General features: G+C 52.2%; 3 protein-coding genes across 4 annotated transcripts; 1 reads left to right on the plus strand and 2 right to left on the minus strand.

Moving 5' to 3' along the window:
- The first annotated feature begins 13,814 nt into the window (after window positions 1-13,814).
- On the plus strand, window positions 13,815-24,159 carry LOC119095926 (growth factor receptor-bound protein 2). Its single transcript, XM_037218778.1, has 5 exons — window positions 13,815-14,168; window positions 17,422-17,519; window positions 18,118-18,237; window positions 22,572-22,737; window positions 23,025-24,159. Exons 1-5 carry the CDS (start codon window positions 14,091-14,093, stop codon window positions 23,196-23,198), a joined length of 636 nt encoding a protein of 211 aa, XP_037074673.1. The 5' UTR covers window positions 13,815-14,090; the 3' UTR covers window positions 23,199-24,159.
- Window positions 24,160-26,169: 2,010 nt separating this feature from the next.
- On the minus strand, window positions 26,170-46,346 carry LOC119095906 (beta,beta-carotene 15,15'-dioxygenase). 2 transcript variants are annotated; one of them, XM_037218761.1, is made up of 11 exons: window positions 46,277-46,346; window positions 41,724-41,812; window positions 40,946-41,097; window positions 39,476-39,588; window positions 38,724-38,880; window positions 37,790-37,940; window positions 35,632-35,840; window positions 34,642-34,794; window positions 34,165-34,257; window positions 27,833-28,048; window positions 26,170-27,535 (listed from the first exon to the last, which is right to left on the minus strand). In XM_037218761.1, the coding sequence occupies exons 2-11, from the start codon at window positions 41,803-41,805 to the stop codon at window positions 27,248-27,250; spliced, it is 1,614 nt and encodes a 537-aa protein (XP_037074656.1). In that variant the 5' UTR covers window positions 41,806-41,812; window positions 46,277-46,346; the 3' UTR covers window positions 26,170-27,247. The 2 variants fall into 2 exon arrangements, with proteins under 2 accessions (XP_037074656.1, XP_037074657.1); XM_037218762.1 differs by lacking the exons at window positions 40,946-41,097; window positions 46,277-46,346 and having other exon boundaries at window positions 41,724-41,810.
- A 6,468-nt stretch (window positions 46,347-52,814) lies between these two features.
- On the minus strand, window positions 52,815-68,334 carry LOC119095516 (annexin A13). Its single transcript, XM_037218363.1, has 9 exons — window positions 68,197-68,334; window positions 59,346-59,407; window positions 58,275-58,389; window positions 57,328-57,532; window positions 56,890-57,042; window positions 56,397-56,505; window positions 55,227-55,291; window positions 54,565-54,746; window positions 52,815-53,327 (listed from the first exon to the last, which is right to left on the minus strand). The coding sequence occupies exons 1-9, from the start codon at window positions 68,200-68,202 to the stop codon at window positions 53,274-53,276; spliced, it is 951 nt and encodes a 316-aa protein (XP_037074258.1). The 5' UTR covers window positions 68,203-68,334; the 3' UTR covers window positions 52,815-53,273.
- Window positions 68,335-70,832: the final 2,498 nt, after the last annotated feature.

Consider the following 70,832-nt stretch of genomic DNA (forward strand, 5'->3'; position numbering starts at 1 on the left):
AAGGATTTTAAGAATGATTCAGATTAATATTTCAAGAACCCGCCTACAAAACGACATTGTTAAGCTGTGGTTCAGAAATAATGAGAACGGAATACATATGCGGAGTAGGTCATAAGCGTGATTTACTTCTTAAATCGAGGGCCGGGCTCCCCCCTGTGATGTGAGGTTTCGTTCTGTACCTTATACGTTAGGTGAAAAAACAGCATAAAAATTCGACGACTCCCAAATATAGTACTGTGACGGTCCCGGGTCAAAGATGTACCAAAATGGCGTCCCTTATCCAATCTGGTGAGGTCACTGCTAGTGACGTCAGCTGCTAATGACGTCACTCAGTGTCAACATGACGTCATCGGAACTGATGTCACTCACGTCGACCGAGGCGAGGTAGCCGGGTAGCAGGTCCTGGAGCCGGAGGTGGCGGCGCAGGCTCAACGGCAACGTGTAGAAGCGGAGCGCGAGCAGCGGCAGGATATCGCGGCGGAGCACCGGTGCCGGCACGAAACTCAGGTGATGCTGCACAGGCTGGATCTGGCAACACGGCCGTGCCAAGGCGTAAGGCGGAAGCAGAAATAGTGGTCTGGCAAGAGCGGAAGCATGTGCACATAACACGTCTTATAAAAGCTTATCTGAAAATGTCGATTGCCCAGCTCAGCGGGTTGTTTCCCTGCCTCTCTGCCCACGTCGACAATGAGATATTCGTTGCTTTATATCCGTCTCAGCAATGGAAAATTCTTTAACGTGATCTACACCTTAGCGCCGAAAGACCCACATAGACATACGTTTCGATGCTTAGATTCACATTTTGACCGTGATATGCCCACCTGAACACGGAGACGCCCACCTTGACACCGATGTACCCACCTTGACACCGATGTACCCCCCTTGACACCGATGCACCCACCTTGACACCGATGCACTCACCTTGACACCGATGCACTCACCTTGACACCGATGTACCCACCTTGACACCGATGCACCCACCTTGACACCGATGCACCCACCTTGACACCGATGCACTCACCTTGACACCGATGCACTCACCTTGACACCACCTTGCACCCACCACCTTGACACCGACGCACCCTCACCTTGACACCGATGTACCCCCTTGACACTGATGCACCCACCTTGACACCGATGCACACACCTTGACACCGATGCACCCTCTTGACACCGATGCACCCTCCTTGACACCGATGCACCCTCCTTGACACCGATGCACCCACCTTGACACCGATGCGCCCACCTTGACACCGATGTACCCACCTTGACACCGATTCACCCACCTTGACACCGATGTACCCTCCTTGACACCAAAGTACTCACCTTGACACCGATGCACCCACCTTGACACCGATGTACTCACCTTGACACCGATGTACCCACCTTGACACCGATGCACCCTCCTTGACACCGATGTATCACCTTGACACCGATGTACCCACCTTGACACCGATGCACCCACCCTTGACGGCCGATGCACCCACCTTGACACCAATGCACCCTCCTTGACACTGATGTACCCACCGTGACGCTGCTTGACGACCGTGGGTATGCTCGGGATGTCCAGCCGGGTGACGCGCCGGCACGAACTGACGTACGGGGATCGCTGGTCCCGCAGGTAGTCCACCGTCCGCCAATCACGGTGGCGGGCTGAACCAGGCGGGTAAGACCCAGCTGGGTTAGCGCCGGCTGCACCGTCGGCGGCGGGGGCGGTGGGTCAGGGCGCAGGGTGGTCTGTTGTGGGTCAGAAGTAGGCCTGCTGTATGTGAGTTGTTGGTTGGTGGTTGACCGTTGGCCTGCGAGGGGTCAGAGTATTGTCTGCCCTCGCAGGGCGGCTAGGACACGACCTTTACAAACCCATGGTGGCGCAATGATGCGTTAGTAACAGGATTAAATGGTGGGTTAGTGATGAGTCAGTAATGGTTTAGTGCAGTGCATTTTTCCAACTGTGTTATCAAGCGGGTGGTCAGAGAGGTTCTGCGTTGGGGGGGCGGTACAATCGCGCCGTGGTAGTGTTTCCGAGGCCAGAGGGGGCACTGATATCAAACGTTTACAGATGCTGGCTGCATTGCACACCACTAACTCAGTCCCACACGACTGCCGTGACAAAAGGCCGTAGCCCTGTGTCGCCACAGGAGCTGTAACGGCTTGCAGTCATGTTCACCACATGAGGGAAAAGACTGAATGCCTTGCACGTGACGCGGTGAGCGCTCGTCTTTTATGTCATGACATGCAACATCCATCACTAATGGATCCAGCATCCATCACTTTCGTTTCGCTACTTCGCTGTAGATGCCTTGATCTATGGCCACGTGGCTGAGCGAATGTCTGTACACCGACTGCGATGCGAGCAAAATAGCCCGATGCCGACGCACCATAAAACAACACAAATCCACCACCAAATAGAATCCAGCTTTCTGTGCTTATCAGACATATCGACCACGATGACCCATTCATTTTTTTAACTTTCCCAGTCGCAGTCCACTTACATTGATGGACTGATACGGTGGTGCCAAGGGTGACGCGGTGGAAGCCGACAGGCACGGCGTCAGGCGCAGGGACGTCAGGCCGCGCGTACAGCGTGCTCAGCGGCGCAGGCTGAGCACTGAAACAACAGGCACAACAGTGAAACAACGGGCACAGCGCTGAAACAGCGGACCGGAGCGACAGAACCTGCAGACCAGTACTGAACAGTAAGGAGTTGGGCTGAACTGCAATAGGGCAATGAACGCAAAGTCGAGTGATGCGCTGCAGCGAGAGAGATGGGGAGCAGTGGAGTATTGAGTCGACTAGGCCAGAGGAAAACTGAAAACGACGGCGGCAGGATGTGTAAGGGAGGGGGGGGGGGCGATGACGCAGGCCTTGAGCCCTGCAAGGCCCAGCCTCAGGGTCATGTAAGCCAATGGTAAGCAGAGTGTGGAAAAGAGTGAGCGAAGGGCGAGGCAGGAAGAGGGCAGCGAGAGATAGAGAGAGAGAAGAGAGAGAGAGAGAGAGAGAGAGAGAGAGAGAGAGAGAGACAGAGAGAGAGAGAGAGAGAGAGAGAGAGAGAGAGAGAGAGAGAGAGAGAGAGAGAGAGAGAGAAGAGAGAGAGAGAGAGAGAGAGAGAGAGAGAGGAGAGAGAGAGAGAGAGAGAGGAGAGAGAGAGAGAGAGAGAGAGAGAGAGAGAGAAGAGAGAGAGAGAAGAGAGAGAGAGAGAGAAGAGAGAGAGAGAGAGAGAGAGAGAGAGAGAGAGAGAGAGAGAGAGAGAGAGAGAGAGAGAGAGAGAGAGAGAGAGGAGAGAAGAGAGAGAGAGAGAGAGAGAGAGAGAGAAGAGAGAGAGAGAGAGAGAGGAGAGAGAGAGAGAGAGAGAGAGGAGAGATAGAGAGAGAGAAGAGAGAGAAGATAGGGAAGGAGAAGGATAGAGAGTCGCACGGACAGCCAGACAGGTTAAAGAGAAAAACAAACAAAAAGGCCAGGACTCACAATGTCCGCCGGTGACGTGCAGAAGACGGCTTCCGATGAAGCTCTGCAGAATTGGTGCACACCGACACAGGGGCGACCAGGCCGACAGCCAGACGGGCGTCAATGAGCGCCAGCGGCTCCTGCAATAGGGAACCATGTGTACCGTACATTGGTGGGGCTATTGAAAGGTTCCTTCAGCAACTGGTCGTCTCCACCAACACCTCCAGTAAGGCAATGAGGCGGTGTGCATCACACACAGGAGCGGATCCAGAGGAGGTGGCGAAAAGGGTCATGGAGTCATGATGCCTCCCCCCCCCTCCACCCCCCCCCCCCACCCTGATTCCCCTGATGTTTTGGTTCCCTGGAGGGTCACCACAATCTCATGGTAAAGGGCTACCCTCATTTCGGAACCATGCAACCTTTATTTTCAATAAGCACCAACTTCCAGGTGCACCACAAACTACTCGAAATATGTATTTTTGAAAGGCACTAGATTTCATGGGCACCGTAATGTCCGTGTTGCGTCTTTTGAGGGGATCCCAAGCCTTATCCATTCCACAAATGTCCACCAAAACCTTGCTGTACATTTTCATCGCCCTTTTTAAGAGGCATCCAGTTCTAGAGAGCACTTCAAAGGGGCACAAGCCTTCATTCTCAAGGAGCACCAAAGTCCAGAGACACAACATTGCTGTGGCTTCCTCGCCGATGACATGACATCCTGAATCGGCCCCTCGGGCGAGGGGCACCCAAATCTTTATTTCGGCGCACGATAACCTTGATTTCCCATAATTACCAAACATTGAAATGAATACCAGCGGACCATTGAAAGAGACGAACAACTTATATTTTGAAAGGCGATCAAAATCCAGGAACATCATAGTTTTTGTATCTTTCGCTTTGACATATCTGTGGACCAACCCTTTCAGCGCAGGAGTACCAAAAGCCTTTAACATGCGCTCGGGTGTGGGGGGGGGGGGGCAAATTGAACCCCTGGAAGATTTTTCCAGAAACAGTTTACGAACGGCCGTAGCGTAGCCGCGATAAATTTTGCATAGCTGTAGACAAATAAATAGGATCGTTTGCCCTCAAAATTTTTAATGTACATTGTAAGGTCTCTGACCTATGGCAGGTCAAAGTCAGGCCATGGTGTCAGCGAAGACAATTGCTAGGGAATCGTTCAATCTGATACAATAACAGAGTCTTTGACGAAGCCATATATCTCTGAGATGCTTTCTTAGGCACCACAAATATTGAATGAGCAAATTACGTTGACCTAACGTCAGGCATGGAATGTCAGACCAAGGTCAAAACCAACCTTCATTTATTTCTCTAGGAGCTTTGCTGTAGGGATAGTTGTGGTACTCATTTCGAAGTTATTGACAGCAGGAACCGCATTAGACATCTTCCACTGACTTCTTGGAGGTCAGAACAGGTCATTGAGCTGAAATGACCCGAGTCGAAATTTTGTTTTGGGAGCAAACTGCCTATCGTTATCTTTGTCGCTTATTCAAATGCAAAACTCGGAGCAGCCTTGTACGGTTTTGGTCACCATGGCCTTCCAAAGGTTAAACAAGGTCGCTGACCTCAAATGGCTCGTAGTATTTTTCTTAGAAACAGTTGCCTAGGTTCTGGGGCACTTGAGAGACCAACTGGGAACTTGACCTCGTTTGACATTATTTGACCTGAAGGTCATAGCCTATGAAGCTCAAACTTTGACCCAAGTAAGTTCACGTACAGGCCAAGACACCCTATAAATTTGGTGTTTGTAGCTTTCTTAGTTTCCGAAATCTCAGGGGGACAAATTGTTCCCCCCCCCCTCCACCCGAGCGAAGGGTATCTGGCCGGCCATCCGGGCGCGTGTTAATTGGAGTCATCATAGCCATAATATTATAGCGTTTCTACCAGCAAGTGTCAATTATTACCGCACTATCCTGCCTCTTACTGTAACTCTGGCTGCGTCCCTGGCCGCAATGTCTGCATAACCCCTTGATAAAATCCCGGAAATCGGTTCAGAACAGCCAGACTGGTTAAGGTCAGTGGGGGAAGAGGTCTTTACCCTCCCCCCCCCTCAGTGCCGCGTTTTTATCTTATTTTTAGCACTGCAGATAGCTTTTGTTAGAAGTTTAAAGTATATGTACGTTTTACATTGGGCAATAGCTTCGTTGAAGTCTATTGTCACTAAACAGATATATGTTTAAGGCGATAACAATAACACTTGAATCAGCGCGAAATCGAACAAATACAAATAAGGCGAGGCTGAAGCGTGAGTAGATTAAATTCATCACTTATACACTTATATGCAACTGAATATGCCGATAGAAAAACACGATATGCAGATAGGTCGTATGCAAATGAAATGCAACAATGCAAGTTAAGAGGCAGGACTAGGCTGCTTCTCATCCTACCAGAAGCGCTGCGGAGGACACCTGAAGCCCCAGGCCGCGGACGTAGGACTGCAGGCCGCTGGTGTAGACGCCCGTGTAGAAGACGGGCGGCAGGGCGTCCAGCACCGTCTCAAGGTAGGTCAGACGCTGTGGGATGACTGGAACCTGCAGCAGGTTAAGACTGAGGAACGGGCACTCACCCGTGGTTCTGGTGGTCTTCCATCGGCGTTCGCGACGATCATCGCTGGAGAGGACGACTGTCACATTTGTAAGCGGGGACAGGTGATAATGACGCCTATCCACCGGCCCAGGTCATCGTTATATGAAATGGTGGCACCGTGACATTACCGAATGCACCCCCAGACTGCACTAAGCCGCGGCGCCTACACACCCCCTTCACCACTATCATTGCTCTCTACCAAATACTTTATTTCTCTCTATACCACCCGTACCAGTTTTCGGAAACTTTAAATACCTGCCATAAAATATGCAGTGCTGTTTTGGGGTTATTTCCACAGACAAGAGTAGTTGCATTACAGGCATTTTGGCTCGACTTTTGAAAGCAGCTGCCCATGGTCAGGATATACCCACTTCGGAGACACCAGCAGGCAGTCACGATGCGACAACAACCAGCATGTCCTGCTTCATTACAAGCCACCGCTGCTGTGACTGTGTCTTGGAGCTAAAGCCTTCCTGCTCACGAGAAAATGAATACCATGTCTGGCATACTACGTGTTGCCCATGTGCTTATACTTTTCCACGTGCCATTTCACACAGAGGTCATTAAGAGAAGGAGGGCGGAGATAACTCTTCTATTCCGACTCACCTCGGACCTCCCGACTTATTGTACAGGACTGCAGCGCGGTTACCTCGCCAATATATTTTTTGAGATTTTTGCTTTAGGCCTGAGGATCGCGGGAAAGCTGTCCTGAGCGCCTGCAGCGTCCCAGATAACTTCCACACGCTTCCACCTCCTGCCCCGCGCCGCACACTCCTGCCTACCCCTCCCTCCTCCGTCCTCAGCCACCCACCGCCTGCAGGTGCACTGCGTGCAGCAGCAGTGGCGACGACCGGCGCAGCACGAGCCGGACCACGTCCACGGCCGCCTCGTGCGACACGTGGCCGTAGCGGGCGCGCACGAGGCGCAGCGCGGGGCCTACGTGGCCGGGCAGCAGGAGGCCGGAGAGCGGCGAGGCTGGCGTCAGCACGTCGCTGTAGATGGTGCCACCCAGCAGGTGACCGCCGTGGTTGAAGGAGGCCAGCGCGCCGATCGCCAGCGATACAAGGAGTGCCGACCGCAACATGGCTGCTGGAGAACCAGTCGGATGCGACTGTGGTCAGGCTGTGGATTGGATTCATGGGTTCGGTAACCAGCAGCGACACTTGACAAGAAACGCCGAACAGATCAAATCTGTGCCGGGTATCGATGGCAATGAGCTGGCAGTTTGGTCAATGAAAGCTTTAGGCATGGCTAGTCATGGCATCGCAGCCTGGGTGTCGGTAGTGGAGCAGTTCAGCTGCGCGATTGGGAAACCAGAGGTACGGGGTTCGATTCCCCGCGGTGCCCTCCATTCCTGCCAGGGTGCGAGACAGACGGCACAACATAGCCTGAACAGCTGAATGTGTCATCAAGTTCTAATGACGACGGTGTCATAGCTTTCACATGTTCAGCTCGCGATTCGTTAAAGATTTGATTACCGACTAAATCGACTGCTGGGTATCATGCTTCGTGCTTGAGAACTGGATGCGAGTCGAGTGGATATGTGCTGTTTCCACGGCACTTGTGCTTTGACGCTGTTTTCAAAAACTGTCGAAAGGATCTCTCCTCTCTCTCTCTCTCTCTCTCTCGCTCTCTCTCTCTCTCTCTCTCTCTCTCTCTCCTCTCTCTCTTCTCTCTCTCTCTCCTCTCTTCTCTCCTCTCTCTCTCTCTCTCTCTCTCTCTCTCTCTCTCTCTCTCTCTTCTCTCTCTTCTCTCTCTCTCTCTCTCCTCTATCTCTCTCTCTCTCTCTCTCTCTTCTCTTCTCTCTCTCTCTCTCTCTCTCTCTCTCTCTCTCTCTCTTCTCTCTCTCTCTCTCTCTCTCTTCTCTCTCTCTCTCTCTCTCTCTCTCTCTCTCTCTCTCTCTCTCTCTCTCTCTCTCTCTCTTCTCTCTCTCTCTCTCTCTCTCTCTCTCTCTCTCTCTCTCTCTCTCTCTCTCTCTCTCTCTTTCTCTCTCTCTCTCTCTTCTCTCTCTCTCTCTCTCTCTCTCTATCTCTCTCTCTCTCTCTCTCTCCTCTCTCTCTTCTCTCTCTCTCTCTCCTTCTCTCTCTCTCTCTCTCTTCTCTCTCTTCTCTCTCTTCTCTCTCTCTATTATCTCCCCTGTCCCTCTGTACATGTATTTATCTCACTTTGTACAAAACCAGGGATTTGGGATGCTTTCGTGCGCATGATTGGAGATGCTGAATGTTTCTGCAAATTGGGGTGCAGGTAGATCTAAATAATTTGATCTTTTTTCAGCCGTATGGTGCGTCATTTGCCATCCCAATGACCTCGGTGTGCTGAAACGACTTTAACATGTGGTATTCGGGTCTTCCAAGTGCACATGGTCGGTGTGCTTATGTCTGACGGAAATGCCTTACACCTGACGCATCTCAAGTGGGGAATGTTTGATCTGCTTGGGTTCACGTGTTGGTCAGTTCGACACGTTGTCCTTCACATTTCATAAAACACCACGAGACGTGATGAAACGCACACACCAAGGCACGGTACCATATGGAAGCTCATGAGCGCCTGACCTACGAAATAGTGCCACCTCCAGACCGCGGACACTGCCGGCCTATCCGGCGGAGCGGCCCTAGCTCCAGACAGCGGACGCCGCCGGCCCAAACTACGGAGCAGCCCCAGCTCCCGACCGCAGGCACCGCCGGGCCTCCGTGTCTCGAAACGGGTGACTGGAGCCCCTGTCCGGGGACGGGTGACTGGAGCCCACCTGACTTTCTGTCCTGAGACCGGAGTTCCACCCCCCCCCCCCCCCCACCCCTGAGCTTTTGTCCCGAAACGAATGACTGGAGCCCACCTGAGCTTCTGTCGAGACGGGTGGCCAGGTGCGAGCGCGTGCCAGGTCCGGGCGGCGCAGCTGAGGGCGCCGGTTCGCATCAGTCCGTCTTTATAGCCGCCGACAGACGGCCGACCGGGCTGCCGCGTCGAACGTGACGGGCAGGACCTCTCGGAAGGAGTGCGCCACGTGACGGCCCGTCAACGGCGGAGCGCCAGAAAAGGTCATAGGCATCGGTCACAGCCCCCTCCTCCACGCTCCCCCTCTCCGATACGGGGGGGGAGGGGGAGGGGGAGAAGTCGCGGTGAGAAACGACACGACACGAGGAAATGCTGCAGCTTTATAGACACATTTCACGTCGATTGGACGACGTGACTTTAAAGCATTGTTATTAATTGCATGCTATGGCCAGCAATGGAAGTGACCAAATTGCCGTTGTTCTCGCGTCTCTTGAGCTTTATTCAGAGCTACATGGCTGACAAAATAGGTCAAGCTACTACCGTAAATCGCATAAAATGTGCATGGATTGCTGTAGCAATGGCAGTGCCAACGGCAACAAATCTACTGCAGGAGATGCAAGGCAGAAAACGAACGCCGCCTGACATTGGTCTGGCTGTGATCATACGCTCCAGCACTGGGCAGCAGCAGGAACTCATTCCCATTGATACGCATGAATGTTAATACACAGCATGTTCTAAACATGAGTGTAATTTGACTGCGCTCGGCTTCTTGGATTAACTCTGGTTGGTTTATCTCTCGGCATTACTTCGGATCACAACTATTCTGTTTATAGCTGGTTTAATAAGCATCTCACCGGTCGTTATCTTTCCTTTTAATTCATGCCTTCTACACATCATTTTACACATATTCCGCAAATAAAAGCTCATGCTATATTTCATAAGCATGCATTGCAAGCTTTAAAGAGCAACCACATTTCTTATAACCGTACATTTCGATGCACTTCTATAACAAATATGTGAAGGTATTGGAACATTGAGAAAATATGTGTTGATGAGTGAAAAGGGGGTATGTTTTCGAACTATATCTTCATCATATTGGCTTGTGTCCGTGGACAGTGAAGGCACGTCACGGGTTACAGCTTGACAACCTGTCAAGGTCGGGCCACTCATCACGGCCTGCTGGAGACAGGTCACAGGCCAGGTCTGCTGGAAACGGGTCACGCATGACGACCTCTGCTGGAGACAGGTCACGGACCAGGTCTGCTGGAAACGGGTCACAAATGACGACCTCTGCTGGAGACGGGTCACAGACCTGGTCCGCTGGAAACAGATCACACGTTACCCTCAGTTCGGGTGCCGCGCTCTACACTTTTCTACGGCTCTTGTCTGACTGCATGCCTCGTCGTGGTTAGTCGCTCCACATCTCTCTGCAGCTTTTGTCTGACTGCATGCCTCGTCGCGGTTAGTCACTCCACATATCCCACAACTATTGTCTGACTGCATGCCTCGTCGCGGTAGTCGCTCCCCATCTCCCCATGGCTCTTGTCTGACTGCATGCCTCGTCGCGGTTAGTCACTCCACGGCTCTTGTCTGAAGAGCCACGAGCGGCGATCAAAGAAATGTGTCTGGGCTATTGCCCAAAAAAGCCGCCTAACGCAGAAAGGCCTGCAGATGAGTTCATGAAGAGAGGCAAGCGACTTTCTTGGTGATTTCAGAAATTTGCTGAGGCATATTTTTATGGAAAAGAGAGTTTAGCTATGCCCTGAAGTGCCTTACTGGAGTAGGCGTGTCTTAGTTCCATGTGTCATCTCAAAGATTACAATTACACGAGTCTTGTGACGCTGGAACGGGTCGAACTTTTTTTGTAGCGTTACAGGTATCTCACTTGCGATACGACTCCCCATTGAAGTCAACAGCATTATCTCTCATAGGCTTCAACTTGACGCCAAAAGACCAGGACACTATATTTGGCTGCTGCTAAGAGGTATGGCTACCAGCCAAATAATGGCATAAGTCTCATTCTGCAGCCATGTAAGATGGAACACGGTGATATATTATTACATCTAGGATTCAAGTTTAAGTTTTTGCAATCATCTTTGCTTGAGTTTCCAAACCGTACTGCGCTATCAGGTTGTCGAATGTTTTTTTTTTTGTTATTGTTAGGCAAGTGCTCCTTCAAAGGTTTATTTGGTTCCCATGTACAGAATTTTGCGTCTTTGTTTTGGAGAAGGGCAATTTGTGTTGCAATGTTTTGCATCACTTGAAAAACAGACTTTAGTTCAGGCCTCATAACAGCCTACAGGGACGTACCTGGAGGGGAAGGGAAGCACTGGAGGTACGTGCCCCTTCTGATATGAAGGTAAAGTCGGTCCTCTAAAAGCCAGCTTAGGGCGCCGAAGGCGCGCTTTTATGGGGACCATCGGCAGCGGCACGCATTTTTGGTTGTGGGGGACGGAGACAAGGCTAGTCATGACGGGTTGCGGTCATTGCTGTACTTCGGAGCTTTTCGGTCAAACCTCTCAGACATTTGCCGGTCTTCTGGCCTTAGCTGCGCAAACTTAATTGCACTGTTTACCCCTTGCCCTGTTGTATCCCTAAATAAAAAGGATGAGATCCTATTGCGGCCCAATTTTCGAAAACAAGCGACAGTTGCTGAAATGCCCGGCTTCCGCGTCCCTGGCGCTACGCGTAGTATTGCTGGTCGGGTGACGTCAGGTTCGACTTTTACTTCACGCCGAAGAACGTACCAATTTACCTGAAGTTAAACGGAGTACCGCACTTTTGGGCAGATTAAAAGAAAGAAAAATATTCTAGGAAAACCTAACGACCCGTTAGTCTATTAGAAGCATTGTTTAATGCCACTGCAGCACCTTCATGACGTAAGAACACTGATTCTAATAATATTCGAGTCTAAATCATACTGTCAACACTTTGCAACGGCACTGCACGTCTTCCACGCAGTCGCGGCCACCATCGACAAGACAACCGACTTGCGCACCTCTACTAGTGCGGATAATAAAAAAGTTTGAGACTGGCCCAGAGGGCGGCAAGGGCCTGTTATCGAAAAGCGCACCGGTGGCAGTTTGGACCAGCGCCTCACTATGGACCATATGGTACACCCATTCCCGAAGTTAATGTGCGCCCTAAAAAGACCCTTCTATGTTTAACACCAAGGGAAGGAATCAAAGCCATAATCTTAAGTTTCGTTGATTTGCATGGTAAAATCTTCAGGTTCGCATTATTTTTTTGTCGAAATAGAGGTTCATACACCAGAGTGTTTACTTCAAATCCAAATATGAGCCCTATTCAGAAGGATTTCCAGAAAACTGGTGTTACTGATCAAATCGTAAGCTTCTGATCTAACAATAAATACAAAGCACAAAAAGGATGGAATGCTCCCTTTGAATGCACAATAACCCCGTGCTGTGGGCGGGGGATCAGACGATGCACCTGACCCCGCCCGCCCCCCCCCCCCCCCCAACCGGCTTAGGTCCTGAGGTGGCCACCAGGTCCGACGATTAAAGGCACGAAGAGCTGACTGTAAGCTGAATTAAGGACCTCGGCTAGTAGGGCCCGACCCTGAAGTGCCTGTTTGAAGACCCTTTGCGCCGATTAGGGCCCCAGGGCTAATGAGGGTCTCGATGTCCGTCAGGCACCACCAGAACCCAACAGTTGGCTCCGTATCGGTCTGGGCCTGGGGGCCCATTTCCCAAGCATGACAAGGTCGGGGCCCCTGAGCCAAGGAGCCCCCCCCCCCCCCTCCCGCCCCCCTCCGCCCGTGCCGGTCAGGCCCACCGTTGGCCAAGGGCCACAGTGCCTAACAGGTTCTCCTGTGCTGATAAAGGCCCACGAGTCGTCCAGGGACATTGTTGGAAGGGGCTGGAGAGGGACCCGAAGGGCTTCTGAGGACCGATGCTCAGGCGCCCGATTGGAAGGTTGAACGGAAGGGTCCGAAGGACTGGCTGTAGGTCACAATAAGAAGAATAAGGATCCTGACCCGTGGGGCTGGTACCTCACTTGTCGGAGAGCATCTTGCACCCGAATTGGGGTCCGAGACAAGGCGAGCTTCCATTTCCGGCCAGAGACCAAGAGCACCGGACGATTTTTCACTCCAGAGAAGGGTTTCCTGATGCAGAGAGGGGCTTTCTTTTCCATAACCCAACTCAACTTCCCCCAACTCAAAATCCGTGGCGCCGCCCCTGGCCAATAGAGAAGCCAACCCGTACTTTCATTAACGGTGGCAAGTGTCCTCGTCACACAATTGTGACTGCGGTAGTACTTGACTACCAACTGAATGACGAGTCGTGATCAGCGACAGGGTTATCAACCATTGGTGTGTTAAACCCGTCGGATCAGTGAAATCGCAACGCAATAGACTAAAGGTGCTCCAGATGGACCCTTGGCGGTCCATGATACGCAACAGCTGGACTTGATGCAGGTAATCGATTGTCCGGTCGATTGTCCACGGTGGTGCGCCTCATTTAGGATGCGACGTAACATTTGTTACACTTTTTACGTCGGAAGTGCAAATCAAAGTGGCCGTAATCCAGGGAAAACAAAATTTGGGGTAGGATCGGTCAACGTCATCTACTCAGCACCCCAACCGATTTTGGAAGTGACACCTCTGCTCTGGCTGCGCCCTCTGCCACACCCCCGTCCCCCCCCCCCCCCCCCCCCCCCCGTACATGCACACAGCGTATTCCATGAGACCACCGCCTCGACACCAATCCTCTCCCTTAGGAAGGGCAAGAGATGTTGCTAGAGAGATTTATACTACTTGTACTGATGACGCATTTCTTGATCCTAAGAAAATCAAAGATTAAGTGCTAAGACTGAAATAAAATTTTTGGTGACAAAATGTTCAGGAAAAGTAATTCTGAGATCCTGATATGCAATATACATGATTCATGTTTGTAAATACGACGTTTGTCCCGTTAAGTACTGGCAAAATGATCAACCCATCCAAACATCACTATTGCACTCCGTAACAGTACTTACTTAGTTGCGGGGAGCCCGGCGTAGTGTGTGGCCACGCTGGGCGTGCCTATTATCTCCGAAAGCTCGATATATCTCGTATTCTGTATTGCGATCGCAGACGGAAAGTGCAGAAGAAGTCATTGAACTTGGTTTCGGTTGTCTTTCTATCCAAAACAAGGCGTGGAGACAGGTGTCAGCCTGCGCCGGGTTCGTCGTGACCCTTAGGGCCTGGCCCGATACCCTAAAGCCACTTATTATTGCGGACCTAGTGCAGCCCATTGGCAAGAAGGGCTATGGAAGCGATTGCCAGACATGACTTCGTTGCGACTGCAGAGGACGAGCTTAGTTTCCGGAAGGGACATGTGCTCAAGGTGAGGGAGTTTGTGCATTTGTGATGGATGTTCATGTAGGCTTCCACATGCCAGCCTTTATTGCCATGCCATGGTACAAGCATGTCTTCAAAGATGTCTCTGGTGTACACCGGTTATGAAAACATAATTCTCCCATTAGGAAATGCTCCTGATGCTGCTAGAAGCTGAAAATGCTTATCAAAAATAAGTTTTATTTCTGCTCTGGAACTATTCAGTTTAAACACAGAAAGTAGTTTTGAGTGTAGCACTGGTTCTGGTGGATGGATTTTGCTGTGATCTTGTTGTATTTCAAGGTAGTGGTATGTTAGCTAGTATTTGTGTGTCAATAATGCTATGCATGCAGCCTACTTTCAGAAGGTACTAGTTATTATGTTGTTTTTCATTGTGCCAGACTCAGGACAGGCATACACAACATTGAATGAGATTACTGGGCACATTTGGTTTGAAAACCCAGCAGGAGGTCTTTCAGTCGCTCTAGCACTGTCAAATTACTTGACGTGCCGCGTTGTATTTAGATTTGCTAGTAGTTTGCTGAGACAGCTCTCAAGTCAAGATCTGTGTGAAAATGCAGTAAGCCTAATGATGCAAATAGTGGAATAAGTGAAAAGTACTGTTGATGCAAAAAATGGCAGTAAATGCAAAATGATATGTTGTGTTGCAAAATACAACATACTGTTTACAATCATGGTCAGACATTCAGTCACTTTACTTACTGTTTTCAGTCTTACTGTTTCACGTTTTCATGGAGATTTGGTTTACATTATATAAATAGTTCACTTTTTTGGTGTTTTTTTCTTCTTCTAAATACAGAACATTATCATGATGAAGAGCAGTGTTTCCCAAAATGACACTTTAAGAAAAATTATTAATGCTAACGCAAGCTATTGCAAGGATGAGTAAAATAATTATGCATAGTCACTGGAACCAGAGTGCTTTCAGTAAGGAAGACAATTTTTAATGAGGTTAACACTGCTGCAGTGCAGTACTTTTATGGTAATTACATCCAATGTCCATGACCTTGTGTAGGTAAAACTTAAACTTTTAAAGGTGTCACAAGTGTTACCATGTTCAAACAAATTATGCAATGATAGTTTGGATCATAACTTTCAGGGGGTACCCAATTCATTGTCTGCTTTGTTTATCACAACCCATTACAATTTCAGTAACATGCATGAAAGTGTGCATCTCATCGGGATCTAGATATCAGTATCCATTAGCTAACAATGATACTAGTCAACCTGAACATCATTACACTTGTGTTTGTAATCCAGACTTAAGTAGAGTTGAGCTGCATTGATTGCTGTACGTGCCATGGAGTCAGGCTTCATGGTCATCTGTGTGCCCTTCCCCTGGTAATTATCCCATTTTTTGCATGATTTTAATCTGGAAAAAGCATTTATTCATTTATTCCTTTCTGCATCAGACAATCATTGGCACTTTCAGGTCATAGGAATATGAGGTGTCACTGCCCAAACTGATAGCTGTGAGTTGAGATAAGATAGGTCCGGCATGACATACAGCAGTTGACACACCCCAAAACCCCAAATCACCACCACAAGATAAGATAAGTTGTTCCCTAATATATTATCTTGATGGTTATTTCTGAAAAAGTCAGCCATCAGTATGTAGGTTAACCCAAACTATCTTTCATGCACACACGTGATCATTTTTGTGTTAAAGATAAAACTGCAGGCACGCTAACTGCTTGGTAGGCAGTGGTACATAAATGTGAGGTAAGGTAAGGGAAGATGCACCCCATGCTATTGGACTTCAGCCACTGATGCAGTGATGAAACATGCCGAATATGGCCATGCTTTGATTGTGTTTCTGTGTAGTCTTTGTGATCAGCCATTGCTTGTCAAAATATCAAATCACCTGTTTGCATACATGATTCATGTAGTTTTACTTCTTAAAAATGCTTAGTATCCTTAACCTGACATTCACGGAGGAGCAATCAGGTCTGTCCAATCACTATCAAGTATTTGCAATCTTTCAAAAATGTGATGTGCAAATCAGTGCAAAAGTTTTAGTGCCTGCCTGATTATGCATTTTTGGCCTTGTGCCAAAATAGCAGCCATGATTAGAATAAGTGGAAGTGATGTGATATATGTTTGCCAGTTTTTTACCAAAGCACTTAGCAGTAGACAGGTTGATGACAGAATATGTTTTGTTGTCGGTATAACAGAAACTGCGGGCCAATTAGTTCATCATGTGCGTATATGTCAGTGCTCCAATGTTTTCATTGGAACATTGTCATGTTAAGGAACAAAAATGATGATAGAAAGTATGCTCAATATGTTTTGCCTTAGACTCAAAATTATGAAGACCTGAGGCGATATATTGTAGATATGACCAAACCAATGCCCGCACGGAGTTTAAAGGAACTTTCTTTAACAATGACTGAGTTGTAGCTTGAAATGCTTTGCAGCTCATGCTGCTGGGAGCCAGGGGGGCCCGGACCCGCGGCAGTAGGCGGCGAGGCTCAGGTCTGTCGCGGTGGTGCTGTGACGAAGCGGCGGAACCAGCTTAAGTTTGTCGTGTTGTCCAATGCCACTGTGCTGATGGTTGCCATTTGATTTTTTATTTAGACTTTCTGTGCCTGAGACAAGCAATGGATGTCCGATCTGTTGGTGGCAGGACAATGGTGTGCTGCCCACCCAATGTCGAGTTACAGGCTGCCTTAAGGGAAACATTGACATTGTGAAAATGCCACAAGCCCATGCCTTGGCCCAGCTATGTGATATTTGTCACCAGTTTACAGATAAGCATATTGACGGTGATGTCATTTCCACAGGAATAGCCATTTGTCCTTGAGAAAGCCCAGGTGTATTCCCTCAAAAAGCCCAAGGGCCAAAGTCTTGTAAGTTCGAGTTGAGCTGCTCAGTAAGTAATGCTATTGGATCAAAATTGTCAATAGTGTTTCAAACATGGGTGCTACCAGTATTTTTGAGAAACCATGAGCAAACAAGTCTATTTTTGACAACGAAAGCCATGCATATTAAACCTAGCAGTCCATGCAGTCAGCCGTAGTCACCTATAGTCTGCTATAGTAGTTCTTACTCCAGGTGCGTCATTTCCCAGTGGTTCGTGCGACGAAATGTATTTCAAAGACCCTGATTACTCGCCGTCGTTAGTCGGACAATGCGGCGCGCGTGCCGCATCAGTCGGCGACGGTGATCAGTGTTCCGTGCCGGTACCACGGGAAGCGTCGCCTCGCCAGGGGCCTCGTCCTGACCCGTCGTGCCATCGCCAGATCCTGAACATGGAGGACGACATGAACTGGTACCGCGCCGAGCTGGAGAGCAGGGAGGGCCTCATCCCCAGCAACTACATCGAGATGAAGCCGCATGAGTGAGTATGGGCGGCCCCGAGCGCGGCCGGCTCCTCCGACGGCGGCGGTGCCGTCCGGCTAGCGGGCCGGCCGGCCACGCGCGCGGACCCGGTCATGGACGCAGCTCGGGCTGCCGGACTGTCTAGCCGCCTCTGCCCAGGTCGTTGGGAGAGATTGTAACGCTAACGCTCATCGCACGCGAGCAGGTGATAAAGTGACTGGTGCCTGGTAACTGCCGTGGTCGGTGTGGTATGTTTGCGGCGATGACGCGTCGGGAAGACGCCTCTGGCGGCGTGTGACGGGGACTGTCGTCACCAGACGCTGCTGCACACAGATGGTGTTGCATCAAATGGATGTGGTGACAGCCTCCCGTCGGGGCCGGCCGGACGCGGCGGGTGCATCCCGCCGCTCACACCGGCAGCAGATCTGGCGCGGTTCCTAACGCCCGGCGGCCCTGTCTCTGAGCGTGAGGTGAAGTGTTCGCCTCGCACCGGCGCCGCGAGGATGGCCTCCCAGATATCCGGTGTGGGTAAAAGGGCGACCGTCACCGGTCAGCGGCGCCGGCCCCGGCCTGACTCCTATGGTGTTCGGACCCTGCTCACGCCGCCTACGTTTCAGCTGGTACTACGGCCGGATCACGCGCGCCGACGCCGAGAAGATGCTGATGAACAAGCACGAGGGCGCGTTCGTGGTGCGCGTCAGCGAGAGCTCGCCGGCCGACTTCTCGCTCAGCGTCAAGTAAGTCCCGCTGGGCCGCTCGTGTCTGTGCTGTCTGTCATGCTGGGCGTGAGGTATGTCATGACGCGCCCGGCGAGCGTCGGCAGTCGTGTCGCTCCGTACCGCGCTCGCTCCGCGCACGGCCTGTCAGCAGGCAGGGTGAGAGCGCCGTGGAGCTGACCGACGGACTGCCTCGCTCCGTACCGCGCGCTCGCTCCCGCACGGCCTGTCAGCAGGCATGGGAGAGCGCCGTGGAGCTGACCGACTGGCCTCCTCCGTACCGCGCTCGCTCCGCGCACGGCCTGTCAGCAGGCAGGGTAGAGCGCCGTGGAGCTGACCGACGGACTGCCTCGCTCCCGCGCACGGCCTGTCAGCAGGCAGGGTTAGAGCGCTGTGGACTGACCGACGGACTGTCCTCGCTCAGCGCCACGCAGCCGCTGCGTACCGTGTCCTGCTCTGCGTAGCGTGTTTGCACTGGTCGTGTGTTCTGTACCTTGTTTCTGCGTTTTGCTCACGGTTGGAGGTTCCGCTCAGCGTTCAGAGAATTCTTGTCGCCGTTTGCTGCGGCCTGTGCTGTGTTAAACGCGTCGGTCTGTGTTCCGCGTTCTCCCGCGTATCCTGTGTTCTGTTCTCCGTGTGATATGTTCTGTGCTGTCAGCGGGGGATCGTCCTAAACACTCCCCTCTGTGCTGTGCACTGCATTATGCGCCGAGGAGTGACGGTCCCCGGCTGCTCGTGTGCACACTTTGTCGCAGTGAAGGCCGGGCATGCCGGGACGCCCAGGGCGTGGGCACCGCCCTAATACGGCCCATGCCCACCGTTCAGCGGTCGTGACACGCTGGGGATTGGCCCGCGTGCTGACGGGTTAGCAGCTGCCGTCTGTGAAGGGACAATATCCCATCAGTTGTGCGGTAAACGGTGCTTTGCAGATAGTGCGCGGGTCCCGGAAGCCATTTTCCCGTTATGGGGCACTGAAGACATCCCGATGTTTGCCATTGCAGATGTCGAATAGTGCCCCGCGTTGCCTCATTTCCCGGTGGTGTACCACATTCAGCCGCCGCCACCACCGGCGGCCCTGTCCGTGTGCGGGACACTGTCAGAGGCTGCGCGCCCGTCCATAAGTGACATGCCCCGATGCCTGGTGCAGCGCACACGTTCCGTATTTGGTTTCGGCGTCGGCCGGCAGTGTGTTACATCTGAATGATGACCTACAGTCTCCAGCAGTGCTGCTGCGCTGACAGCGTGTACCGAGCTCCATGCAGCAGATGAACGTGTGGCATTGCGTAGGGAAAAATGGGAAGGTTCAGAGTGTAACTGTGACAAGCGAAGATGCGTTAAGAATTTGGATCACGAAAATCGGGTTACCCCGCATTTATTTGACATTGCATCATCTGGATGGACGCGATGGGAGGTATTCCATAACTGTCCTGGCCGTTGTTTAGTTGATGTTGCATTGCATTAATATATCAGCTCGATGGATACCGTGGGAGGTTTTTCGTAGCTGTCCTGAGGGTTATTTAGTTGAGTGTGCATTGACCGCCCCGACAGAAGACGTTCTCGTTTCTGTCTCAAGGATCATATACTTAATGCAGCTCATTTGGATGAGGGTTTCTGTGGGGCACGTTCCAGTTGAGGTAGCTACAGAAAGTGGAATCGTATAAGTCTCTCTAGATGGCCGCGTGGGTTTAAATGTCCCGATGTTCAATAACTATAGCCCACCTTTCGTGACTGAGGCGTTTGGGGATGCAGGATAAAGGCCCAATAGGGTTTTTGGATTCCCCAAAATTACGGTGTTAGTAATTTGGAAGTTTTGGAGGAAAGACGTGGCCATTGCGAAGGCATCGCCGCCCGGTGGCGGCTATGCACCGACTGGCAATTCTAGCGGCTAACAGAGCGACACCCTTTACGCTGTTGAGATCCGTTCGAAGGGAAGGCGGCGGTCCTCTCCGGGCAGGCGGTGGTCTCCCTGTGGAAGGTAGTGGAAGCCCCTGTAAACTCCACGGAGCACTGCTCTCCGGGCAGGCGGTGGTCTCCCTGCGAAAGGTAGTGGAAGCCCCTGTAAACTCCACGGAGCACTGCATGGCGCCGGCTCCAGCAAAATATAAATATGTGCCGTCCTTTTGATAACATTGGTGGCCGAAAATTGTGCCCAGAATATGATAAAAGGCGTGCAGGTATATCTGATAGAGATCTGGCACCGAAAACTTGCGTTGGCGAATTTCTAGCGACTGCAGTGTTCTGTTCTCGAAAATAGTGGTGTGGTCGGACGAAGTTGGGTTTGCAACGTTCCTCGACGATATTCGGGTGAAGGTAGCTCGGCTGTTGACCTTGCCCTTAGAGAAAGCGACGCCGTTGGCTGCATTCGCGGTAAAGATAGAGGCACTTTTGTAAGTGAACTCGGTGGGAAACCGAGGGGATGTCATGGCCTACGCCCCCCCCCCCCCCCTTCTAGTGGCGTGAAACAAACGTAAGAAAAAAAAACGGCCGGCGGATGGTACCAGGCCAACCCTAAAAGGTATACCTCGTCACCCCATCAGTCCCACAGCCCGTCACCCTCACTGCTACCGGCCCGTCACCCACCAATGCCACCGCCGGTCACCCCGCGACTGCCACCGGCCCGTCACCCCGCGACTGCCACCGGCCCGTCACCCCGCGACTGCCAACGCTCGTCAGCCTACTCCGTGCCACCGACGTCGGCGTCATTGCCACCGGCGCTGTGTCATCCAGCGCAGACTTGTGGTCCTGTCGGTGTCGGGGGGTAGAGCCTGCGCGCCCTTGCTCAGCCCTCCCCACCGGGTCTGCTGCGCGCCGGGCGTGGCATACGGCGCCGGCGGGCCACGGCGGCGGGCGCCGCCGCCGCCAAACCGCACGGTGGCCCCGGTCCAGACGACTATAAACTGTGGCCCGGGCAGAGGAGGGCGGCGCTGTGTGCCAGGCGGCCCGGGCAGAGGAGGGCCCCGGGCGCCATGGCGCGTGGTTCGTTGGGTCAGTGTGAAGTGGCTGGGCAGGCTGGGGTGGAAGACGCGACGGGCTTTGTCCGGCTCAGGTCGTAATTGGACATGGAGACGGGGCGATGTTGATATCGGGGTGACATTGCGTGATCTGACGTCACTACATACATTTAGGTGATGCTCATCATGAGCCGGGGCGTGTTTGGTCATCCCGTTAGGTGGCAGGTTCGATCCGCTCAGTAATTGAGTTCGTGACGTGTGGGTGATGATGACTTCATGACGGCCAGACGGTCAGTATCGACCGATGCAGCCAATCGCGGCGACCAAGTCCCATCGCGTCGCACGCTAGGTCGCGTGAACCATCTGATATTGAATCAGCCGTCTGTTATGCAGTCGCCCTTCCCTGGTTCTATCAGACCTGCAGCCTCATGGATTTCCGTGTTCGCACGAGTCTTGCGTTTCCCGGTCAGGCTTGTGTGTTTATTACATTGTTCAGGCCCGAATCAGAACGCTGCGGTTAGCGATGGCAAGTAGGCCGGCTATTTCGAGCGTCGGTGGCAGCAACTGGACGAGGCATAACCGCCCATTGGTGGAATCTGTTGGCCTTGGAGTGCCGGGACTGCCCCGCCTGGTGCCGTGCCGTGCCCGCCATGGGCGGGGTGCCTCAGCTGTCGCTGTTGCCGGGCTGTACGCACACCGTGCAGCGTCGCCGCTGGGGCGATACGTTGACTCAGGGGAGCGCCTGCGCCCTGACGGGGTCAGCTGTGGGTGGAGGTGAGCGCGCTAGCCGCCGTCGTCCGCTGCCGGCGGATGGTGACTGATTGGCGGGGGGGGGGGGGGAGGAAGGGGACGCAGCTGGTGGCGTGTAACCCGCCGGTCAGACGTCGTCACGGCGCTCCTGGGGTCTGTGAACGCGTTGAGCCGTGCTGGCGCTGTCTTCCCGCTCTCCATTCTTCACACGACCTGTGTAGATCACTGCTCTGCTTGCATGAACTGTGGTCCCCTCACATGAAACGGGCTGCCCTCACATGAACGGTGCTGACCTCACATGAACCGTGCTTCCCTCACGTGAACTGAGCTGCCCTTCACATGAACTATGCTGCCATGTATGCTGCCTCCCGCATCTGACTGGCAGATGGGCACCCGTCACGTATGCTGCTCTCGTTTCCTTCCACGTCGTTTTTTCCAGCCTGTGCCCGTCTTACCCCCGATCCCCGGTTACTTTCGGACCTGTGTTATGGCTCCTCCCGCCCTGAGTAGCTCTCTGCCCCCCCCCCCCCCCCCCGCCCTCGACCAGCGTTTTCTGTTGTCTTCGCTGTCGGGCCCTGGCCGTGACTCGGACGGCGCTGTGTTTGTGTCCCCGCTGCTTGGGCTGACGGGCGCCTGTGTGGGCTGGCCGGCCAGGTGCGGAGACGGCGTGCAACACTTCAAGGTGCTGCGGGACGCGACCGGCAAGTTCTTCCTCTGGGTGGTCAAGTTCAGCTCGCTCAACGAACTGGTGGAGTACCACCGGTCGGCCAGCGTCAGCCGCTCGCAGGACATCAAGCTCAGGGATATGGTGTCGCAGGAGGTGAGCCCGCCAGTCGGCCGAGCCGATAGTGTTGGGTGGAGTGAACTTACGTCAGGCTCGTGAATATGGTGGTCCAGAGGCGAAGCTGGGTTGAGCGACTTGCAAGCGACCACCCAGGGCAGCGCCGGCATTAGAGGGTACAAACGCTCGTCGCAAATACTACTAGAATAATCTAACAGCATGGCAGCTGTGGCTATCGGTGTCGACGCCGAGCGCTGTCGTACCGCGTCTCTGCTGGAGGCGTGGGCGCCTCTGCCCATCTCACCCGCTCCCCTCCGCTCCGGCAGTACCACGTGCAGGCGCTGTACGACTTCACGCCGCAGGAGCAGGGCGAGCTGGAGTTCAAGCGCGGCGACATCATCACCGTCACGGACCGGTCCGACCAGCACTGGTGGTGCGGCGAGATCGGAGACCGGAAGGGCCTCTTCCCCAACACATACGTCACCGCCCACCACTCGTAAAACCGGCGCCCGGGCGGCGCAGGTGGCGCAACTGCGGCGTGAAGGCGGCGCCACCGGCGCGTTGAACGTGGACTCGCGGGCGTTGCCCGGGCCGCGTGGCGGCGCCCGGCCTGTCGCCTGTCGGCGCGCGGTGTCCCCAGAGCCAGATATTTTTAGACGGGGCGTTACGAGGTGCGTGGTCATTTTTTACCGCGCGTGGGTGCCGACGCCGGCGGCCACTAACTTAGACAACGAATTATATTACCGTGTTGTCTGGCTGGCGTCTGGCCTACCGCGAGTGTCTCCGCGCGGCGTGTGGGTGCGTGTGGTCCCGTCTTGTGCGCGTGTGTGCGTGTTTGTGTGCGTCAGGCGGCGCCTCTGGCCTCTAGCCAGTCTGACAGAATAGTTAAGTTGCTGGATTCTAACAGTTTATTGATTGTATTGTTTAATTAGCGTCTACGGATAAGCATTATGTTTGCATGGACCGCGTGACGGCCGGCCGCAGTTGTGAAGCGGCCGCGTCCGATCACCTGCTGCGGCCGCCGGTGTCTGTCGCTGCACTGGGGCCATGGCCCTCTTCTGCGCTCTCGTGTTGTGCCCATGACTGCCTGCCACGCAAACGCTCGCCAAACTCGTGAAATGGTGCTTTCCCGCCTGATTCCTGTTTGCCTGGCCACGCCCGGCGCCCCGTGGCGGCGTCTCCGGCGCACTGCTGGACGACGTCGCGTCTGCCATCTATCGGCCGGTCGGCGCTGTTGTACTGTCTGAGCGCCGCGCGCGCCATCTGTCTGACGGTGGATGAAATAACTGGCGGGGTGGACGCCAGGGGAGGTTTGATTGAGACGACGTTAGATTGGCGCGACCTGCGGAGGGGCTGGCTTGCCGCTGGGTTTTTTTGTACATAACACCGCGATGTCTTGTCGATGCGCAGCCAGCCGAGTTTTCAATAAACGGAGAAAAACACTGATGCCAGCTGAGCACATATCTGAATGTTAGTGGAGTGCAGCGGAACAGGTTCGAATTAGAGGACCGAGTCAGATTTATCCCCATGTTCGGCGTTAGTTGTTTGAGTGCGCTGAGCTGCGTTGGAAAACTTCATGACAGATAAGGGCTACGCTGCGATCAAAACAGCAGGAACTCACGTCTGTCTTTCCCAGGTGCAATGCGGGTTTCGAAAGAACCGGTGTGCTGTTGACCACTTATCGATCATAGACACAACTATACGACATACTTTTAAACAAAGACGTCGCACAATAGCCATCTTCTCTAACATTGAGCGTGACTGAACATGGTACCACTTGCGCCATGGCATTCTGAACAAGCTACACAAGGATGGATTAGGAGGTCCCATGGCAGTCTGTTGAAAACTGTTATGTCGCCGACGTTTCAAGTTCGAGTGGGTAGCATGTCTGACCGCTACGGACAGGAGAACGGTGTTTCCCAAGCGAGCGTTCTTGGCGTAACCCTGTTTGCACTGATAATATCTTCGGCTGTCCGCCACCCACCATCAGTCGGTCACTGTGAATGACTGCCATCTGGTCGACGACGTCGACGCATCGACGACATCCGTAGCGAGACAGCTTCAGTCACGTCTCATTCGGCTAATGAGTGGAGCGTAAGGAATGGCCTCAAATATTCACCGTCAAAGCCAAGTGCGTGCATTTCTGCTCATGACATCAAGGCTGAAGAGACCCGGAGTTGCGGCTTTATGATGCCACTATTCCAGTATGTAATGTGGTTTTTTCTCGGCTCCACATTCGACTGTCCGCTCACATTTAAGCAACACTTGAAGATGATACAGGTCAAGTGTCTCAGGCGCATGAACCTTATGAAAGAGATGTGTCGTATGACCTTTGGAGCCGTTAGGTGTACCCTGTTTTACCTATATAGAGCATTAATTCGATCCGTCATCGACTACGTTGGCCCTGTGTGCGACAATGCGACGACGTGCGACATCTTCAAAGCAGGTTTTGGAAGCAATCTACCATGCGTTGGTTGGTGAAGCCACTGGAGCATTTTGTACGGCCCGAACAAGAAACTTGCTGGTGGAGGCCAATGAATCGTCTCTGCCTCTTACAAGACATCGGCTTGCTTTGAACCACGCCATTGAAAATTGAATAGCAGATCGTTTAGCATCAAAAGTGTAGATGCACGTTGTAAGGCCGCTGACCTACGGTAGGTTAAAGTCGGGCAATGGATTCAGCGAAGTCAATGCCACATCTTCGTTTTTATCGTGTAACTTGTGAGCCATTGACTCGACTCAAACATTAAGTCGTACATATGTAGCGATTTGTGATGTGTATGACAAATTTTAGCCCAGATCACATGCCCATCCAAGACAAACTATTTAAGTGTGAAACTCGCTTGAACATTACAATGTTTCCATATTGGGCGTTACTTCAATTATTTTGATCTCAGGACTTAAGATACTCTTCATGTTCACCAAAACAGACCGCTATTGAATATCACGGGGCCTGCATATCCGCTGCAGGCAGCATTCCTTCATACAAAGGGTAAAAGATCTTTCGTCGCGTGTTTTTGTATGCTTCAAGTTGTCCTGGTTGCACACAGACATGGGTTGTGCTCGCGTTTAATAATGCCAACCAAGGCTATGGAAACAATATATGATGTCAACCATAGATAATCTGATGCAACAAATGCTCACACTGAACGCGTGCTTTCTTTAGAAGACAGAAGCTCAAAATCTGCCATGTGACTATCGAACTTTCACATCAAGGAAAGTGGTATTGCATATATATGTGGTGTTAATCATGACCATGGACATGAGCGATACAGGTGATGCCCTACGATGTTTGTTAAATGCACCCTTCTTTCATTGTACCTTTGAACATTTGTATCCTGATGATACAACTTAACTGCATCGAAGCGCTGACGCATTATATATATATATATATATATATATATATATATATATATATATATATATATGCATGTATATATATATATATATATATATATGTATATATCTACCTTTATATATAATAGATGACCAGAAAACCAGAATATAATTGGACGAAATCCGGCAAGTTTGTTGCAACTGCTCTCCTGACGACTTTCAAGACTCTGGCAGCGGAGGGCAGAATCTGGACAGCAATTTTGAGACATCGACACTCATGTCTACACGTGATGCCTGTGCTGCACTTGAAGCAGCGGTGACCATGCATATAATAAACGGAATGTGGTTCACATTAGCCGAGGCAAGAGAAGAGTGTCTTCCGACCCCACAGGACACAAGGCTGTCGCGAGCGCCTGCAAATCAGAACCTCCATATAAATCCTCCAGCCTGCTTTTCAGCTCGGCACCGGCGCCATTCAGTTGCAGACTTCCCCTAGTGCCACCTCTGTAATTCGCGGCAGTCCTGGCTTGTCCGCTCGCACGAGAAAAGAGCTAAGCTGAGCGACAAGCCAGTCACGCCCCGACCACAGACACTCGATCAATCAATCGATCACTCAGCCCAGCCGCGGCCCAGCCTGGCTTCCCAGCCCAGTGGCAAGGAGCGCGCAAGGTTGTCTAAAACCGCGGCGCCGCACCATAACAGCATCAGCCCAGATACATATGCATCAGCCCAGAACCAGTAGGACTCGTCGCCATCTCCGGCACTGTTTTTGAACGCATGACGATACAAGTTCGCACTTCCCTTGTATGGATGGACGCCCAGCGGCCATGTTTGTACATCATTCTGTACATGTGTGTAGGTTCGCAAATTACGTTGGGAACGAGGCGGAAAGCTGTATAAACATCTCCGAACGCCCAATATGCCTTTTCACGAACTTGGCGGGCAATGCTATCAAAGCTCATGTTGGCGCTCCCCCAACCCACTGAATAAATATTTACACCCCGACTCCGTCACCACGTCCCCCAAACGCTCAACATAATTTTTTAATGACTGCCGCAAAGCGTTCTCAGTGTTCAAGCGCTGGCGCTCCCCACCCACCGAACAAAAAATTACACCCCGGCTCCGTCACCACTTCCGTCACCACTTCCGTCACCACTGCTTCTGCCCCAGTCCGGCTGTCATTGCCACGCAGCCGGAACCACACGCCTCTTCGTTAGTACGCGTGGACGGTCGCACCGCTTGCCGCAAACAGGCCATGGAAGTCCTTGGCCAGCGTCGCGTCGGTGCGTACTTCGGCGCGCGCCAGCTCGCCCATGTTGGTCGCGTCCAGCACCAGCAGCGAGGCGCGACGCGGGTCCTCCACGTGCAGCAGCGAGGCCAGCAGCAGACCGGCGTCCTCCGCGTCAGCGCCGGGCGCCGCCACGAAAACGGGCTCCGACGGTGACCAGCAGGGGTCGCTCCAGGTGGCGACCTGACCAGAGGCTACGTCCAGCTTGAGAAGCTGCCGAGCAGAGGGCGCTGGTTAGCCGCAGACACGGAGAGAGCTGGCAAGGGAACAAATCAGTCTCTAAGCAATGTTACACACACAAAGAAGGCTACCACTTCAATGATTTTTTTCAGGCGATACGAAGGTCCTTCCAGCAGCCCGCACTCCCGGTGAAAGTAACGGGCCACCGTCAACCTTAGAACGCTCGCTTTACTTACAAAATAAATCACGCCTCAGGTCTAACATGGTCAGAGACAACTCACGGCAACCGCGAACCCTTCCCAACCCCTGAACGTGACGATGTTGCCTCACGCGTTCCGAGTTGAGACCGGCTCCGACGAAGCGGCAGGCGTAGGCGAAGCGGTACGGCTTGCCGTTGAAGGCGTAGTTGATGCGCGGCAGGTCCACCGAGCGATACTCGCTCGGCGTCAGCGTCTGGGGCGCGCAGTGCACTGTGCCGTCCCCGCGGACATGCGCTGTGGCCGGCGACCCTTCTAGGGTAACCTGGTTCCGGTTAGGGTCGCCAGGCTGCGGGCAATGGGACAGATAACGGTCACTCGGGGGGCTCCCGCGGAAGGAAACGTCGCACGCGAAATTGTGGGACCCTGGCAAGGAGAATGATTGATCGAAGTAAGAACACTGTTTCAAGAACGTTTAAGATGTAGGTGACTTAACAAAACAAGTTTTCGTAGTTCTGCACAATGTCTGAATTGGTCAAGTCAATGTGTAATCGATGGGGGCCTCGAAACCCCCGGACTATCTACCAAGAGGTGAGCAAGGCCATTCAACCCGAGCTGTCGTACACCTAATTTCAAAATCAAAGTGGTTCAAGCTGTCGTACACCTAATTTCAAAATCAAAGTGGTTCAGAGGCAAGAAGCAGCCAACAAAACAAGGTTCAAGGTAACGCCAGGTTATACCCGTCCTCATTTCTTTATGCTCTCGTCTTCTTGCATGTTCGTGACGCTTCATTTATCCGAGGCAAAAAAAAAACTACCAGCCAAGGAGGTGATTCTCACCAGCAGATGATTCTCGCTTCATTTTCGCTTAACTTTAGCGTGGTGTCACTGGTATCACGACTTTAATGCGTGGCAACCACTCGACGCCGTACGTAGTGCTGAGGGGCAATAGGAATATCGAAATGCTCGTACAGAAAATGAAACAGCCGTTAGAGGAAGGTGGGCGAATATGACCAGAAAGTCAATTACGTAAAATATTATGACGAATATGATCGTGCGTTTTGCAACCCCGTGTGACAGACCACTGATATGCAATGACATGAAAAATGAGGACGAACACACGATACTTATTCTCCATGGGGCGGCAGATACATCGGGTTGCTTTCGCACCCATAACGAGCAAAATGTTTGCATGCGCCCGGCCGGGGGGCTTTGACTTTCTCCCCTACGGTTTTTGGAGCACAGCTTACATACAAACGCTTACAGCCACATGAAATTTGCAGTGCCGATTCAACTTTCAGTGCGAAATTCTTTGTGCAAATTGAACTTTTTATCTACCAAGATCAGTGATCTAGGTCAGGTCAATGAGGTCAGTTCCTAAAAAACGACCACATATAATTTGTTGTGACCTCGGCCATTAATCAAGCTTGCTGTAGTAATCAAACATAATGCTAGCTGCAATTTGTCCAGTTTAGACTTTCGAAAATGCCAATGCACTGACCTGAACCCCGCCCAATTTTTGCTGTTTTTGTAAATAATGCATTTCATACACATCTTTATTAAGTTTTGGTGTATGTATATAAGGGAAAGAATACTAACTGACACGCACAACCATCACACGACCACAAAACACATGACCTTGGCCCAGGTCCTGACCTACCTCTATGCGTGCCTACTTTGCAAAACACATGCTGAGCTCAACATAGGCAGAGTTAATCGGTGGTTTTGGAAACATGATTCGAATTGTCTATTGCAAACATGCTTTAAAAGCATTCTAATGCATAATGAAATCACAAAAAGTCACGTAAACATGCAAAACTATATAACATCCAAGGTCAATGACCTATGTTGTCAGTGGCGGAGAAGCTATATGAACGAGTGCGATGCGTGTAACCTCATCGTGTTTGTGAAGCTGATGATGCATTATTTCATGTACCAACGTACCCGTTCTCAGTTTGTTATAAACACTTTGCCGAGCGTCGAAGGGACGATGCATAATATTCACAACAGCGTTACCATTGTACTGGTCACATACGCCCGGTTAGCAATTCCATTTTATTCGGTCGGTTTATTAATTTGGCCAAGTTGAACTCGTCTAGGTCACCCTAAAATGGTGTTTTTGTGCCTGGAATACTTTTTCACACAGTTGCGCCCCATGAAATAAACGTAGTCAGAAGCACATTGTGAAGAAGAGTACCATTATTGTAGGCTAATGGTAGATCACATTTGAACAGTGATCTGATCTGACCTGACCCATGTGGATGAACAGATATGACCGAATTGGACTCCCCACAGTCTCAACGCCTATTTCCTTAAATGTCCGTCTTGACTTGTTAACAAAGGTCGTAACTGCATCTATTGGAACGACCGTTCTTGACCTTTCGTGCCTTCTGGTGATCTCACATTCGGCCTAAGGTCAAAAGCTTGGTGTTCATTCTACGTGATTTGGCGGGACCTTCGCAATGGCATGCGGCCTTGCACCCCGTGTTAGTGGCACCGCCGGTGGTGCGAGTGGGTGGCGAGCGTGGCGCGTCTGCGCTCGGCTGCCACTGGTTTTACCCCTAGGCGCGACAGACGCATTACCGGCGAGTGAGGGACGTGGTGGAGGCCGCATACTTTTCGGCAATCTGAATTGATTCGTTAGTTTTTTAGTATATAAGCGCCGGTCTATCCAGGACAAGTTTTGCCCCGTATGTGGCTCGGTAACGTAGATTATATCTTGGTTTGGTAGGGTACCTTCCAACCTTCTCAGCCATATTGTGTTAATTGATACATAAGTGGCAATGCGCCATCTTGCTGCTGCACATCACTTTCTGCTTCTTCTGTTTGCAGCATGCCTGTGTTTTTTTTAGTGCTGAGATTTTCTCAGATTTTCTGGCCTTGTTGCATCCTTAATGTTGGTATGATCCCTTTTATATGGTCTTTGCAACCCTGTGCCAGTGTGCTCACGTCGTGATGATTAAACAGAAATTAATTATGGACCAATAGCTAGATGTGTTTTGGCCTCGCCCGAAACCTGCTCAGTTTTCCAAGGCAACATTTGGGCCACGTAACAAAAAATGACCTTTCTTTGTCTAAAACAGCTCTCCGCAAAGCTGTGCTCAACCTTGCAAAATACGCGATCAGCACCCAGTTTTACGTGCGAACCGACTCTCGCATTAGCGCAAGACAAGTTCTCCTAGGTTGGGGGAAGGGCGTTAGCTTTTTTATCACTTATCTCCAGTCAAGCTGGTGGGCCAATGCCAAATTTGAAGAAAGTTGGACGGTTCAGTCCCCCTCCACAGTACCCGCGCCCATGCGTAGGTGTATTCACTTCCCATGCCGACTGGATTGTAACGGCTTTGCTGAATATAAGCTCGCGAGGCACATGATCATGCTTCCCATTTAGGCTGTGCCCGGCCAGTGGTCTGATACAACCGCGCCCGGCCTGGGAAGTTTACTCTCCCTGGGATCTCCAACCTCCAGGCGTCGCACGAGAAAAACATAGACAAGGGGTTAGGGCGTCTGTCTATACGCGCACAGCCCCGCTGGTGTGGGGCTATTGGGCTGTCGCATGTTCAAGTCGCGCCGGAAGCTCGGCTCTTCGCCCGCTATTTGCTGGCGTATTTCTGGCATCTGATGGCCTTTGCGATGTCAGGAGTGAAGAATCAGAAACTGTCGGCACCGTTGTCTCTGTACCAGAGCTCGGACCTGGGGCTCTGTTCCCATCTGTTCTGCAGCATTGAGGCAAACCCATCAAACCTACCTGTTGCTGCTGGCTTCTGGCCAGTTTGCTTCTCTGCGAAGGTGCAAAAGTGAACCAGGGCCAGCACACAGGCTAAGACCGCTGTAAGTGTGTTGCCAGAACATCTGCAGTTCGAAGAACAAGCTATACGCTCTGCGTTCTCATGGTGGGGAGCTGGCTGGCTTCGTCGCTGTCGGCCTGAACGAGAGATGGCTTTCTGAGCTGGATATGTGCTGGACTCTGAGATACAGCTGAGCCTCTCGGACCATGTATGGAACGGCAGAGGAGGAGGCGTTGTTTGTGCAGTGAAGGCAAGCTTGTCATCTGTTCACCGACCAGAACTGGAGCCCGACTGCGAAGTGCTGGCGATCCAGTTGGGGACCATCTACCCTGCCACCCCGGCTGTCTCCGTCCGCCAGATGCTTGTCGTGACGTGGATTCGACCGCTGTCTTCTTTCGGACTATCCGATCCGCCAATCTGCCGTTTCTCATCGTGGGTGACTTAAGCTCCCCTGAGATTTGGTGGATGGGCAACGGCAACGAAGCTAGTCTACTGGGGCGCACCATCAGAGCTGTCAAATTCCTGGCCTCTGTCGCTGGAAGCGAAGCGGTGCACTCTGTGTAACGCCACCAACGCGCGAGGAGAATGTCCTGGACCTCGCCATCTCTCATGGCGGAGCAGCTGCCTCTAAGATTGTCCACGGTATATTCAGCTCAGGCCACCGTATGGTGACGATGCAGTTTCCTATACGATGTGGGGCGACCCCCTGCGCCTCCCGACGATGTGGGGCGACCCCCTGCGCCTCCCGACGATGTGGGGCGACCCCCTGCGCCTCCCGACGATGTGGGACGACCCCCTGCGCCTCCCGACGATGTGGGACGATCACCTGCGCCTCCCGACGTAAGGCTTACAATTACAGAAGGTAGGCTTTAATGGTCTGCGCACCGCATTCGAGTTTACTCCTTGGCGTATTCTAAATAAGTTAAATGTTGATGATGTCTGCCTGTTCTTTTATCTTCTTTTTCAGCCCGTTTTGAGAAAATATGACACCAAAAATCGTAGGTATTATCATTTCTAGAGCATGTTTAAATAATGGCCAATAACGCATGCCCAAGCTACGCGTGGTCAAGTGTTTTTAGAAGTTGACCTCTTTGACTTCAGCTAGGTCAATGACTTTGGCAGATTAAAACTTCGAATCTGCACAAGGGATTCCAAATTGAGATAGCAATAGGTTCTGTAAATCACGTGTTGCTGCAGGTTTTGTTTTATGAGCTGTGCTCGAAAGCCCGTAGGAGGAAGTCAACTCCCACCTCCGTCTGGCGCGGGTTAATTCTCCCTCATCTTTTCGCAGTAAAGTGCACCTTCCCGTAATAAGCTACTTGTTGCTGGTAAGAGAGTAGCCCTACGCTCAGGCTGACTTTCTTCAGGAGTTCGTGCGTGGACGCTCCCGGTTTTCGCGCTGATTGAATTTTGACCGCTAGTCGTATCAACTTGCCATTATCACATCATTATGCTCCCCATTATCTTAAACGTATTGAGCTCCCTCGGTTTATGCACCTACCTCCAGCAATATATCCGTTATCGGTACAAAGGTGATCAACGTCCCAGTCGCCCAACTCTGCAGCGGTTTTCGCGTAAGCGTTTCTGTTTCCGCGCCGATCTCATTGTAATGGTTGGCCGCATATTCTAGCCAAGCACATCACAATATTCGACGCGATTACACGCGATTGGCTCGCTCGCCACAGGCGCCTGCTCTAGCACGCCGTTCATTATCGATGCAGAGAGAGTCTGGTGTTCAGCTCGCCTATCTCATACAATTATCGTGTGTGCGTTGTTGCCTGTCATGCCAGTGTATCTCAATTGCAAGTAGCCCAGGCTTGCAAAGCACATAATCACACCTGTCATGTACAGTTTCACGTAAGCCGCTCGCTTGTTATGTGCATTTCCCGCTAACAGCTTACTTACTATCTGTACGAATATTTCCGATGTTCCAGATGCCCCGCAGTGTTCACCCCACGGCTATCGGCCAAGCCGCACTGAAGCATCGGCACCAGTGACGTCACCGCTCTGTACAGAGCGGGTGAAAACCCGACTTATTGGAAAGCCCATGCACAGCATCTCCCCATCACCAGCCATGAGTGTGCTTAAAAGCCCCTCTGTTCTACGGCCTTGGAAAGCCGCTGGCGACACACCGTCATGGGTGCTGTGATTGCCCTCTCCCGTGATTGCCCTCTCCCGTGATTGCCCTCTCCCGTGGTTGCCCTCTCCCGTGATTGCCCTCTCCCGTGATTGCCCTCTCCCGTGATTGCCCTCTCCCGTGATTGCCCTCTCCCGTGATTGCCCTCTCCCGTGATTGCCCTCTCCCGTGATTGCCCTCTCCCCTTCATTCCATGGTCCTGAAATGACCAAAACTGACCGAAAGGGCTCAAACCAACCCAAAAAGCCGCGTTATGCTACTCAATGTACTACCCTGGTTATGTAAACCTATATTTGTGTTCATTTCTGCGCTGATGCTATTTGGCGCGCAAACGCCACACACAGCGCTTACGCCCTCACTCACGCTAGAGATCCAAAGTGTTCCTTTTTGTGGGGGCAGGATGACCTCAGGTCAGCACGTGCAAATGTTCGCTCAGATGAACAGCTTAGGACAAATAAACAGTTACCGGATATGCCACAGACACATTTCTTCACTAAAATAAGCGACGCGGTCCTGAACTTGGGAGAATGCTGCAGGAACTTACCTTTACATGTAAGGGAAGGACAAAACGTAGCATGGGGTCCTCGGGCTCCTCCTGATCCGTTACCAAACATCGAACTGAGACCTTCTCCATCACCTGCAAGACATGCGGCATTTACTTAGCGCCGTTCAAGCCAGACAAAGACGGTCTTGGAATCCCAAATCACTCCATGCAACCTGTGCAGACTGCACAAGTTACCCAGCCTCTTAGCAGGAGCACTCAGTGCCGACAAGTAGTGGTGGCTCCCGATCGATTACCGATGCCAAAACCAGTATGGACTATGGTCGGATAAACGTAGCAATTTTGAAGCAATTTCCGCATACAGAGTTGCGAGATTCATCCTAAAATACGATCCAAATCAAAGTCAACAATACTCAACAACTAACTGGAGATTTTCGTCCCGATCGCCTGGTTCCAATAAATTTATAGTCAACAGTTGAGTGACGAGTCTTAACTCTGATGCTACTTGATTCCACTGACGTTTTGCTTGCCGGGAAGCACGCCGCAAATGTCCATCACCACGTTGCCATCCTGCTCGAAGCTGTTGACGTGGTGGAAGGCGTAGAATGTGTCTGCAGTGAAGGTGGTGGGGTGCACCTCCCCGGTCCGTTTGTTCACGAGGCGGATCCACGTCTACACGGGCGAGAAAGTTAGGCACCAGACTACGAATTTCACAGCTTTTCACATATCTTGTATATGAGGAAAGAAAAGACAGGGAGGAGGCGTTGTGGTCACACGGATACCAAGGGAATTGATCAAAAACGACGTTCAGCAATTTCAGACAAGTGAGACAGAAGGGAGATCGATCGATAGGTACAGAGCGCGTGCACGTCGCCTTTCGCGTGGTAAATGGGACCACCTGGGCAGTTCTTCTCAACTCGGGAAAAATACCCCCCGTCACAGACGCGTTGACAATGCGCGGCAAGTGGAACTTATCACTGGTGGGCAGCGTTTCGCTGCTCTTAGGGGCAACCTGCGCGAGCCGGCCACTCCAGACGAGTTCACGGGTCTCACAGCTTCTGCCAGCTCCGGTAGAGGGGAGGGGGGGGGGGGGGGCTGCTTGGGGCTGGAACACCGCCGAGACGACAGGCGATCAAGGAACACATTACCGCTATCAGTCAGACTTGTCAGGACGGGGATCTCGCTCTCAACACATTTTTTGATCCCGACGAAGTCGTGTGTATTTAAGAACTGGTCTTGCCAAGTCGGTGCTCGTCAACGGCTTGGTGTTAGTTAATTTGCCCTGCGTTTTAATAGTATTCCGTCGAAAAGTATTCGACGCAAAACAACAATGAAAACAAATCAGCTTTTAACGGCCAAGGTGTTGGTAAAAAAATTATTGACGAAGGGAAAATTATACAAATAGAAGCAGTTCTATCTAAATTCGTAATTCTATCACATTCCTCGACGCATTCGTAAGCCCCTCGCCATGAGATCTCAACAACCCTTTCATCGCAAGCATCGCCTTACCTCTTGCTCCGGCTTGGCTGCAATCGCATCAATAAAAGGCTTCTTCTTCAGCTTCAGCAGTGGTATCTTCTTCACCTGGATGACTAGCGGCTGCTGTACAAAGACAAAGTAATTTTCGGTAATGCCGAAGCTGTGGAAGTAGGACGGCTCCAGAGGCCATCGGTGCGGCAGGCTGCCGACGATCCGGCCCGACTCGGCCACCGAGCAGCCTTCGGACAGAGAGAGGGAGAGGATGTTACAGCCGACGATCCAGCCCGACTCGTCCACCGAGCAGCCTCGGACAAGAGAGGGAGAGGATGTTACAGCCGACGATCCGGCCCGACTCGGCCATCAGAGCAGCCTTCGGACAAGAGAGGGAGAGGATGTTACAGCCAACGATCCGGCCCGACTCGGCCACGGAGCAGCCTTCGGACAGAAGGAGATGTTACAGCGACGATTCGGCCACGACCCGGCCACGAGAGCTCGGACGAGAGGGAGGATGTTACAGCCGACGATCCGGCCCGACTCGGCCACCGGCAGCCTTTGGACAGAGAGAGGAGAGAGGATGTTACAGCCGACGATCCGGCCCGACTCGGCCACTGGGCAGTCTTCGAGCAGCAAGAGCGAGAGGGAGAAGGAGAGAGAGAAAGAGGAGAGAGAGGAGAGAGAAAGAGAGAGAGAGGGGGGGGGGAGAGAGACGGGGGGGGAGAGAGAAAATGATAGAGAGATCTTCGGGGATGAGTGACATTACTGCCCGGTCTTCGGAGACGGACATATGTTGATGGAATGAGGACTTCCATGACATAAGCGAAACGTTAGAACGAAGCTTTCAAGAGCTAAGGTATTATAACGAAGCCCTCGAGGAAGCGAGGGAGACGCAACAGTGTAGGGAAATAACGGAGACGTTGGAGAATGGAGCCTATGGGGAACGGAGCGAAAAATAGGGATAACTGGGGATGAAAGAAATCAACTCTACTGGAGCCTCCGGTGGAGGAGAGGTCTGTAAATAGCCTTTAGTTAGCACAGAACATATAAGCGTTGCTTCCTTGGGGAGGAGAAAAGTTCAGCAAGGGTTCAGCTGAAAAAGATGCTTGCTTTGCCTGTTTGCTTGTTTGTATACCTGTTCATGTTTGCTATAATCTTTAAGTCCCTACGAATGATTGGATCCGAACCTTCTAGAATCCATAGGTTTCACGGCTCAGAGCTCACGCTAACTAGTGCTTGTTATGTGAGTCCTGACCCCTACTATCCGATCGCACAAGCCCAGGTCAACGGCGGAATTTGACGGCGAAAGTTTAACGTGCTGCAGCGCTCGGCACGGTCCATCTTGCCCTCTGACGTCAATTGACCTTTCGCGCCCGCTGCCATCGGTCGCAGGCCATAACTGCCAAGGACAAACAGCGAGCGCCCAAACCGACTCGAACTCACCCCGCTACGGGCGGGTGGAACGGAAGGTAGGTGCTTTAACCAACTGAGCCATCAGGACGGACTTTCATTTCGAGCAAATTTTTTCCTATCGAAGTGTACTGCAACTTGCGTGCCTAAGGCTATTTAGTATAGACATCGACATAGACATCAAACAGCTCTGCTCTTTGGAGCAGCTATTTTAATTCATCATAGTACTGATGTCTATCCAAACGAGACCTACGAAAGTTCAGCGAAGAAAAGAGCTGCTAGAGCGGCAAATTCGGGGACGGCGTGCAGAGGTTAGAGTGACGCTCTCGGGGAAGAGAGGAAACACTGGCGAGGACGAAGACGGCTCAGCGTAGTTGACCCAACCGCATACACTGGTACATGGTCGTGGCCGCGGTATCGCCACGATCAGGTAACAGGTGATGTGATTATAATAAGCGAGGTTCGGAACGGTTGGCGAGCATTTCATCCCTAGAAATAACCAGACATCGCATATGGGGCTTGATATTGAAATAAACGGATGCAATTCTTTCGCGTGTTTTGGATTTTGCAAACTAATCATCTTTCACCGGAGACTGCGGCAAAATAGTAGACAGGCCAGCATAATGTTTTGGCAATATTATGTGATTAAGGTTTGTTCTTTCTGTGCATTTTTGCTGCATGCGCTAATGTAATATCACGTGGAATCGCACCATAAAAAGAACCCGTTGGCAGTGTGACGTGGGGCTAAAGACCAAGAGCAGCCTTGTCCTGTACGTGGTCTTGCCTGGGGAAGCGTTCGCTGGAAATTCGATGAAGTTGACGGAGGGCCTCTTTCCACCGCTGAAGGAGCTGCCGATGTTGTAGATGGTGCCGTCCGCCGTGACGTGCGGGTGTGCCGTGGCCATATCCACGGAGACAACCTTGCTGAGGTCGACCTGTTGAGGGCGCAAGCACTTAAGCCACGCCGTCACAGGAGACGACGGCGTGGCTTAAAGTGGCTCATGCAGGCTTCTCTTCGGCCCCGCGGTAGAAATTAAAGGAAGTATCATGATCTATCCTGGTTATAACAGTGCATTACGATTAAAGGCATTGTATGTATTAAGGCAGCCTTTACTCTTTCTAGAACGAAACGAGAGCCGTCATTCTAAGGACTATTTTATCAGAACAACAAACATCACACCTGAAATGTTCCAGCCCTTGTACATTACCGTTGACCGTAGTGCTACTGACTGAAACACTATCGAGCATAACTACCACGAAAGTAAAGGGACGACGCGGCGATGCCTCTCACCTAACACGTCAAAAGACATTTTGCTGTATTGCTGCAGCAGAACAAGAAATCGTTAAGCCACAAAAGGTTAACATATAAGCTATGAAAGCATGCTGCACGACATGCAGTTTTGATCGAGAGCAAATTTCAGACGGACCAACATCCTTGAGAATAACCGCCAAGTACTTTTCGATGTGTTTTGTCAGAGGCTGGCGTCCAGTTGGTGCCTGGGTCACACATGTCAATAACGTCTGCTGCGTACGTCAGCCTAATAGGAGCGGTAGAATAATACCTGCTTGCAGACACATGCGGGAGCCGGTAGCGATCTCGTCTAAGCCCCAGCCCTCCGCTAGCGATCTCGTCTAAGCCCCAGCCCTCCGCGATCTCGTCTAAGCCCTAAGCCCCAGCCCTCCGCGGACGTCGGAGCACTCCCCACAACGACCGTCACCTGCTTTTCGGCGGCCAGGTCGTCATCGTTGAGCTTCCAGATGCGGTTGGTCTCGGTCATGGCGTACAGGTGGGAGCCGAAATAGCCGACGTTTACGGCGCAGTTGTCTGACATACTACGGTCAGGGCCTCGCATGTCCTGGTAGATGGACATCAGCCTGGGGATCGACGCCGTGCGGGAAGCGGAGAGGCGAGGGCCAAGGGAGGGGTGAAAACGGAAGTCAGTGACTCTAGGTGGCATACCGAACATGCGCGTGTGGCAACAATGTCGGTGGTAATATAAGAGGCATGATGAGCAGCCCTGCATTCGCTGGAGGGAAGGGCGAGCGGTGGTGCAGACAGCACCTGTCTCCTTAAAAGCGGTACTGAGCGATATGAAATAGTCGAAAATGCTTCTGCACTCAGGGTAATACGCATTTACGCGCAATCCGGAGGAGTTGACACGTTTTCATTACTCAAGCGGAGGCATAATTACATCGGGTTCTCGATGTCGGTGTAAATGCTTGAGCTGATAGCTAGCAACGTCAACCAGACGACTACGCTGCTAATCAGCCAGGTTCTCTAAGCTCACGTCAGCGATTCCTACACATCTGACGAAACAGGAGCAATGGCTTGCGGGGAGCTAAGCAATGACGGACACGATACCGCGCGAAAGTGCCCACCTTTAACTTGGGTCTCCCTTCACGTAAAATTCCGCAGGCCTGAAACGGGCCTCTGGCCAAAGTGACCACCTGTTTTTGGTTCGCTGCTCACCGGCCAAACAGACTTCGGCAGAGGTCCTGACGTCCCAAGGTGCCGAACTCCGAGGCCTCGATCCTGTTGGCCGCCATGTTGGCCCGGTAGTGGTCACTGTCGAGGAACCGATTCTGCGGTGGCCAGTGGGTGCAGAGTTATGTGCGGAACTGCACATGTGAGAAGGTGGGAGCTGATGATGAACGTGTTCAGAAATTGCACCACCCGTAACCTATAAAATGTGGGACGTGGGACGACACTTAATACGTCTTGCACGTGGGAGGACGTCAAAGGACGGACGACGCCCTGGACGCCAAAGGACGTCAGAGGACGTCAAATACGTGGGACGACACTAAATACGTCTTGGTCTGCATGTCGGCCGTGCCCTTTCATGTCTGTTCCTTTTTACAGCTTTGACTGGGTTACTATACGCCGGTTTATCTGCTCTTGTTGAAACAGCTAACTGCTGTGCATTATTTCCGGCATTTTTCTGGCAAAACGCTATGTGCTTTCAAGCATACACGATTGGATGTGAAATTTTGGTATATATTTGTATACCAGTCTTCCAACATTGACTTACCAGTTACCTGATGGCACCAGCCTGAGTATCGATAAATTTGAGGTCGCCCACGCTAAGACCTCGAGAGTCAGTCACTTATCACGTGTGGCAATTGGCGACTCGCCAAAACGTAGACATGAACGAAAATGCTTTGTTTTCATTTCTAATGGGCAACTCTACTCTTAACTCGTCTTAGAGTCGTGTTAGAATTCCGTCTGTTAGTAGGAATTTACATCATGTGGCAGGACAACAGCTGGCATCACTCATTCGACCCATCAGTTTATACAGACAGTTGGGTGAACAGCAGGGCACGTAAATTTCTTAAAACATCGTGGTAATAGCTCTAACACCATGAAGTCCCCGGGACCTAAACTGCAAAAGCATAAGAGGTTGCTGTTATTTTCAGCACAGTACGAGAGGAATCAAGCCTAATAAGCACTAAATATGAAAGCAAGATAAAACTGTTCTTCACTGTGAATTGCACTCCGTAAATAATTATCGCAACCAATGCTCACAAAAAACGTCCCTGGTTGATGAAAGTTTGCCAGTTGTTTACATGTTTGATGTCGCATTCCTGCGCAGGCAAAATAACCAGCATCGATAGGAAAGACACATCAACTTCAAAGAGGTAACGTCGCAAGTGCTGACGGCTAGCAGTCTGTCATTGATTGGGAGAAGGCGAATTGCCTCATTTCTTTGCTTGAACGTGAGAGAAGGCACGCTAATATGCATATAAATTGAGAAGGCGAGTTGATCGGCAATGGAAACCTGGACGGCAACTTATCGTTTGGTATCTCGACAGATGCCAGTCCGATGCTTCCGCTGTAACGCAAACATGCACGACGAAAATAAGGTATTTTGCTACGGTGAGTAGTTCATCAAGTCCGGCCCGGCGGTAGAGCAAGGCTCCTGTACTGTCGGTGGCCGCTGACCTGGTATGTGACCCTGCCCGCAGGTCCGTCGATGTGGAACTTGTGCACGCAGGCCAGACCGTCGAAGAGGTGGTTGTAGCGGTCGGGGCCGACCTCCTTGATGCCCGAACCATTCCGATACAGGCTGCCGTGCAGCCAGGCAGGCAGCTGACCTGAGGTCATGCCGGGTCAACGGGACGACTCAGGGGTCAGGAGGAGGCGCCCGGTCAACGAGAGGTCTCAGGGTCAGGCGGACACGCAAGGTCAACTAGGGAGCGCGTGCAGGCTGGGACAGCTAAGAAGATCACGCGTGGTTTAGAATGGTAATTCGTTGGTAGTGGACACGTCGAGACCTGTGTGAAGGTTCACGGATGTTTTCAGAGCATTCATGCAGGTGGCCATCAAGGGGCCTTTGAAAAAGAAGCAGTTGCACAGCGCGCGGGATCAGTAGAACATCACTCCGCACCGCAGCAACAGAAACGGCGTCGCCAAGATATACCGCAAGGCCGCGGTGATGACACGCCTAATATGGTTCTCTTTCCGGCATCAGCTGGCTGGCACTATCTGATGTTATTTATACCTGGCCGTTATTGTGATATCGATGTTTACCTGTATCGGTACCCAAGTGCATACAGATGGTTTATCATCTACATTGCTATTCCCACCGAGGGTGTTAAGACTGGCCCTGCGTTCTGAGCTCAAGTGTCTGTACGACCAATATGTAGATCCAGCGCAATACGCCCACTTCTATGAGCCTTTGCCGACAGTCATCTACCAGTGGGCTGGCTGGAACACCCACCTGCCAACTGAGCTACCACGGGAGAAGTCACGGCCTTGTTGGCGTGTCGAAGCCAGAGCGACCTCACCTCGGCCATCGACATGACGCACCTGACATGGAGAAAGGTCAGTCAGCGGTCGCCGCGGGTCATGAGATCATTCGGAACCATCGACGTGGCGAGACGTTATGTTCTGGGCTTGTGAGACATCAATGGGACATGCTTGTCGCACATCTCACACCTGGGTCTGGGTCAGCAGACTGCGTCTGCTGTCAGGCAACTGTTGGCAGCCGGCTGCAGAGTCCGAGGACAAGGACATGGACAGGCACATGGTCAAGAGCTCCACTGCCACTGCAACACCGTCAAAGCATAAAAAGGATGCAAATTTATTTATTTTGGAAACCAAACTACGTGTCAACGTTTTGTAAAAGTACTTCACCTCTCTCTTGCACCTGCGAATGCCGTCGTCACGTCATCCGCCGCGGTGCTTCGACTGGTTGTAATAAAAGAAGGTTTGTGATTGGTCCAGCGGGCAAGGGCCTGTTACCGAGCGGCGCATTGGTCAAAGTTTGAGCCGGTACGTCACATGAATCATGTTATACTCCCTTTCCCCAAAGTGTGCCTCAAAATGAGCTCCTGTGGTGAACACCAAACAGGAGAAATAAAAGTCATAGCATAACGTTTCCTTGAATTTGCGAGATAATAGCTTCATGTTTGCATGTCTTTTTGTCTAAACAGAGTGTTTCAATCTTTTGTAAAAGTTTGCAAACATTCGACAAAGTATTGTGTCGCAAACACTACAGAGCACAAGCGCTGGAAAAGTAATGCAAAAGAAATGTCTCACTCTCATAGTGCTAATGAGTCAAATGAGATTTCTCCCGCAGGGTAAGCTACTTAAAATAGAAATTCTGAGCTATTCAGGACTTCAAGAAAACTGGTAAGACTGATAAAATAGTACTCATTTGGTCTACAAAAGGTAAAAAGTACAAGAAGGGAGCGTGATCTAAGAAAACCTCTAAATACCAAACGTTAATTCGCCGTTTCACGATAAGCCGCTTAAGAGGAGTACAGTGAAGGCACACCAGCAACTACTCGGCCAGTGTACATGCTAACGTACACGAGAAGACCTCCCCATATGCATGGGGCGAGACAGCCTCACCATCGTTATGACTGATGGATTATGCAGCTGTAGGCGGCTAATAGGTGCTTAACGGGCGAACTGGCCTTATCAGCGCAAATTCCAGAAAATGTCACGAATTACTATCAAAAGCGCATTAAGTGTCACGCGCAAGGTTTGTCAACCAACTAAGCCGAACACCACTAACTTTAGAAAACCATTGCATCCATGAGTCCACACTTTCATTATCTCATTACATAGATAGGGCATCACGAGGTATGTATATTTTTTCCGTGCACTTTTTTGTTCAGTTTTGGGACGTCATGTCAGACTGAGCGCCTGGCCCGCGCTATATCGCGCGCACAGTTACGCACACTCCGGAAACACGTGTCCGCTCGACAGGACTGGCCCGTCTTGAACACCGCCCTTGTCAGTAGTGGAGATGTCCAGTCGCTCGACAGGACTGGCCCGTCTTGAACACCGCCCTTGTCAGTAGTGGAGATGTCCAGCCGCTCGACAGGACTGGCCCGTCTTGAACACCGCCCTTGTCAGTAGTGGAGATGTCCAGCCGCTCGACAGGACTGGCCCGTCTTGAACACCGCCCTTGTCAGTAGTGGAGATGTCCAGTCGCTCGACAGGACTGGCCCGTCTTGAACACCGCCCTTGTCAGTAGTGGAGATGTCCAGCCGCTCGACAGGACTGGCCCGTCTTGAACACCGCCCTTGTCAGTAGTGGAGATGTCCAGCCGCTCGACAGGACTGGCCCGTCTTGAACACCGCCCTTGTCAGTAGTGGAGATGTCCAGCCGCTCGACAGGACTGGCCCGTCTTGAACATCGCCCTTGTCAGTAGTGGAGATGTCCAGCCGCTCGACAGGACTGGCCCGTCTTGAACACCGCCCTTGTCAGTAGTGGAGATGTCCAGTCGCTCGACAGGACTGGCCCGTCTTGAACACCGCCCTTGTCAGTAGTGAAGCTGTACAGCCGCTCGACAGGACTGGCCCGTCTTGAACACCGCCCTTGTCAGTAGTGGAGATGTCCAGTCGCTCGACATGACTGGCCCGTCTTGAACACCGCCCTTGTCAGTAGTGGAGATGTCCAGCCGCTCGACAGGACTGGCCCGTCTTGAACACCGCCCTTGTCAGTAGTGGAGATGTCCAGCCGCTCGACAGGACTGGCCCGTCTTGAACACCGCCCTTGTCAGTAGTGGAGATGTCCAGCCGCTCGACAGGACTGGCCCGTCTTGAACACCGCCCTTGTCAGTAGTGGAGATGTCCAGCCGCTCGACAGGACTGGCCCGTCTTGAACACCGCCCTTGTCAGTAGTGGAGATGTCCAGCCGCTCGACAGGACTGGCCCGTCTTGAACATCGCCCTTGTCAGTAGTGGAGATGTCCAGCCGCTCGACAGGACTGGCCCGTCTTGAACACCGCCCTTGTCAGTAGTGGAGATGTCCAGTCGCTCGACAGGACTGGCCCGTCTTGAACACCGCCCTTGTCAGTAGTGAAGCTGTACAGCCGCTCGACAGGACTGGCCCGTCTTGAACATCGCTCTTGTCAGTAGTGGAGATGTCCAGCCGCTCGACAGGACTGGCCCGTCTTGAACATCGCTCTTGTCAGTAGTGGAGATGTCCAGCCGCTCGACAGGACTGGCCCGTCTTGAACACCGCCCTTGTCAGTAGTGGAGATGTCCAGCCGCTCGACAGGACTGGCCCGTCTTGAACATCGCTCTTGTCAGTAGTGGAGATGTCCAGCCGCTCGACAGGACTGGCCCGTCTTGAACACCGCCCTTGTCAGTAGTGGAGATGTCCAGCCGCTCGACAGGACTGGCCCGTCTTGAACATCGCCCTTGTCAGTAAGTGAAGCTGTCCAGCCGCTCGACAGGACTGGCCCGTCTTGAACACCGCCCTTGTCAGTAGTGAAGATGTCCAGCCGCTCGACAGGACTGGCCTGTCTTAAACATATATCCCGTCAGTAAATGGAGGTGTCCAGCCGTTTGGCAGGACTGGCCTGTCTTGAACGTCGCTTTCTTCAGTAAGTGGAGGTGTCCAGCCGCACGTCGTCCGACACCGCAAACAGGGGCGCGTTCAACGGGAGGAGGGCGGGAGGGGGGGGGGGGGGTTGACCGGATTTGCACGCCAGCCTGCGCCCCACACTCTTATCAAATGTCTGCATGCATTTATGTGTATGAGAGGACTCAACAGAAGGCACGTGCCGGGGAGCTAATGACGAATTGAATACGACACGCGCGGGTGGGTGGCGGGCACTTTAACCCTGACCCCCTGTGATCCCAAAGGATAAGACGGTTTGATACCCAAATTCACAGGGTAGTGCTTGTATGCGGTTTCACTTAGCCGAATTTTGAGATCCCTGGGTCATAGCCTTTCGGTCAAAAATGGTCAAATTCTAGATCGGTGTCCGAATCAACATTAGATCTCTTCGTGCAACCACCTGGAGCCTGGAAACCTCTTCTAAGCAAACAGGGTCACTTTTAGTCATTTCGGGTCAGTGATCTTATTTGATCTTCCTTAAAAATAGCCTGCAACATTATTTTCGTTTCCTTTATCAAAAGTGGTGTCAATGATAACGCTCAGCGGTATATTTCTAAAAATATTTGGCCTCAGTCATTTTAGGTCAGTGACCTCCTTTGACCTTCATGGAGTCTACCTAGATGTCTGTTGCTGTCCGTGTGATCAACAAACTTAAAATGTGAGCATCAAAAACTAGCCCGCTTACTTAATTCTTCAATAACAACAAAGCAGCTTGGCTTTGAACTTGTTATCACCTTTACACTCGACCCAAAGTCAATGGAATTGGTCAGAACTGTAAATTCAATCGTCTAATTGTACATGAAACCATTTGAAAGATGTATGGTTTCGTCTAGCACTCAGGTGCCAAATCAGGGTGAATGGTCATCCAATCAATGTAAATTACTGGGATTCTCAGGAATTGCCTTTGATGATAGCCATGACCTGACTTTGACCTGCTATAGGTCAGTCACATTACATGGTACACGTATAACATAGTTTTATACCGAGATCGGCCATCCAGTTGCCTACAGCTGTATGACATTTGGCGCGGCTACGATAAGGCGCTCAAAAGTCGCTCGAAAAAGTATTCGGCGGTCAAACTGGGCCCCCGCCTGAGGGCGTGCCAAGTGATCGATCCAGGCGTAACACCAGCCCCACTAGCAACGCAACACTAGCTGCACCAGCAACGTAACACTAGCCACACTAGCACCGCAACACCAGTCACACTAGCAACGCAAACATATTTAAACACATTAAAACACATTGAAATTAAACTCATCGAAAATATGCACTGTTGCTATGCGTCTTACAAGAAATGTCGCGCTCCTGTGACACGATTGAACAAGGTTTTTGGTATGGATTTTGAGTTGTGCCATTCTCTCCTCCCACTGCGCCATTCTGCAATCCTCTCAGACCGCAGTTCGGCAGTCCTCACCTGCACGTCGTCTGCCCGGTCGCACAGACGCGTTCACGCGTTCCACAGCATCCCGCAGTCCGTCGCACATCGACCGCAAGCCAGCTCGGGCCGACGCAGCGACCTTGACAGTCCGCTTTCCCGCGGGCCTGCGCTATAAATAGATATGTCGCGGATTGCGTCGTTGCGGAGGATCGGAACCGGATGTGTGGTTAGAAAGGCCGGTTGAGGGAGTCGGGATGACGTTAAGTTCCACAGCGGTCCCCGTCTCATGAGGAAGAGATGAGGCAAGAAAAAGGGGCCAGTGTACCGGGGTGCCGAGGTACGAGGTACGAGGTGCGGCCGAGGTACCATTCGGGCGGAACCGCACCCCGCTCACCCGGCTGATACCCCAAACGGAGTGGTCTGAGCGACCTGGAGCTATACACCACAACTACCCCCACAGAGCAGGGGGGGGGGGGAAGTCCACTGAAAATCAAGGTTCAAATAATCACGACACTCGGCGAACGTGACGGATATTAACATCGGCACGCGGCCCTAGCGGACGCATCGCGTGGAGTGGTTAGCTTGACATGACGCACACACAGCGATGGAGTCGCATAGGTCCACCAGACGCAACAGCCCACCGGTCTCCCGAGGCGAGCAGCGGACACGATTGATGACACCCACGTCCCGTCCCGCCCCAGAGCGGGACATCCGTGCGCGGCAGTCGTGACAACGTCAGGCTGCGCCGTAGTGATGATCTTGCGATCCTCGGACCGTTGAAGTCAGATGGAGAAGGCATGATGAAAAACCGTCTGTGGATCGGTTGGTGGCGCGGCGTAGCAGTGGAAGATGGACAGGTCACGAGGAGGTGGTCTGTCGTGCACTTGCAGCTGATTTGTCGCGGTTCCGCGCGGTGAGGGAGGCAAGATAGGTGGTGCTGTCCAACCACATCGGACGGAAACAGGAACAGGTCGATGTGTTCGACTGTCTCTGCCGGCTGTCGGTGTTCGTTGGAGACCGGTTGTCATCAGCCGGAGGTGGCGAACGGTGGCTGTTTGCTGGCTGATGTTGCAGTGGCGGCTGTGCGTGGGCGAGAGCCCTAGGACGTCGGATTCGCTGGCGACAGAGCAGAGATGCCGCATGCGGAACAGGCGACTCAGCGTCCTCGGCAGTGCCGGGGTTAGCCAGGCACCGCAGCTGCTGCCAGTACCGACTGTGCGCGGGCGAGAGCCCTAGGACGTCGGATTCGCTGGCGACAGAGCAGAGGTGCCGGATGCGGAAGAGGCGACCCAGCGTCCTCGGCAGTGCCGGAGTTAGCCAGGTACCGCAGCTGCTGCCAGTACCGACGTCGACTCTCGTGTAACACGGACCGTGTCAGCCTGGACCACCAGACACCTCCGCTGCATGGCCTGGCCAGTGCCGAGCACGCGGAGCTTATAGTCTGGTAGTCCAGCGACCATTAATGTGGATTGTTCGCCGATCTGGTTAATAGAAGTTCTTGGTATTGAGTGATAACTCCAGGGCCAGCACATGGAAGACATCTGAGGTTATACAAATCATGATAAACCAAACGGAACTTCTTCAAAAGAGAAACAAGCACGTGCGTACCACAGATAGAACGCATCGATCATCTTGGGTTTTCATCACGGTATACCCATTGCTTGTTTGGGTCATGTAATCACTAGCACGCCCTCACACATAGACACATAGATGCTTAACGCGGACTTACAGTGTTGTACAGTGTTTTTATATTTCATGCTTTATTGTCTCCTTTTTTGATACATGTTGCGGTACCGTTTACATCTACGAAGTACGCTCTGAACGCCGAAAGGTAATCAGTTTTTGCTATGATCAGATAACACACATGAAGACATGCTGTTGGTGGCAATCATGAAGCAACCACGATCAGGATGTTTAGAACAAAATATCTGAGTCAATACAGATAGCGAAGCATGTGTATCGGTTGGAAGTATAGCCTGTTTTTGTCATCGAAGGTTTTTAATGGCGGATGATTTTGAAATCAGCTCTTGATCAGCGTAATCAAAATAGAAAATATGAAAATAGCAGCAAGTATGCCAAAAAATAAATGAATAAATGATGGAAGAACGCATAATCAACTGGGTAGATGAAACAAAAGCATTGGGGCGGTCAGTCGAATGCAAAACAGTTGTGCTCTGGGCTGGGGATTCATTACGCGGAGTAAGACTAACGGTAGGCGCATCTAAAAGAACGGGATGGTTCCCAGCTGAGAATTCCGCTGTGAAATCAACAGACACGCTCGTCGTGGCAAGCCCAAGATGTAACAAAATGAGCAACCACGAGCGGGCTGTCGGGGGAAATTACACAGAAAGGCTCGTTGAAGGCATTTTATTAAACGAACCGGAAGCGGGACCGGGAAGGCAAATGGATCGGGCACGATTGATAATTTTGACAGCTGGCTGACATGAGTGACATCTAATGACTGATTCAATGGATTGGAGACAAATTTTTTAGAACGGTATAAGGAGACGCGCTCGTCGCGGAAACGCAGATGGACGGCGACAGGGACGCTTGCAGGAAGGGCAAATTAGAGGAGACCATCAGGATTGACAAATGAGTGTTGGTTATGGATAGCGCAAGGAATTTTTTGGTCTTGAGAGAATCTGAATGACGTTTATTTCCACAGCAGTCCCTTCTCACGAGGAAGAGGCGAGGCAAAAAAAGGGGCGGGGTCACCGGGCCGGGGCATGCGTGACATACGGCCCAGGTACTGTTCAGGCGGTACCGCACCCCGTTCACATGGCTGATGACTAAAAGGAGCGGTCTGAGCAGCCTGAAGTTACACACCACCGTTGTCACGGCTTTGGGCGTTGTTTCGGACTTCCTAAAAATGTGGGCGCATTTTGCGCGCGGGATCCGTTCCACGGCTACCTACGGATAGCTGTTTTAAGGTTCACAATGGTCCAGATGCCGCTAGGACTGCCCGCTGTGTCGGCTTAGTTTGGCCTGTCGCTACACTAACTAACGGGATTGGCCGCCGTACTGGCTTCGTATTTGTTCGGGTTGATGTCAAAATACCACTCCTGTTAAAATGTGCTGCAAAGCTACCAACTTACAGAAACGTCCTTATTCTGCTCCCAAGAAGCCACTGATGTAAACACAAAATTGTATATGTATTCCGGTACACATAAAAGTGACACTGATGGCAAAATATGCTGCAAAGCAACCAAATTAGATAGATTTGCTTACCTAGCTACCAAGCAGCTACTGGTCTAAACACAAACTTGCAAGCATAATAAATGCGCATTCAATACATGAGTGGCATGTGTAAAGAAATAGGTGCTGTCAGCATGTTAGCGAAGCGGAACAGGAAATAACGATTCAGGAAGCCAAAAAAGATAACGTGCTACGGAATGTCTTTTGCTTTTTTGGGGCGTGAGCGTGATCACGACTGTGAAATCGCTGGAGCAATCCAGGTGTAGAGGTGTGAGCCTGAGATCTAGAGGAGATGTAGGATAAGCGGTAGCAGTACAGGACAAGACAGCTTGGCGCCCAGGGCAGGGTGAGAGAACAAGAAAGAACAGGATAGAGGAGAAAATTATAGCACGGGGTAGAAGATGACAGGGTGGAACAGCAGTCGTCTTTCGGACCAAGCGACGCACTCAGATGCTGGGACTGTATGATGTCGCCTGCCTCTCACCCTGGCGGGGAGGCGGGCACCGTGGGAATCGAACCCGGTAGTTCTGATCTCCTAGGCGTGCAGTGGTTAGCGCAGACATGCTAGCTTCCACGCTGTCGGTACCCTGGGGTGGAGCAGCACACAAGGTGGGTCAGGACGAGAATGGAAATGTCATGACGGACAGGAGAGAAAGCAAGGGGGTGGCACAGTAAAGCACGGCATATAATGAGGATGGACAAAAGGAAATTCGTCAAAATAAATCGAGAAGAGATATCTACTGGCTCTTCCCCCCCCCCCTCCCCCCTGCCTCCTCTTTCCACCCAGCACTGGCTAGTGTCGTCATCGCTCCACAGACAACACCCCCGTTTTCCCCTTGAATGTGGCACACTCCGCGGCTGTCTGCAGCCAGCGCGGGCGGCGGCTGGTAATCGACGATTCCGCGGGCAGCGCACGGTGGGCCTACACTTGGTGCATTAACGGAGCCATGCGTCATAAATATGTGCTAAAACATACACAAAACTACACATCATGCACACCTGCACAGGGAACATGCTTGTTCGTTTCATGTCGCGACAGGAATGGTCAAGTAAATGGGAACATGTAAAGCTGAACAAGTTCGATGCTCGGAAACATTGAACTTTTGGCATAATGGAATCAAATATTGCCTTGACGTCAGAAAATGGTTGTACCAATCATGAAATCCAATCTACTTAAGACCAATCTACTGGTGTTGTCCGTTAAACTTGATTTTTCATGGTTTTGAAACGGCAGATGGAACGGGGCTGTCGCATCGCTCCGCATTATCAGTCCGCTTTGCGGAAAAGAGCGATTCAGGGCGAGGATTATTAATCACTTGCGTTCTCCCGTTCAAGTCATCGGCCATCTTCACTTGAATGAGTGCGCATGGAATAACAATCTACACCACTGCAACCTGAGATCAGGCTGCAGGGGTGTAGTTTTGTTTATTCAGTAGTAGGGCCTCTCCCCAAAGTTTGGACTCCAGCCCCCCCCCCCCCCCCATTTTGCGCAGAAAGTGGGAAATCCGCGGAGAGCCCGTTTGGTGTCGTACTTTTGAGGTGTCTCGTAATTTTTAATCGCTCAGTTCCCCATTAACTGGCACGCCCTTGTCGCCCTCCCTGCATCGAGGGCATCACGAATGTTGTGACGTCTTATGTCGCGTGCTAGACGTACTCCGAAAAAAACGCAAATGTCTTGCGCATAAGATTTAACTCCCCACCACCATCCCCGAATTTCGAGAAGGGAGCGGGCTTAATCCGTGGAGAAACCTACATGTTGTCCTAGTGTGGCGGTGATCGGGGTTATTTCTTATCTCTTTCAGCTTACCTCCACCGCCCAATTTTGTCAAACGATACCCATGTAGTGTGTGCAGGTTTGTTTTTGGTGAGTCATTTAGGAGTCACTACGTGCCATTTTCTTTCTATTCTTCCCATCGTTTCTCACCACAATTGACCGTGATAGGCAAGAACGCCTTTATGTCAAGCTCCAAGCGCTTAGTTTGAGAGAATAACGTGTTGGTAAAGTGACCAGAGTCGAACACGTGATGCTTGAAGTTTGAGATTGTGCAATTTACTCATCTCGCTCAGCACCATTGCCTTCTGATCTTCAAGTTGACTTCAAGAGCTTTTGCCGACTACGCTGTCACTACGTTGTTGCGCTGTTATTATAAGGCCCTGGCAGCCATCCACCGCGCACCCGTATGTGATGTTTACGTTTGGCATTTCGCGGACCTAGCAGCCCACGGACAGAGCTTTTCTCATGTTAGTACCTTTTTTGGAGCAGATTTTCTCCACCAGTGTTCAACGTGACGTTGCCGTTGGCATATGCAGATACCAATATTGCATGGGTTTCACACCATTTAATTGGGATCATGTTGCCAGCATGTTGTTTCCTATGCCAGCCCGAACTGCATAGGAAACAAGACGCCTCTAGGCTGGTTATGCCAAGCATGTCTTTGCCTGATAATTAAAACGGCTTCGTCTCAAGCATCACCATGATCACCATCATGACGCTGGGCACCATGTTTGATGGCCAGCGAATGATACTTTAGTGCAAATGAACTCCTGTAACTAAATATTTCATGGCCATGCCGTACTTCATTTCATTTGACTTTGCTTTTGTGGTTTATCGCATTTACAACTATATTGCAACGGCGTCTGACAGATCTGGTTGAGGGTGACGATTCAGACGGTCGAAAATTTCGTCGGCGATGGAAAAGGCACCTTTTTATCGCTGCCAACAGACCCCACACACGCTGATAGGTAGAGTACCTAGTGTAACAATGTGCTATGAATGCTGGTTTTGGGCTGATGCCTTAAACAATTGAATTAGCTGTTTACCACACACATTCATTCGGCCCATCTGAAGTTTTCTATGTTACGACCGTTGGGCCCTACGTGTTCCTACCCAAAATATCGCCCACACGATTAAAATAAAAAACGACTTCCTGATTGCCAGATTCCGGAACTCTCTTCAGTACTGTCGTGCTGTAACCGCGCTCGAACCTGACGCGGGGGGGGGGGGGCTTAACTAAGTCCACAGGGTGCGCCACTAGTCATAATTACAGCTCACAGATCAAACCACACAAGCCACCCGGATAAGCCCAGTGTATTAATTCCTAGGCATCTGCGCTTTACTAAGTTGACTGCTACATCCAGGTATGCATGGTTGAATGGGAAGCGAAATGGATAACAAATCCCAATACCGCGCTATATAAAACAAAAATGTTTATAAAGCAAACGCGCCGAAAGTACCTAAAAACCAAGAAAATCTCCACGAGTGTGGGTACCGGTCGGCATATCTTAACCGGTGTGCAATCAGATGTCCTCTAGTAGCATGTTCGAGAAGCTTCAGCATTCTATGCTCTTCAAATATTGTGCTTCGAGCAAAACACATAACAAAGTCGTCTCCACACATGTATTAAGCAAACAATTCCCACTGATGTACCAGGTAGCTTGCAGTGCATTTTTCACGGTGTTCAAGCATCAAACTACGAAACGCAGATAATTCGTGGTACTCTGGCCTGGCAGTAGTATTGTACCCAACGTGCAGACGAGTCGCAAAATTCAAGACCGCAACGCCGTCCGCTGCCGTGCTGCTGTGGTAGAATTTGAAACATCGCCGTCAGATCATTTGTCAACCTCATACATGGTCCTCGCATTTCAAGTTCCGAACAAAGCAAGCACGCGTTCGCGACAAGCAGTTATCCACAGCCAGCCAGAGGGACAGATGGGCCGGGCCAGATTGATCCTACACCGTCCGCAGACAAACAGGCACACCAGGGCACCGGAATAGCACGCGATAGCAGCCGGACCGGAACAGGCAGGAGACTCGGTGGACGTGTGACGTCACTGGTGCTCAGCCGCGGACCAGGGCCAGCAGGGCATTCTTGTACGGACCCGAAGTTTCTCTCTGACGGCAAGAAGGTGAATGTGTAAATGCCAGGGCGTGGTAATCATCGTGAAAGCGTTGTCAGTCTTCATATTAACTACTCCCTATCTCCAATCTTTGCCAAGCTATGATCACATCTGTGGTTAACAAAGAGCAGCAAAAAGGGCCAAAGTGTCTGGTTGGCATGGCGGCAATGCGGACACATAGTGCTGCCAAATGGCCAGCCACGTTATGAGCCCTAAAGAGTAAGCGAGAACATATCACACCAATCGCGTCCACGCATAACACTAGTGGCCAATGACGTGTGCCCTCCTGCAAAGCGGCCGAAGAAGAGGCAATCTCTATGCCAAAGGCAAATAGCTCCTTGCTGCCTAGCATTGTCCCGATCGTCACGCCTCCCTGTTTTCAAGCATCGCCCAACAGCTGTGTGCACCACAATGTCAGTTGAGACATTAGCAAACCACCGCACGCTAAATTTCCCCACCACGTCCTCTTTCTCCCGATAAGAATTACAAGATTTCGGTTACTGCAGTGCGAACTCTGAACCAGCACCACCGGTGGTAGGACGGTGAATGGATGGTAACGAGATGACTGCCGATGCGAGAAAAAAAACTTTGCCTGCATTGGATGCATCGGGGACCTGTCAGCTCCACCTCCATCACCAGTCAAACTGTGTGGTTTTTCGGCCGGTACCAAGTGTCTGGCCCCGGGTCAGCACTGGATTTCAGGGGGAAACGTTGGCTTGCTCTGTTTTTTTGTTTTTTTTGTTCCATGTTGTGAATAGATGTTCTTAGGCACTGATCGGTACAGGAATCCAGCAAAGAATTATCAGATTTCATAAAAGTGCAGACCTTTGTGACTGAACGATGACGACAACAATGCAGCCATGCGAATGCCGTGTCCATGTTGATTGGTTCTAGGCGAATGCCGTATCCATGCTGATTGGTCCTAGGCAAATGCCGTATCCATGCTGATTGGTCCTAGGCAAATGCCGTATCCATGCTGATTGGTCCTAGGCAAATGCCGTATCCATGCTGATTGGTCCTAGGCAAATGCCGTATCCATGCTGATTGGTCCTAGGCATTTACGATGTCAATCGTCTGCGTAATTGGAAGGACCAAGGGTAAGTCTCTGGAGTCAGAAGCACCTGCGACCGATCATACGCGTCGAATGGATGGGAGTGGCATCCAAAATCGTGGACGGCAGTGAGGTCTTTCTCGCCACACACAAACCACATGAGCCTATTCCCTGTGTTTACCTCGATTGAGTGATCCAGCTTCTTGCCGTACTTGTCGAGATATTTCGCCTTGATGGCTCCCAGGTCGAGCTCGCTGCGCGAGACTACGATGCGGATGAGGGTCTTGTCGTCGGTGCCAACGCCCTGCATGCTGTCGTACAAACTGTCCGCGTAGTACTCGATCTTGTCCTTGGCCACAGCCACTGCGGAGAAACGGGCAGTGAACGGCGGCGAGGCATGGCCACCACCGACATCAATCACGACATGGCCGATGTTTGTGGTCGCCATAACATCAATTCTGGCCGTTAAAATATTCATCGAAAATGCCAGTAATTCGCGCGCGCACATAACCGTGGTCCAGCAGTGTCAGGCAAGAACAACTACATCCATCTAGAGCCCAACACCAGCAGCTCATAGCGCTGGGCCATCGCGTAATCAAAAGACCAGAGATGAATGGAATGCGAAAATGCCAATACGTAGTCCACAACTAGTTAAAACGTGATTGTTGACCAACTGGTCATCGTGTCCCCAAACCAGCTTTTGGTTCTCGAGACAGTCGACAACAATACAACAATATTGACTTAGCAATGGCCCGGAGGCCTCAGGAACATTTCGTGGCCAGCCGACGAGGCGCTGTTTGTCCAACTCAGTTACCATTCTCCGGACGATGCTCCAGTACTCACGGATAATGAGAAGAGCCTTCTGGAAACCGCCACTCAGCTCGCTCTTGATAGCCTCCTGCAGGGTCCTGCGAAGGAAAGCAAGCTCAGTAAGCGCTCCTATTGTCGTTAGGAGAAATAACGTGCGAATTAAAGCAGCCCACAAGTGATGCCTCTAACCATAACAGCTGACAACGTCCCTCGGCAGATTCTGCCATCACCATGACGACTGCAGTTGTCGGGACGACGGTTGTCGTGACGACGGCGGTCGCGTCAACTGCAGTTGTCGCGGACTATGCATACACTCCTGGGTTACCAAGAAAGGAAGACGCGTGGTGATGTTATAAACCATTGACGGCGTGACTTAGACGCGAAAGCAATTCAAATGAGTCTCCTTATTATGTCATGATGGTGCTGCAGTGCCACAACCCAGCGTTATTATTCGACGCAAATGGATATGAGGTTTCACCAGAGCATGCTTTTTCTAAACATGTCCAACGGTGAGACACTTCCTTCAAGTGAATCTTTTGGAGGACGGCCCGTGCCAACATCTGCACAAACCCCGAAGAAGAGACCCTGTGCTGACAAGTTCCTAGTGGAGGACAATCACATGAATGTAGTTGTTTATCCACGACACCCTGCCCACCTTCGTCCCAAAGTCCTGAAATTGTCATTGCTGGCAGAAAGAGGTTTTATCCAGCCAAACCGAACCGATTTATCCGTTCCGGCGGCTCAGTTGGTTAGAGCGCCTGCCTTCCGATCCACCCACGCGTGGCAGGGTGGGTTCGAGTCGCCTTAGGGAGCTCGCTATTTGCCCTCGACAGGTATGGCCTGCGGCCGGTGTCAGTGGGCGCGCTAAAGGTCAGCTTCAGTTGACGTCAGAGGGCATGGCGGACCGTGCCGAGCATTGCGGTGCGTTAAGCTTTCGCCACGTAATTCTGCCGTTGCCGGGAATTGCGCGATCGGATGGTGGAGGTCAGGGCTCACACAACAAGCGCTGCTTAGCGCGAGCGCTGATCCCAGAAATCCATCCATACTAAGGCTTCGGATCAAACTTAAAAAACAACGAAAAAGATAGGGTGAACATGTCCGCGCTGGCATTTCCTTCACCAAGGGATCACGGTATCCACGATAAAAGTCACAGCTTAGAGGCACAATCGCATTGCTTGCGTTTGGAAAGAGCGAGCAACTCACCTTTTCGAGATGGTCTCATATTCTCTCTCGATGGCAAGCAGCTGCGGCAGGCTCTCGCTGGCGAAGATGTCCCTGAACACAGCCTCGTTCGTGCCCAGCTTTTTCTCGCCTGATAACATCAGCAATCATTACGTCAGGACGGGCGCATTCTGACGGGGAACGTTGGGCGTGCGAGGTTCAATAAGCAGGTTCGAATTGGCGAAAACAAAACGCCCAATTAAATACGCCTTTGGCGTGCACGTGGCAACTCATTTCCCACGTAATAGTTGTAAGCTCGGATGTCTAATAGATGCATGGGAAGCTGTCACTAGACAAAACTGTCAAGGGCTCATCGGTGTCAACAAAAGACCTTTTTTCGACCTCCACGTTGAACTCCAGACCACTCCCCGTTCGTTGCTACAACCCATATCGTCCAAAGCTCCCGTACGCCCCCGCTTTAGCTTGCACAACGCCAGGTGGCAAAGCTCTCTGCGGGTCCGGAGCCCGGACGTACCGGCCTTGTAGAGGTCCTGCGCCTGCGCGGCGGCTTTCTTGACGTCCACCTTATCCGTCTCGTCCCGGCTTCCACTCAGGATGGAGACGAGCAGCCTCTCCACGTCGCCCTTCATTCCCTTCCGCACACTCTCCTCCAGCGCGCTGTGGCACTCTGCGAATGGACAAGGCATCAGATGTCATACATCTCGCACAGACGTGTCCTCTGCTCGTACATGCTCGCACGGTCTGTGGACGCGCGGGAGGCCAGATGTTCTACGATCATTTGAACAGACTTCTGCATCCACAGGCGAGGAAGATGCAATGAAGCAAACTGGAGAAGCAGTCAGATGGGAAATCGCTATCATCGCTCCTCTCGGACTGTCAGCGTGCTGTGACGAAACATATCATTTTCAGTGACCTGCAAATAACATAACCTGTCCAGAACTTGGTCACGTACTCCTGGAGTAGGTGTCCTGCAGCAGGTGGAGCTCAGCGTTGTTACGGGTGAGGATGATGTCCAGCACCACCTTCTCCTTGGTGCTCATGCCCTTGAAGGCGCCCTGGAGCTCGCGCGCCAGGTACTCGAAATACGAGTAGGTGAGCGCCATCATCACGGTCTCCAGGTCACCACCCAGGTCCTTTTTCAGGTCCTCGGCGAGGTCCTGGGGGCGGATCAGGTCACGTCACGTGCCCGGCACGGCCAGCAGGTGCAGGACTGGCAGGTGTCCAGCCACCCCGAAGGCAAAGTGACACGAGCCTCAAGTGTTTGCCTTGGGGCGACACCGGCCGGAATGCGTCGCCCGCCGGACATGGCGCTGCAGAAACCGGGACTTAAGGTCAGCCTGTGGTCGGGGACTGTCTTCAGTTGCAGACGGTGACAACACAGTACGATTCGGCCGGAAGACGTTGTTCACAAAATCCGCTGCAGAGTTAGGTGTCATTTGTGCAGCTCAGACATCGCCCTCAAGGCCGAGCGCATTTCACAGACGCCCCAGACGCCCCAGATCCGTGCTCACTCTAACTCTGTGTACTTGATTGAACATGTCGCCATCCTCCACCAAGGCCATAAATGGTACCATTAATGGCATAACGTTCTGCCAATTGTTCCATTACTTAACGCCGGCGAAATGTTTTTCGCTTCAGGCTTCACGCTACCTAACAAAAAACTTTCATCCAAAACATGACATCACCTCCCATGACGGAATTGTAAAAACAAAAACTTTAAAACATCTCTTACGCTCTCTTATGCTATTTCTGACGCTATTTCACGCTAAAAAACATATCTTACGCTATCAAACGTTTCGGGTCACCTCACCCACCCCCGATCAGGTTTCACCAACTGACTGCCGATTGTTTCAGGTCTCATACTCTACCCCACGAAGCCTTTCAAGTTTCAGCACCTACCCGGCCAAACTCGCGCTTGTAGAACTCGGCGATCTGGACGCGCTGTTTGATGCATCGCCTGGATAGGATGGCGACGATGGGGCCCTCATCAGCGCCCATGCCCTTCATGGCTTTCCTGTTGGTAGCATGGAAATACGGCGTCAGCTAACTGGCTACAGGACAAAAAGTCAAAACTAAAAAAGTCAAAGGACAATAAGCCAAAGGACAATGAGTCAAAAAGCGCAAGAATTTCACTCAATGACGGCGACACTGATCCCCATTTAAATATGTTGGGAAAGGTTGCATTGAAACGGTTCCAGGCAGATTGTCATATCGTATAAACGAGCCATATCGTAAGAAGGAGTGGTGTATGCGAAATAGCGAGCCATCTTGACAAATGAGAGCGCGTTCTAAACCAGAGCATTCCATATTGCTAATTAACAGACATTTAGCGCCTTGCGGTACAGCACATCACAGCACTGGAGACCAGATTACGATACATTACATGCCATCACATGACATATGACATCACATGGCATTACATCACCACCATCACCACCATCATCATCAGCATCATCATCATCATCGTCATCATTCTCATCTCATATCTGCGACAGTCGGCACACGCGAGCAGTAGCTGCAGAGCATGAGCATTACGCATTAAAGTTTTTTGTCTACCGCCTGCCTAAGTTTACAACAGCATGCAGAGGTTGAGTATACTTGTGCATTAAACTTGTGGTTCGGGATGCAGCATTTCACCCGATGAAGAGGACCAGAGGTACGCTACTATCGTTTTTAAACGGTCGCGACATGGACGGATGTTCTGTAGTGGACATTAGGCCCCGCCCACTTTGCAGATGGCAATTAGACTGACTCTTAACAGCCGAAACTGACTCAGCCACCAAGGGAGATCCACAGACATAGTATTGGCCGTGTCACGTGAAATTCCATGCGTCAAATGCCGAGGCGTGCTGACAAGCATCCGGGTGAACACGGTGCCAGCGGTGAAGGAATCAAATGAGCCAAAGGGCTCTTCTTAGCATTGACAGGGCCTCCGGAAGATTTGCTCCAGGCGCGAAACACGGTTCTCACTTGAGGGCGTGGGCATCCTCCTCCGGGTTGAAGCCCTCGTGCGGGACCACGGTCGGGTAGTACTGAAACATAGACATAAACGGTATCAGTCTCGGGGATTATAACCAGTTTAGCACTGTCCTACGATACGGGGAGTGCTCAAGCATCGTGAGATATTGTCAGTCTGGAGTACGACCATAAGTTACGCAATGGGATGTATCCATAGGTCATCAAGCAGCAACCCAAAGCCAGCACATGAAGGCCTTTCCCCACTGGTGCTGAAAAGACTCCGCAGGTAATGGATGACCGCTCCGACGGCCCGGAACATCATCATTGACCAGGCATATTCCATGAGACAGACACATACACAACCCGAGATCGGGGCGCGTACAAAAGCACGAAGAAAGACTGATAAAGAGCACCGATTATCATCAGACCACCTCTTAATAAAAATAGCATAGATTATACACTGTCGAGTGCGCCGTGAGCGCCGGATATTCAGACCCAACACCGCCGTGTTCCACGTGATGCCAACTGGAAAGTGCTGCAAACGAGTGAAACGCGTAAGTGCACAGATGAAGGTCATCTCCGTTGCCCGATTGTGCTCTGTGCAGTAGGGACACAACGGCATGGAGCATTTTAAGCTGCCTGCGCAGGGGAAACTTCCAAAAGAGCTAGGATAAAGCGCCGAAAGACTGTGTCACTGCGGGAAACTGCATGTTGGAGACAGCGCGGCCAGTGTATTTCACCCAGGGTATCCTTATGCAAAAGTACAGCGCCGCACCCGTATAGTGACTGATGTATTTCACCCAGAATACTATTATACAAAAGAACAGTGCAACACTCATATATGTTGAAGCGTGGAGAGAAGGGTGAATCGGGTGGAAAGGAAACGAAATAAATCGAGCCGTGCGCTTCCCTTGATATTGGACGAAGTAGTGAAATAATGTCATCAAAAACGCCTCTGCCTACTCTGTTTTCTGGATCGTCCCTGCGTCCATCGCCACCAAAAAGCGTCAAGCATTTGCATTGCAAAGGCCAAACTACGAAGTATCTGACGGGCCCCTTCTACACCCACCAAAGCAGACGTCAGGAATCATCGCAATGGCACGCGGACGTGATGATGTGAGGCATGAAGGGAAAATAGTCGTCTCTAAGGCTATACACTATTGAAATGTTCCTGTCGTTGACGTTCGGAAATCCCGGCACTTTGACATTAAGCCGCCTGCATTTTACAGCATATCGGATACACTGTCAGAAATGTTCACCAACCCGTGTCGTCTCCATGTTGCCGACGACCCTGTGACGTCACAGCCTAAGTCAGCTGACAGTTGGCGTTAGGCCATAAATAGCACAGGCTCCCGCAACCGGGCGAGTGCACTGCTGCAGTCGTCCCGTCCCTGTTGCCCGCTCGAGCCAGAACAAAGCAGGCCTGAAAACGTAGCTTTACTTGTTTGACCTGGCATAATGACCAGCCACGGGAGAGAAAATCAAGCGCCCTTGGGCGAAGTAAACCACTCTCTTTCCACGATCAGCCGCAGTCGGTGCTGAGACAAGCATCCGATTATTGAAGCGGACATACCCGGCAGCTGCTGTGTTCTCACGTGTGGCGGCCAGCCGCTGTCGTGAGAACATTGCGGATGAGCTTGGAACGCGAATTTTTGTTGCGAAAACCGAACATCGATGACGGTAACCCCCGGCTCTCCCAAAGTGATGCCCATCTGTCTGCGACGAAGTTGGCGAAGCGGGGTGGCAACACAGGCAGGCCCGCCGCCCTCTCCCCCCGCCCCCCCCCCCCCCCCCCCCGATGCCCCTCCTCCCGTCCACACCAGGGCGACACCACACGCTGAGTAAAAACCTCGCTGATCATGGACAACCGAACAGACGTGCATACAGACACACCACGTGGGGGAGGGGAAAGGGTTAAGGACGGGATGCGTGGCATCCCTTGCCGGTGTCATGCAGCACATAGGGCACGGCACAGTCGCGCAACGAAAGCGTTGCCGTTTGCGGGAGCGGCCTTTGTCGACTTAGAGACACGAGGGTGTGACCAGCTGAAAAGTTCTCATGGCAGCCGGCAGCGCCTGCAGCGGCTGTTAAGGTTGTGGAATAAATGTGAATTCGGTTAAGGCCACACTCTGACATACGCCTCTGGCAGGACAGCAAATGCAAATCAAGGCCAATGTTAAAACTGCCACCTACTACGATCCTAGGTCAGTCTCAACACTGCCGTTGTACGTGTCTTTGTGTGATTCAAAGCTCTCTCGTCGTGCTCCTCACCCGCCGTGCCCTTCACCCATGCACCAAGTCGATCCACAGTGCCTCCAGCTGGGGCGTTGGATGCAACGAGTTGCCGTTTGTGTCGATGAGGACGGCGGCGGCGGTCAACTGGAGGTCCTCTGTCGAATTCGGCGCCGGGATAAGGACGCCATGAAGCTGCATGCGCCTTGGGTGAGTGCAGACAACCTTCTGGGCTGATTGATCAAACGGACTTAACGCTGGCAAACGACTACGCCAAGTGAGGGTTGTGGAAGCGCGTTCAGAGCGACAGAGTCGCCGTGTAGTCTAAAAGGTGACAGATGCGCATTGGAATGTGGTTGCAAGCAACAGTCACAAGATAAAAAGACAAGATAACAAGAGTAGTCTTAAGAATGGCATGAAGGGGAAAGCTGCACCAGGAGCGAAAGAAAGTATGACAAGTTCGTGGATTCCAGCCTGTTTAAGTGCATTGTTTGCACGTGTCAGTCACCTTGGGCTATATTTAGCGTTGTCAAGCATTCACGGAGAGGGCGGGGAACACGGCTCTCGCCCCGCCACCTGTCACTAACCGTCACGTCTGCGGTCTCCCGCTCCCGTTACGTCCCTCGCACTCTCCCCCAGAATGCCCAGCAACGCCGCCCGAGGCGAGGGCGACGAGAGACGCCGCGCCGTCCGACAGCGAGCTGCGCCCTTGACCGTGGAGCTGCCAGATGTCGCTGGCGGGCTGCCATATCGAGATGGCAGCACGCCCGGCCGACGGTTGACCTTGGACTCCAGGCGGCGCCGGCTCAGTCAGCGCGAAGGGTGGGTGCTGAGGGGGGTTTGCGACACGAAAACTACATTTGGATGGACAAGTGTTCTTTTGACTTCTTTCCGTAGAAACGCTGGTGTGTTGCGGTGCAGTTTCTGTTCTGTTGGGGCTCTCAGACCATATTTAGAGAGAAAAAGGTTAATATCCGTAAAATATCGCTTTGCGGGTGAGTGTAGCCATCTCTACCTTGCTCGCTCAACCTGTTATGCGAAACTTCACACCTGCTGGTGACATGGCGGACAGGAAAAAGAATGCCTCGTTACGTGGGCGTGGGCTCCATTTCGTCATACCGAGGCATGGCTTAAAAACAGCGCAGTTGACACGAGGCGGTGTCACCAGCGGTGTCACGCGTGCCTTTATGCTACCTCGCGCGCACAGCCAAGCACGCACGCATAACGGCTCTGGGGCGGCGCACCACTCCTTCCGTTGCCTTGGCGGCGCCCATGGGCCTGCAATCCTGGCCGCCATGAATCCGCCCCCAGTCCCCTCGGCGCGGCGGTGCACCGCCCCAGCCGCGGCGTGCAAAACTCGGGTCGTAAAGCGTTACAGCAGCGGCGCCTGCTCGATGCGCGGGGGTGACCCCCCCGCTAGCGCAGACGGTCTGTGAATCAATACAGCCGGCGCCGGTCGCGTGACCGGGACGTGGGACCGGCACCCCGCACCTAGCCATGGCGTGTCTGTGGGACCGGCACCCCGCACCCAGCCATGGCGTGTCTGTGGGACCGGCACCCCGCACCCAGCCATGGCGTGTCTGTGGGACCGGCACCCCGCACCCAGCCAGGGCGTGTCTGTGGGACCGGCACCCCGCACCCAGCCATGGCGTGTCTGTGGGACCGGCACCCCGCACCCAGCCAGGGCGTGTCTGTGGGACCGGCACCCCGCACCCAGCCATGGCGTGTCTGTGGGACCGGCACCCCGCACCCAGCCAGGGCGTGTCTGTGGGACCAACACCCAAAACCGGTCAGGGCGCGTCCGTGGGACCGGCTCCTCGCCAAGTCGTGCTGTGTCCGCTGCCAGTGGGGAAGCTCGAGTGCGGGAATTCGCGTGCATAATTATAATTGCAGAAGTCTTAAAGCCAGAGTTCCTGGCTCTATGTTTCTGTGAGTCTAGGCTTCTACTCTATCAAACATGGGTAACATTGTGCAATTGTAGTCCTGTAATCGCGATATTTCAACTGACTTTTGTCAGTTATTGTTTTACCAAGTGCAAAGAGATCCCATCGATCAGAGATTGGGTTCGCACTGATCGGGTTTAACGATCCGCGCACCTCCAGCTTTTAGACCCGGGTCGAACGCTGGCGGCCGGTCAGCGCAGCGAAGGCACGGTGGTCGGTCGTGGTCTAGGGTTTAAAGGTCACGTTCACAGGCGGCTGGGGAAGCCTTACGACGCGATGGCTGTCTTCCGCTGCAGGCTATGAGAGAGCAGCAGTGCTGAACAGTGTATCCATCGCAACCAAAACAGGCACTCGGGCGCTTTTGGCTGCGGCGACATCTTCATCATGAGTTTTCATGCGAAGAAGAACAGAACCTCAACATGCTCGGAGGTACTGGTTAAAAGATTGTACACGACCACTGGCATGTACTTTAGGGGAGCATTCCACATTTGTGTGAAGTTTAGAACTAAAATATCCATTTTGAAGATAATTCCCCGTCACTCGTTATTTTGCCCTTCTAGAGACCTAAACCTATCTAATTTGTGAGCTGGTAGAGCTGAGATAATGCAGGATCCTCCCACCAGACTGAACCTGAGCAGAGCCGGCTCCACATCAGCATCAGCATCAGCAGCATCAGCAGCATCAGCATCAGCGCCAGCATCAGCAGCATCAGCAGCATCAGCTCTGATCAGCACCTTCCTGTGGTTTTAAGACCGCACCTACCCGCAATACACGCTACGTTCTGACATCCTTGAATGAGTGCAAACAACCATGCCGCTCTTCAGTCCTCATTTCGCGCTCCTTGGACCGCGCTCGCGCCTGTGTTGCTCGGCAGGGCGTCCTTTCTGCTCTGAGCCACTGACCAGGTCTTGTGCGCAATGTCTTTCGGGCGGTCTGCTCGGTCTGACAGAGCAGTGATGTGATGGGACTGACAGCCGTGGCGGCACGGTCCGGACCTCCCTGAAGGTCAGCACGGGGTCGATGCATTGACAGATAGCATGGCGCGAGAGCCGACAGCCACAGCCGACCGGAGCATCGATTCGCGGCTGGCGCCGAGCGTGCAGCAGGCCGCGCACCCCTGACAGGCTCCCAGACTACCGCGGCGCTGGGCCGAACACCCCTGGAATGCCAGCCACGTGGCCAAAAGTGCCACGTCTGGCCGAGCACCCCTGGAATGAGCCCGTGACCAAAACTGTGGCCGGGCGGCCCTGGAACGGCTTAACGACCGCCACCATACCTGTACGCGAGACAGCGGCGGCTTTCCTGACACGAATTCGTGACCAGAGTCGCCCCGTCGGGCTGGACACCCCTGGAACTACCACGCGGCGGCGAATCGCGCACCCCTGGAGGCCGGTGACTTCGGGTTCACTCACCGCCACTCGCATCTCTGCCCCCCGGGCAGCAGCCGAGTCCTCCGGGCGGCGGTCCGCGGTCCGCTGAGGACCGGGCGGTAAGCGGATCACGCCCCACACGGCGCATTGCTCAGAACCAGGCGCTGAGTCACCGCTGAGGTAAGCCGAGGCCGCCTCAATGGTGATATCACATTCGGATGGCCGGATATTGTTTCACAGCAGTGACCATATTTGGTGATACGGTTAGGGAAAACGTCAAACGGAGCCATTCCTACGCAGAAATTCGCCGCAAAGCTGGAATATTTAAAAGAAGCAAAGACGCTTGTAGATTCATTTGGTAAATCATCATTCAGCTCAGTAAAACTTACTCATCGATGTGTTGGTGCAAGTTTTCATTAAAAGCGTATCGAAACACGGTAGGCGTTAATGAACGATCAACTTGGTTTTGCTGCGTAGTCTAATCTTTCAGAAACCGTCTAAAAAACAAACAACGCTCGTTCGGCAAATGCCTACAAGAAAACATGCAGCAGACCCTGGCTTTGCACACAAACACAAGGCGCTAGACGGTAAACCGACACTGTTTGATTGTCTAACCCGCGCGGCGGTACGGCGACGGCGGCTCAAACCGCACTGACGCGTGCCCACGTGGACACGTGCCGTGCCAACGTGTCCCGCCCGACGCAGGGACGAGCCCGCGGCGGCAGGCGGCACCGTAACCGCGCCGGAAGTCACGTGCGGGAGCGGTCCCCGCCGAGCGCTCCTCCTCAGGACGTGCCGCTCCGGCTCGGCGGGGTCCCGCGGTGTAACAGAGAAAGCAGGGGAGAGGGCGAGAGAGCGAAACAATGGGAAGAGAGAGAGAGAGAGAGAGAGAGAGAGAGAGAGAGAGAGAGAGAGAGAGAGAGAGAGAGAGAGAGAGAGAGAGAGAGAGAGAGAGAGAGAGAGAGAGAGAGAGAGAGAGAGAGAGAGAGAGAGGGAGAGAGAGGGACTTGTTGAAAACAAGCGCCTGTCTGGCGCGTCTGTGTAGATAACGGGGGTGTGATTTACCCTCTCATTACTGGCACTGGTGGCGCGCGAAATGACACCAATGTTTGCCGTGAACATCGTACGACATCTCCGGAGCCGATGAGCACCCACGGACATACGCCTGATAATGCCCAAGCCCAGTGTAATTGGTGCATATTTACTGAGCCACAGCTCGTCTGGTTCATCTCGCACACGCCTGCTAGCAGCACAGCGAACAGGAGCCCGACCCGACACGGGACTGGCCTCTGATGTCAGCACCGACGGACGGCGGCCCGGTGAGCTGACGTCATCACATACGGACACGACTGGAATGTGACGTCATTACATACGGACACCACTGGTCTGTGATGTCAACGCATACAGATACAACTGGTCTGTGATGTCATCACATACGGACAATATTGGTCTGTGACGTCATCACATGCGGACACGACTGGTCTGTTGTCATCACATAGGACACAACTGGTATGTGACGTCATCACAGGCGGGCACGACCGGACTGTGACGTCATTACAGTTGGACACGCCTGGTCGGCTGAGCCGGCCGCCCGACACTGACTCACCCGCTGGAAGCCGTGGGCGTGTCTGTAAGTATGGAGAAGTCCCTGTCTGGCAAAACCAGCTCCCTAAACGGAGGCTTAATTAATGTAAAATAAGTGCAAACGGACAAAACACAGGGGACAACTTCTAGAAAATCGGTTTTCCTTATGCGTAGCCGCAAACACATTCTGTATATCCTATAATACCCACATTCATACGTTCAGTTGGATCACACATTATAAACCATTAATTCAACGCGCACAGTTTTCCATGATATTGCAATACGTTTTCTGTAGAAGAATTATTCAAACTGGCCTATGCGTATTACAGAATCGACCTTTGGCTCAGGGCGCTTAATGGCTGATATATGCAGTTTATTGTGCTCATGGGGCAATGAAATGGCTGATTACAGGACACATGTGTATAAAGTAGCGACTGAATACCTCTCGACTTGAACGGTGTCGGATATTAACGTTTGTCCCCTAGCCCCACTACCAAGAGCCCTCGCGGAATCTCTGCGATCCATCCATGCGTATCTAATTTGTAGGTATAAGGAGTGTTTGATATGCCCATTTGTTACGCCCGACGAAGAAAAGTTTACAAAGCGAGTGGGTTTGTGTCCCAGGATACAAGGCATGATAAGACTGCTGGCTGCAGCACTGCCCCGTCCGCCGGGCGGGTCGCGACGTTCCATGGGCGCGGCGCGCTGGAACGCCCACCTGTCCCGGCACGGCGAGCAGGGGCGGAGTCAGGCACAGCGGGCGGGACGGCAGGGGCGGAATCAGGCACAGCGGGCGGGGCGGTCGACAGAAGCGATGCAAAGCATGACGACAATGGGAGTGACGGAAAAAGCACGATGGTTAACAGCTGAAGGTTTATCACCGCGCAGTTGGCTGTGCTAACGGTCTCGCACGATTCGGCATCGGCACATCTGGACAACATCTGTCCCCCGTCCCTAGTCGATATCCAGCACCGACTGCCGCTAACGGCGTCGGCATCGACAAAGCCTTTGGAAATCATGAAGGGAGTCGCTTGCTCTCACCTCTGACGGAATAAACGGGAATCAAATCTGCAGACTTTGTTGCCAGGTCATGACAGATGCAATTCATTTTGGACATCGACATGGAGGCTCGTCCCGCGCCAAGTGATACGCTCCGTCCCCCTAGCCCGGATCCGCCTGGCACTCAGTCCCGGGGACAGCGCCAGCGCCCCGCAGCCGCCGTTTCCACGGATCGCGGCGGCAGCCGGCCGGGCGTCTCCACCTAGCAACAGCGGCGCAGGCCGGCCACCCTCCCTGCAGCCTCGACAGGGGTACATCTCCCGACGACACAACCACAGCCCGGCTCGACGCCGCCGTCCCGACACTCTGGGTGCCCGTGAAGGAGTGGGGGGAGGGGGACGGGGCAGGGCGGCGCCAGGTCGCGGGATCGATTCTGGCACAGCTCCAGGCTCTGGGCCACTCCCTGACCAGCGTATGAGGCTCCGCAGGGAGCTGGTCGCGGTATAAATAGTGATTGCTAGCTCATAACTCAGGTTCACGCTCGAAGGCAGATCAAGGACCGGTGAAAGCGATCAAATTCCAGTGCGCGAAGGACGGCGTTTGCGCTCAGAAACACGACACCGGCCGCCTCACTGGACGAAACGTCGGCGCGGTGATATTTTCGTTCGACATGCGCGGCCGAATACAAGCGCGTGTTGAACGGTCAGCAGAAGCCGACCGTCTCCCAGTACTCACCACCATCGTAGCTGCTTGCGTAGCGCGCGCTGGACGGAGAGGGTGCGAGAACCGCCCGGTAGGCCTGCCCGATTCCAGTCAAGTACTCTAGAGGTGGACAAGAGCGAGAGCTGAGCGTTGCTCCGCCGTCTGGTACTCGTTGGGCGACTGCCGACAGGCGGCCGGCCGGCCGTCGGGCGGCGGGGACTGTCGGCGTGCGAGGCAGGCAGGGGCGAGCTCAGGACATGCTTTGGAGGGTCCGTTGCGCTGATATGCCAATTGTACTGGCAAAAGAGAGCCATACTGAACGTAATTTTTTCTCATAATGAAACATGGGCATGAACGCGGGTCGGGGCTCGCATTTAAGCCTGCTGCTGAATTTCAGCCTTGGTCCTGCTGACGGTTGCAGCCCTGGGTTGAGAGAACTTGTCGAAGGGTGCGGCAGCCTGGCACGGTTTTGGTGATCGATGGGCGCGGTATGTGTGGTGTGCAGGGGTCGACTTTGACTCTGAAATTACATCGCAGTAAACATATGTACAAGACAGAAAAGGAGAGCAACACGCTAGTCCCCATTGACGAACGTCGTGAAGTTTACACCGACAAATCGACACTTCGAAATGAGTGAAGTTTCATGTGACGTTCGGAGCGTCGGTGATCTTGTGGACCGGACCTGACAACCCGCACCACCAGCCAGCTCACCCATGGCGTGCGTGGCGTGTTTTCTCGATATAACAACACCGGTGACTCGCTCACCGGCCGCGTCTCCCGCGCTCTATTGGCATTCATCGACCCCTGGCGGCTGTGTGTTATGAGTCGACCGCACGACATCCGCGGAAGGGCGTGCAGTGTAGGGAGGGGGGGGGGGGGGGGGGGAGGGTGCAGCAAGACCCCGCCCGGCCGATGGTGGACTGGTCACGCCCTGAAGCGCTGACAACGAACATCAGGCGACTGATCCGAGCGGGCGGGGCGGGGAGGGGGGCATGAACAACCGTTGGTTGTACGCAGGCGTAGACAATTGACTTTCAAATGCTGAGAATGTTAGCAAGCTATCAGGTTGAAAGGCTTGAAGGTGTAGAAATCGCAATGCAGCGAATGTGAAAAGCTCACGGAAAAGGTAACCTCAAATCACTCAGCGACTCCTGCATCCCCGATTGAAACGTCACATATTGTTACTTAAGATCAAGCCGTGTACTCTTTACTTATTGTAACTTGTATGTAATGTAATGTGACTTGTAATGTAACTTTACTTACCTGTCCCGCATTGTTGGGTCATTTCTACGGATGACAAATGAAAGAATATATCACATGGTGACTACGGACAAACTAAGACGCATTATAACAGCGTAAGTGCACACATGGTTGGGTTTCTTAAAGCACGAAGAATCGCTTCTTCCAGTTAATTCATCCATTTATAATGCTGAGAAGTCGGCTTGTGAACAGCGAGTTGCTAGAACTAGCTACAGCCGTGCCATCGCGGCAACGCCCTTGCCATTGCCACGCATTGATTGTGGGCAATCGATGATGATGTGTGGAGGCTTTCTGGGCGCGCCGGCCACTGAGACTACTTTGCGCTCTTGTGAGCAATCGTAAGCGCCCTATGCCCACGTTATGAGGCATTGCATGATCAAAAGAGAGCCTGACCTGATGATTTACTGTAAACACTTAAGATGACGAGTTATGAGTAATGACGTCTCTGTTTGCACGTGCAAAGACCTCGCGACCGTGTGATCGATAGTTGTGTAGTGCCCGCGCCTGGGGGTGTGTGTCGCAGGGCGAACGTGTCACATCCACAGTAACGCCAGACGGTGGGGAGCCATGGAATGTTTTGTGGTCCCACTCGAGCGGTGTGTTGTGAGAGAACAATGGAACGCGCTGTGTGTACGTCTAAGGTTCTTGCTTGCGGGAAGGGTGCCGCTTTTGAAAGTCATTTCGAATTGTCCACGCTGTTTGCGAGGAACGAGTTATATTGGCACTATACGCAGATAATGCCGACCAATGCACCTGTGGGACCCACATCGTAAATTGGTAAATGCTCTAGCCGAATTTATTGCGCAAAGCATTTTCAAAGATGTCAACAGCACGCCAACCAGGGGTGTTACTTTCAAAGATCGGTGTTGAGGGGTAAGGGGAGTTGGGAAGGACTAGGCCGATTATTCCGGCATGTTTGATTTGCATCTCCAATGTCAAAATAAAAGTGAGACCTTCTTTATATTTGGTCGATTCCAAAAGTGTTTGCTGCTGGAGAACCTCATCCCACATATATTTCCGTTTGGTTCATTTCAAACCAACGTGAAGCTGCATTTTTGTGACACGCTTATAATGGGGTGTAACCACAGAAAAACTGCAAACTGAACGGTATGACCAACGCAAACACGTCACATTCTTTATTGATCAAAGGTGAACCAAGGCGCAGAAGCACGCGTTTACTCGATCACTATGAACTTATATGTGAACGCGGAACTGAGCTTGCACGACTTTCTCCACCGACATGGCCAAAGCTTGAAAGACAGTTTAGGTAATGGATGGTAACCAAGCGGGTTCCAAGAGTGGCCGTGCAGGGTAGGTAAAGGATGGTGACTGGACGAGTCCCCAAAATGACCTTGTAGGCTAGGTAAGGGATTGTGACCGGACGGGTTCCCAGAGTCGACGTGTTTACA

The sequence above is a fragment of the Pollicipes pollicipes genome, unplaced genomic scaffold (genome assembly GCF_011947565.3).
Source record: "Pollicipes pollicipes isolate AB1234 unplaced genomic scaffold, Ppol_2.1 Scaffold_4219;HRSCAF=4965_pilon_pilon_pilon, whole genome shotgun sequence".
Classification (NCBI taxonomy): Eukaryota; Metazoa; Arthropoda; class Thecostraca; order Pollicipedomorpha; family Pollicipedidae; genus Pollicipes; species Pollicipes pollicipes.

Coding starts and splice junctions, on each gene's coding strand:
- LOC119095926 (XM_037218778.1), top strand. CDS start 14,091: ATGGAAGCGATTGCCAGACATGACTTCGTTGCGACTGCAGAGGACGAG. Junction 14,169..17,421: donor GGAAGGGACATGTGCTCAAG/GTGAGGGAGTTT, acceptor TGCCATCGCCAG/ATCCTGAACATGGAGGACGA. Junction 22,738..23,024: donor GGGATATGGTGTCGCAGGAG/GTGAGCCCGCCA, acceptor CCGCTCCGGCAG/TACCACGTGCAGGCGCTGTA.
- LOC119095906 (XM_037218761.1), bottom strand. CDS start 41,805: ATGTCGATGGCCGAGGTGAGGTCGCTCTGGCTTCGACACGCCAACAAG. Junction 39,589..40,945: donor CGGGCAGGGTCACATACCAG/GTCAGCGGCCAC, acceptor TGGCCACCGCAG/AATCGGTTCCTCGACAGTGA. Junction 34,795..35,631: donor CAGCCAAGCCGGAGCAAGAG/GTAAGGCGATGC, acceptor TCGCCCGTGTAG/ACGTGGATCCGCCTCGTGAA.
- LOC119095516 (XM_037218363.1), bottom strand. Junction 58,390..59,345: donor GAGGATGCCCACGCCCTCAA/GTGAGAACCGTG, acceptor TGCTACCAACAG/GAAAGCCATGAAGGGCATGG. Junction 56,506..56,889: donor GCAGGACCTCTACAAGGCCG/GTACGTCCGGGC, acceptor TGATGTTATCAG/GCGAGAAAAAGCTGGGCACG.